Source organism: Capsicum annuum, chromosome 7 (genome assembly GCF_002878395.1).
Source record: "Capsicum annuum cultivar UCD-10X-F1 chromosome 7, UCD10Xv1.1, whole genome shotgun sequence".
NCBI lineage: Eukaryota > Viridiplantae > Streptophyta > Magnoliopsida > Solanales > Solanaceae > Capsicum > Capsicum annuum.
The window spans coordinates 178,462,122-178,528,234 of record NC_061117.1 but is presented as its reverse complement, the minus strand read 5'-3'; the positions used below and the strand labels follow the sequence as shown (position 1 = coordinate 178,528,234).

The 66,113-nt window shown below is 32.8% G+C and overlaps 1 protein-coding gene across 1 annotated transcript; it reads left to right on the top strand.

Moving 5' to 3' along the window:
* Nucleotides 1-21,327: 21,327 nt before the first annotated feature.
* On the top strand, nucleotides 21,328-21,873 carry LOC124885826 (uncharacterized mitochondrial protein AtMg00810-like). Its single transcript, XM_047394069.1, has one exon. It carries the CDS (start codon nucleotides 21,328-21,330, stop codon nucleotides 21,871-21,873), a length of 546 nt encoding a protein of 181 aa, XP_047250025.1.
* The last annotated feature ends 44,240 nt before the right edge of the window (nucleotides 21,874-66,113 follow it).

Genomic DNA, 66,113 nt, shown 5'->3' with positions numbered 1-66,113 from the left:
TAAGAGGGTTAAAGTGACACCCTTTATGGTGTAATTAAGGCTTACTATTTAACCACTAGTTTGGTAAATTCAAATAATTGAATTATGATGTTTGGTTGCTAGTACTAGATTGCTATATATGTTCATTGTAGATAAGTAATCCAAAAAGACGAGAAGTCCATTTAGGACTAGTATTGAAGGTTGACAGTCAGGTATGTAAAGCATACTCTATACCATATCTTTGGCATGAAAGTGAACAATTGTTCTATTAAGAAAGTTTCCAAAGTTATTCAATAACATGTGATCCATAATGGTTTTGTATGATGTCCTACATTACCAATGAACTTGTTTCTAACCTACAAGATGTCAAGACATTCCAATACTTACTTGTCTTTCAAATCTTACATGTTTATTGCACTAATGAATGTCAGAAGATATCCGGTTACTCAAACAATATCCATGTGCTATTAATGACTCCAAAACATTTCATTGATATACCAATAAGTTCCTACTTCATTGTTATGGCACTGATGACTCCAAAACACTTCATTGATGTGCCAATGAGTTCTTACTTCATTGTTATTGCATTGATGGTCTATTTATATGTCTCTTATTGATGTATCATTGTTTCAAAGTATCAAAAATGCGGTGGTGACCGAAATAACAATCTCAAAGATTAATTGAACTAAGTGATGAAAGTTTTCTCTTATCAGGTGGTATCCCAGGGGCATAAGCCTATCATGGGTCGATCCATATTTATGTGTTTATGGGTGGTATCCCAGGGGCATAAGCCTATCATGGGTCGATCCCAGTTGATATGTATTGGAGGCAGCCTAATGGTCACAGTACAGTATAGTAATGATTACAAAGATAATAAGAACGAAGGTAAAGTGATTGAATAAATACAATGTACAGGTTATCACAAGTTCTATTATGTGTGGTTCATTCTTATTACGATTTATTCACTTTTTTCTGATTTCTATTGAGCTCCTATATCATATGTGATTATCTACAGCTTTACATACTCGGTACATATTTCATACTGACGTCCCCCACGGGGGACCTGCATTTCATGTTGCAGGCACAGGTACCTCAGTTCATACACCGTATAAGTAGGAGCTAGGATATCCAACTGCTTTTGGTGAGCTCCAGTTTTCTTCGGGGCTTTCTGTGTCATATTCAGTCACTTTTGTTATTGTATAGAAGTTAGTTATATGGCGGGGTATGTCCCGACCTTAGTTAAACTCTGTGTATTGTCTAAAGGCTTTGTAGACCTAATGTAAAGTCAAGGTGGTGTTTTGTTAATAGATGTGATGGCTCCAACGGCCAAGTATATATATACATATATATGTGTGCTCGAGCTTATAAAGGTGATTATTTCCTTTTATATGCGACATGATGTTGTTCGAATTTCAGGTTGTCATAAAGGTATGCATGGGAAGTATAAGGTTATGAGCTGGTTCTCCCGGGCCTCCTCGATTACGGGTGCCAGTCTGCCCTAATAGGATTTGAGGCGTGACAAAAGTGGTATCAGAGAAATTCATCCTAGTGAGTCTACAAAGCCGTGTCTACGTAGAGTCTTGTTTATCGGTGTGCCGTGCACCGCGTCTATAAATAGGAGGCTATGGACATTTAGGAATTGTTTCTTTTCTTCATGTCTTAGATCGTGCGATAGAGCCTATATTGTATATGAAGTTATAGTTGACCACTGAATCCGTTTGTTTCTCTTATTATAGTAATGATGCCGATTACCAGAAGCAAGAATACCGGTAAGAAAGTAGATGTGGCTGCCGGAGAGGGGACTAGTAAGTCACCCACTATACCAGCTAATCAAAGTGAGGCTCCAGCTGAGCATGCATCAGAAACTTCTTCCACTCCGGAAGAAATAAGGGGGAGGAGAACTATATCCCCAGAGCCACCTATTAATACTGCTGATCAAGATCTTAGAAATACAGTGCAACTTTTGACTCGTATAGTTGCTGGGCAAGTCATTCCTACCACGTGTCCTAGTGGTATAGATAGGGCAGCTAGCCTTCGAACACAGGATTTTCTTAAGATGAATCCTTCTACTTTTACTGGATCAGATCTTAATGAGGACCCACAGGACTTTATTGATCAAATTCAAAGGGCCTTAGATGTTATGCATGTAATGGGTAGAGAAACAGCGGAGTTAGCGGCGTATAGATTTAAAGAGGAGGCTATATATTGGTACGAGGACTAGAAATGATCTAGGGGTATTGATGCACCCCCAGCTATTTGGAAAGAGTTCAAAAAGGCATTTCTTGATCATTATCTTCCATTTGAGATTCATCAGGCCCATGCAGATCAGTTTTTAAATCTTCGTCAGGGGAATATGAGCGTGAGGGAGTACAGTCTCCAATTTAATTCCTTGTCGATATATGCTCCTAATGTTGTAGCTACTATGGATGACAGAGTTCATCAATATATAGATAGGCTGGATTCATATCTGGTTAGAGATTATACTATTGACACTTTGAACAAAGATATAGACATAGTGAGGATCCAAGCTTTTGCACAAAAAATGAAAGATCAGAGGCAGAGAAGAAGAACACAGGAATTAGAAAGGGGATATTCCAAGAGGGCCAGATCTACAGGGCAGTTCATAGCATCCCAGGAAGGGTTCAGACCACAGTTTTCTGCTATACCACCTAGGCTATTATCTTCTTATTCTGCAGCTAGTGCCCTACCACAGTTCCAAGGGTCCAGAGGAAATAAATTTAGGCACAGAAATGAGAGTCAGAGTTTACGGACAGTGGGGTACCAAGGGCAAGGGAATATGAGCCAATCGAGACCTCCTTGAGAGCCATGCAATAAATATGGAAGGTATCATTTGGGAGCATATCGGCTGGGGGCCAATGTTTGCTTTTGGTGTGGTATGTCGGGGCATATGATGAGAGAATGCCCACGAAGAGACATAGGGGGTATGGCACGACCTACGGGGTTACTTGTTCCATTATCATCATCGATGCCTTATTCAGGAAGGGGTGCACAAGCAATGGGTCATGTTAGAGGTGATAGAGGAGCCACGAGTTCTAAAGGGGCTCAAAATCGTATGTATGCTCTAGCAGATCGACAGAATTTAGAGGCTTCCCCAGATGTGTTATGGGTACGTTGTCTATCTTTTCATTCGATGTATATGCCTTAATTGATCTCGGTTCTACATTATATTATGTTACTCCATTAGTTGCTGGAAAGTTTGAAAGAATACCCGAACTATTAGTTAAGCCATTTGAAGTGTCCACACCGGTTGGGGAATCTATTATAGCTAGAAGGGTTTACCAAAACTGCATAGTAACTGTTTGTGGTCGTGATACGATGGCTGATCTTGTGGAGTTAGAAATGGTAGATTTTGATATTATAATGGGTATGGATTGGTTGGCATCTTCTTATGCCATAATTGATTGCTGCATGAAAAAAGGTATATTTCTATTTTCCAAATGAATCAGTCCTTGAATAGAAAGGTGAAATTAGCGCGCCAAGAGGTAGATTTATTTCTTATTTTAAGGCAAGAAGAATGATTTCCAAGGGATACATATATCATTTAGTTAGAGTAAGGGATACAAAAACGGAGCCACCAACTCTTCACGTTGTTTCGGTGGTAAATGAATTTTCTGATGTATTTCCTGAAGATCTTTCAGGTTTGCCTCTTGAACGAGAAGTAGAGTTTGGTATTGATGTAATACCAGGCACCCAACCAATCTCCATTCCTTCGTATAGAATGGCCCCAGTAGAATTACGAGAATTGAAAGAGCAATTGAAAGATTTGCTAGAGAAGGAATTCATAAGGCCTAGTATGTCCCTCTGGGGAGCACCAGTGTTATTTGTTCACAAAAAGAATGGCTCACTGAGGATGTGTATTAATTATCGATAATTGAATAAGGTGACTATTAAGAGTAAATATCCTCTCCCAAGAATTGATGATTTATTTGATCAGTTACAGGGCGTCAAGTGCTTTTCTAAGATTGATTTGAGGTCAGGTTACCACCAAGTAAGGGTCAAAGAGAAGGATATACCCAAGACAGCTTTCCGAACATGGTATGGTCATTATGGGTTTCTATTTATGTCATTTGGGCTAACAAATGCACCCGCAGCTTTTATGGATTTGATGAATAGGGTGTTTAAGCCATTCCTGGATGTATTTGTGATAGTTTTTATTGATGATATTCTATTTTATTCTAGATCAGAAGAGGACCATGCCAATCACTTACGACAGGCATTGCAGACTCTTCGTGATTGTAAGCTTTATGCAAAGTTCTCTAAATGTGAGTTTTGGATAAAGTCAGTGGCGTTTTTGGGTCATATTATATCTAGTGAAGGGATAAAGGTTGATGCTCAAAAGATAGAAGCTGTGAAGAACTGGACAAGGCCCACAACGCCTACGGAGATTCATAGTTTTCTCGGGTTGGCCGATTATTATAGAAGGTTTTTTGAAGGCTTTTCTTCCATTTCAGCACCCTTAACCAAGCTAACCCATAAAGCATCCAAATTCTAATGGAATGATGCCTGTGAGAAGAGTTTTCAAGATTTAAAGAACAAGTTGATTTCTACACCCGTGTTGGTACTTCCAGAAGGCACCGAAGGGTATACAGTGTATTGTGATGCTTCCAAAATTAGTTTAGGATATGTATTGATGCAGCATGGTAAGGTAATAGCATATGCTTCTAGACAATTGTGGCCACATAAGAAAAATTATCCTACACACGATCTTGAGCTGGCAGTAGTTATTTTTGCTTTAAAGATATGGCTCCACTACTTATATCGGGTTTATGTTGATATATATACTGACCATAAGAGCTTGCAATATATTTTTAATCAGAAGGATCTAAATTTAAGGCAGCAGAGATGACTTAAACTATTAAAGGACTACGATGTTGATATCTTGTACCATCCAGGGAAAGCAAATGTGGTAGCTGATGCATTAAGTCGTAAGCCTATGATGGCGCCTATAGAAAGGCAAGGGATGATTAAACATCTTCACCAGTAAGCTAGTTTGGGAGTTCGCCTTCTTGAAACTCTGGATAAAGAGCTTATTGTACATAATGCTGCAGAATCTTCATTAGTAGCTGAAGTGAAAGAGAAGCAATATGCAGATCCTACTTTATTACAGCTTAAGGAGAACGTTCATAGTGGTGCGACCAAGGCATTTGAGCTTACGCGATAAGGAGTACTTCAGTGTCAAAACCGATTGTGTGTGCCGGATGTTGACGGGCTAAGAAAGAATATTATGACAAAGGCACATTGTTCAAGGTATTCCATTGATCCAGGATCAACCAAAATGTATCAAGATTTGAAAGATATGTATTGGTGGAATGATATGAAGAAGAGCATTGCAGAATTTGTAGCTGAATGTCCAAATTGTCAAAGAGTTAAAGTCGAGCACCAAAAACCCAGAGATTATATGCAATGCATTGATCTTCCAAGATGGAAGTGGGACATGATCAACATGGATTTCGTTATTGGTTTACCTCGTACATCCCGAAAGTTTGATTCTATATGGGTGATTGTTGATAGGCTTACCAAATCCGCACATTTCCTACTAGTTAGGACCACTTACACAGTTGAAGAGTATGTGAAGCTGTACATTAAAGAGATAGTCCATTACATGGAGTGTCAATCTCTATTATATCAGATCGGGGAACCCAATTTACCGCAAAATTTTGGAAGTCTTTTCAGAGGTGTTTGGGAACACAAGTGAAGTTGAGTACAACTTTTCACCCTCAAACAGATGGATAAGCAGAACGTACCATCCAAACACTTGAAGATATGCTACGAGCTTGTGTAATAGATTTTAAGGGCAACTGGGATGATTATTTAGCTCTTATTGAGTTTGCCTACAATAATAGCTATCATTCAAGTATCAAAATGGCACCATATAAAGCTTTATATGAAAGGAAGTGTAGATCACCAATAGGATGGTTCGAAGTGGGTGAAACTCTTTTGCTCGACCAGATCTTCTTTATCAAGCCATAGAGAAGGTTAAAGTAATTCAGCAATGACTGAAAATAGCCCAAAGTCAACACAAGTCATATGCAGATAGTAGAAGGAGAGGGCTAGAGTTTTCTATAGGTGATTGGGTATTTTTGAAGGTATCACCAATGAAAGGGGTAATGAGATTTGGCAAGAAAGGGAAGTTGAGTCCACATTATATAGGCCCATATAAGATCACTCGAAGGTTTGGACAAATTGCATATGAATTAGAGCTACCCCAAGAGCTCTCATCAGTACATCTGGTATTTCATGTGTCAATGCTTCGAAAGTACATCAGAGACCCATCACATATCACTTCTACTGAGGATGTTCAAGTTACGGAAGATCTTACCTATGAGAAAGTGCCTATTGCTATTCTAGATCGCCAAGTTAAGAAGATGAGAAATAAAGAGATAGCATCTGTGAAAGTACGTTGGAGAAATCGTCAAAGGGAAGAGATTACATGGGAAGCTGAGGAAGCAATGAAATCTAAGTACCCTCATTTGTTCAAAGATGAAGAGGAAGTTCAAGAAACGGAGTTAGAACATTAACAATTAATTCTTTTTTTATATATGCATAGTATTTATGTGATGATGTGAATATTAATGATGGACTTGAACTTGTTTTGGTTGAATAACTACGCTAACATTCGAGGACGAATGTCCTAAAGGGGGGAAGGATGTAACACCCCGTATTCAAGTACGTGTATTGGCTTATGCAAGTACGTGTAGTGGTCTTATTTATATGGAATTAATTTTTTTATTTTATTTACACTGAAATTTGCCCGTCGATGGTTCCATGCGAAAGTTATTGAATAAGCTTTCCAACGATATAAATATTTCCAAAAACGGATAGGTTTCGAATATAATCAAGCACGTTCGAAACTATAAAACGGTGGTCGGGATATTTGGGAATAGTAAATGTTCAGGAAAATTTCCTGCACACAAATTACTGAGGCCAGCCGAATTTTTGGGTCAACTTCGAACGATCATAACTCCCTTAATATAATGAACTGAGAGATATGCGACCTATGAAAAGAAATATTTTTGAGTCTTCTTTCCAATGCAATTGGTTTCATCCAAATCTAACGTCTGAGTAAGGAGTTATACTTGTTTTACTTCAGCCTATCAAAATAGATTTTTAGGGTCAACTTCAAACAACCATAACTCCTTATACAGGACGAACTGGGTGGCCTACTTTATATGAAATGAAAGCCCTTTGAATTATCCTTTCAACGATACCAATTTTACCCAAATTTGATATCGGAGCAAAGAGTTATGGTCGATCTACTTTAGCTTACCAAAACAGTCCACCAAAGGACAGATTTGACATTATTTAAATTTTAAAGGTATTTTGGTCATTTCCTATTATATTATGGATGGGAATATGTGTATATATAGATGTATATAAGTTCAAAAACTTATTTTCATCATCAATCTTTGAGAAAGAACAAACCCTAGACAAATTTGACCTTTAAATTACTTTTGATTCAACCATAGAAATTCCAAAGTAATCTGATAACTGCGTTTGTCATCTCAAGAGCTTCGAACGGCACATATTATTTGTGCAAACAGGATTGCATAATCAAGAGGTGAATTCTAAGGTATGAATATTATTTGCCTTTGTTCTTTTCCATATGTATATGTGTGATAGAGAATTATATGTATTAGTTGTTATTGAAAGGTAATGGAAATAGGGTTATGGACTATTTTGCATGGTTTGGCTGTATTGAATTGTGGAAGGTGGATATGGTAATTAAGTTATGGAAGGTGGATATGGTGATATACTATTGAATTGATGATTATTTATGTCTATGGTTCAATTTGGTTTAATGGATTGGTTGGAAGGATAAATGAATCCAAACTTGATATTGGAGGATGTTGTATGAATATGCAAGGCATGTGAATGTAATTGGAGTATAAGAGGGTTAAAGTGACACCCTTTATGGTGTAATTAAAGCTTACTACTTAACCACTAGTTTGGTAAATTCAAATAATTGAATTGTGACATTTGGTTGATAATACTAGATTGCTATATATGTTCATTGTAGATAAGTAATCCGAAAAGACGAGAAGTCCATTTGGGACTAGTATTGAAGGTTGACAGTCAGGTGTTTAAAGCATACTTTATACCATATCTTTGGCATGAAAGTGAACAATTGTTCTATTAAGAAAGTTTCCAAAGTTATTCAATAACATGTGATCCATAATGGTTTTGTATGATGTCCTACATTACCAATGAACTTTTTTCCACCCTACAAGATGTCAAGACATTCCAATACTTACTTGTCTTCCAAATCTTACATGTTTATTGCATTAATGAATGTTAGAAGATATCCGGTTACTCAAACAAGATCCATGTGCTATTAATGACTCCAAAACATTTCATTGATATACCAATAAGTTCCTACTTCATTGTTATGGCATTGATGACTCTCAAACACTTCATTGATGTGCCAATGAGTTCTTACTTCATTGTTATTGCATTGATGGTCTATTTATATGTCTCTTATTGATGTATCATTGTTTTAAAGTATAAAAAATGCGTTGGCGACCGAAATAACAATCTCAAAGATTAATTGAACTAAATGATAGAAGTTCTCTCTTATCGGGTGGTATCCCAGGGGCATAAGCCTATCATGGGTCGATCCCTATTTATGTGTTTATGGGTGGTATCCCAGGGGCATAAGCCTATCATGGGTCGATCCCAGTTGATATGTACTGGAGGCAGCCTAAAAGTCACAGTACAGTACAGTAATGATTACAAAGATAATAAGAACGAAGGTAAAGTGATTGAATAAATATAATGTATAGGTTGTCACAAGTTCTACCAAGTGTGGTCCACTGTTATTATGATTTATTCACTTGTTTCTGATTTCTATTGAGCTCCTATATCATATGTTATTATCTACAGCTTTACATACTCAGTACATATTTCGTACTGACGTCCCCCATAGGAGACCTGCATTTCATGTTGCAGGCACAGGTACCTCAGCTCATACACCGCACAAGTAAGAGCCAGGATATCCAGCTGTTTTTTGTGAGCTCCAGTTTGCTTCGGGGCTTTCCGTGTCATATCCGAACAGTTTTGGTATTGTATAGAAGTTAGTTATATGGTGGGGTGTGTCCCAACCTTAGTTTAACTCTGTGTATTGTCTAGAGGCTTTGTAGGCCTAATGTACAATCAAGGTGGTATTTTTTTAATAGACGTGATGGCTCCAATGGCCAAGTATTGTATATATATATATATATATATATATATGTATGTATGCTCGAGCTTATACAGGTGATTATTTTCTTTTATATGCGACATGATGTTGTCTGAATTTTGGGTTGTCATAGAGGTATGCATGGGAAGTATAAGGTTATGAGCTGGTTCTCTCGGGCCTTCTCAATTACGGGTGCCAGTCCGCCCCAATAGGATTTGAGGCGTGACATGTCAACTCTTGCCTATGGAGTGTAACTTGTTATCTAAAAGTCCATTGGATTAATTCATGTCTCTAAGACAAGAGTTATAGAATATCTCATAAATCAAGACATAATGTGATAGTGTCAATTCTTACCCACGGGGCATAACTTGTTTTTTGAAAGTCCTTGATTTATAAAATATCTCATAAATTAAGACACAATGAGATAGTGTCAAATCTTTCCCATGGAGCATAACTTGTTGTTTAAAAGTCCTCAGGCCAAGTCTTGCCTCTAAGGCAAGAGTTATAAAATATCTCATAAATCAAAATATAATGTGATAGTGTCAACTCTTACCCATGGGGCGTAACTTGTTGTTCCAAAGTCCATCGGTACGTTAAGTCTTGTCTCTATGGAAAGAGTTATAGAATATCACATAAATCAAAACATAATATGGTAATGTCAACTCTTGCCTATAGAGCACAACATGTTGCTTAAAAAGTCCTTGGTTTAAGTCTTGTCTCTAAGGGAAGAGTTATAAAGCATCTCATAAATCAATACACAATGTGGTGGTTTAAACTCTTGTCCATGGGGAATAATTTGTTGTTTGATGGTCTTGGGATGAGTCGTACCTCTAAGACAAGAGTTATAGAGCATTTCATAAGTAAAAAATATAATGTGTTGGTATTGGCTCTTGCCCAATGTATGTATGTAACTTGTTTGAAAATTCTTGGAATAAGTCGTACTCCTAAGGCAAGAGTTGTAGAACATCTCATAAATGAAGACATAACGTGGTAGTGTCAGCTCTTGCCCTTGGGGCATAATTGTTGTTTGAAAGTCCTTAAGCTAAGTCTTGCATCTAAGGCAAGAATTCGTGGTAGTATCAACTATTGCCCGTGGGGCATAATTTATTATTTGAAAGTCCTTGAACAACTCATAAATGAAGACATAATGTAGTAGTGTCAACCCTTGCCCATGGGACATAATTTGTTGTTTGAAAGTCCTTGAGCTAAGTCTTGCCTCTAAGGCAAGAGTTGTAGAACATCTTATAAATGAAAACATAATGTGGTAGAGTCAACTCTTGTCTGTGGAGCATAATTTATTGTTTGAAAGTCCTTGAGCTAAGACTTATCTCTAAGGTAAGAGTTTAGGACATCTCATAAATCAAAACACAATATGATAGTGTCAACTCTTGCCATGAAATGTAACTTTTTATTTGAAATTCATAAGTCTTGCCTCTACAATGTGATAGTGTCAACTCTTGCTCATAGGGTGTAACTTGATTGGAAGAAATCGAAGAAAAGAAAAAAAATTATAAAAATTATAAAAAAAAATGAATATTAAAAAATAAAAATCAAAGAATATATATATATAGAAAAGAAAAAAAACATTGAGAAAAAATAAAAGAAGAGCCAAAACAAAAATAAAGATTGAGAAAAATTTTAAAAGGAAAAAAGAGAAAAAATAAAAAAGAGGAAAAATTTAAAAAATAAATAGAAGTTGAGAGGAGAAAAGGGAAAAAAGTAAGCATTGAGAAAAAGTAAAAAGAAAAAAAGAAATAAAAAAAATCAAGTAAAACAGAAAAAGATTTTTTTTTTTTTTTGAAAAAAATATAGAAGTTGAGAGAAGAAAAGGAAAAATAAGTAAGGATTGAGAAAAACTAAAAAAAAAAAAGAGAGAGAGAGAGAAAAAAAAAGATAAAAATTAGAGTAAAATAAAAAAAGAGAAAAAAAAAAGTTGAAAGATAAATAAGTATAGAGTTGTTCAGAAATATTTGAGATATTGAGGGACAAATAGGTAATTGTGCTATATCAAAAAAAGAAGGGAGGCTAGTTTTATAAGACCATTCTTATGAGTGATAAAAAATGAAATCACCCATTATAAGGGTCATTTATATAGTTTACCCGATTTTATTTCAAGAAATTAAGCCCAATAATCTCGAAAATTGATAGATTTGAACTTTCGTTTATGCGATAATTTAATGGTGTAGTCAAAATTTCTACAAAAAAGTATCAAAATATAAAGAGGTAAATTTATAAAGAAATTAAAAGGTTTTAACATGTAATCTATATACATGAAAAAATATTTTACCTACTAATACAGTGTAATTTTTTGATAAAAAATTATCGGTTGACACTTACACCCTTCAAGTGTCTCTGCCATTTGGACATTCGGGGTAAAAACTTTGAAACCACTCATATCCGAATCATTCTTGTAAATCCCTTATGTTTTCTTTGGCTATGCATTCTACTTGTAAATTAAAATCAAGTTAACTCTTCAGTCTCTCTTCTTCTTTTTTAAAATAAACTAGATTAGGGTACGTGCTTTGCACGTGTGTCTCGCGTCAATCAATAAAATTATATATAAGAAAATAAAATTATTAAAAAATACAAATTAGCATTAACATAAATGTTATATCTATTTTATAGATACGAATAAATATTATATAAAGAAAACAAATTATATGAAATTAAATAGCAAGTGACATTAAAATAAATATAAAATTTATTTAAATGGTAAAAATAAATTTTACTACACAATGCGCTAAATGCTACAACATATTTCTTCATAAACTTAATTCTTGATGTGCGTATCTTTGTCACTTTGATTGCTCTATCATTATCAAAACATCTCACATAATATCTCTTCATATATAAATTTGTTAGTGTAGGCACCTTTTCTAGCTTTGGTTGCACTATCATAATCAATCTCTTGTTGTCGATAATGATATTGTACATAGTACTACAACTACTGTTTGAAAAATCATTCAAGAAAAATAAAAATAATTGACAAACTTACAAAAATTATAATTCAATAGTTATGTCTTCAGTATCAAGATAATTTTCAATAAAATCTCACATGTGAAATCTGTGGAGGATACAATGCATACCTTATCACTACCTTTATAGGGTAGAGAGATTATTTTCGATAGACACTCAGTTAACTTACAAAAATTATGATTCAAAAGTTATGCCTTCAATCTCAAGATAATTTTCAATATAATCTCATATGTAGAGTTTGTGAAGAATCGATTATATACCTTGTCACTATCTTTGTAGGATAGTGAGATTGTTCGCGATAGATCATCAACTCAAAGCTTGGTAACACTGCGATCTTTCAACATCTGATGTCAGTGAAGAAAAATAAAAATATGTGACAAACTTACAAAAATTATGACTCAATAATTATGCCTTTAATCTAAAGATAATTTTTAATATAATATCATATATGTAGTCTGTTGAGGATAATACCCTGTCACTACCGTTATAGATACAAATATTATTCTCAATAGACCCTTGATTAACTTACAAAAATTATGATTCAATAGTTATGCCTTCAATCTGAAGATAATTTTCAATATAGTATCATATATGTAGTTTGTGGAGTATAATACCTTGTCATTATCATTGTAGGATAGAGAGATTATTGTCGATAGACTCGACTAACTTATCAAAATTATGTTTGGATAGTTATGCCTTCAATCTCAAGATAATTTTTAATATAATCAAATATTTGGAGTCTGTGAAGCAGAGAATACATACGTTATCACTATCTTTGTAGGGTAAAGAGATTATTTTCGATATACTCTCGACTAACTTATAAAAATTATGATTCGATAATACTTATGCCTTCAATCTCAAGATAACTTTCATTATACTCTCATATGTGGAATTTGTGGAGGATAGAGTACATACTTTATCACTATCTTTGTAAGATACAAAGATTATTTTCGATAGACCCCCGACTCAAAGCTTGACAACTTCATTCACAAAACTATCAAAAAAGTAATAATAAAAAAATATATCCTAATTTTCAATAATAAAACTTTTTATATGAACAAAATTTAAACAATAGCCTATATTATACCAAGTTTGATCATCCAAAATAGAGGAAAAAAGGAATCTTAACATTTTTGCCAGTAATCTGAAAGAATTTCTCCTGCCTAGCCGTAATAGTTTGTAGTTTTTGTTGATGTATACTCAATAATAATATCTACACATTGATTATATATTGATTAGATACACTAATACTTGATAAAATTTATAAAAAATAAAGACTCGTACTACTTTTTATTGTGGGTGCATATAAGTTAAACCAACAATGTGTATATTTGTACCTTTCTTTCATGAGTATTGTGGATCAAAAGACAATGTCTTCCTCAATATAGTGTTCAAAGAGGGAATGTAAGTTATTCTTGCTCCCAAAGGTTGTTCAGAAGTTCTAGAGGTAGTCGGCAGAAGTCTCAATAATAATACAAAGTTGAGGTAAGTGAGCTTTTTTCATCAATGCCACTTTGAATAGTCTAGCATCTTTCTCCCATGAATGCATTGTGTATGCCACCACTGCATCCTACAATATAAAATATGCAAGCATATTTAGTACATAAATATATATTGCTTAAGAATAGCAACAATAAATTAATATAAATTTAAATTAGTCGGGCTAGCTTCAATTAAGGGATTTAATACTCCAATGTATCTAATGCGCTGTTAAGATGTTCAAAGAAATTAATCTTTAGACCAAGATTAAACAATCCAATCATGATAATTTTAGCTTTATGGAGAGAATAATTGCCAAATATGCTGAAGCTGCAACCATGTATGTATTTTATTTCGAAGAAATCGAAGAGGAAATATAATATTATAGATGAGTTGTGCAGCCTTTTATGAAACTACAGAAACATGGGTTGATGCTTGTGTATGATAGAATTCAAGATTGAGTGACATCTATCGATCAACAGGAAATCACAAGCAAAACAGTTTTCAGTAACGAAGTACTAGAAATAAAGTAGAAATTAATTAATGTCATGCTATGAGGAGCCATATTAATTTCGGAGGCCTTGCAATTCTACGTTAATTTCAGACCCTAAATTCTATGGCTCGTCAACTTCTAATAGAATTTATAGAAGTCCTTTTTTTTTTTTACATATAAGGTAATTTAATTGTAAACAAAACTCTTCTTTTTTTTTTGGTTAAAAACAGGACTGAGGATTCAAAAGTGTGAAGAAAAAAAATGCCAAAATATTATTACCAATTTATTAAAGTTTTATTTAAGATACAATTGTTAATTGATTTATAATTCCTAAATTTTAGGTACATAATTTAAATAAGGAAAGGTTTAAGAACTAAATTTTAATGAATGATACAATTTTTAATTGATTTAAAATTTCTAAATTTTTGGTACTTAATTTAAATAAGGAAAGGTTTAAGAACTAAATTTTAATTAATTTTTTAGCTTTAATTTTTATTTTACAATAATAAAAAGACGTTTTTATCTATTGCAGAATTTTTTAATGAAGGGCAAAAAATTCAAATCACTTTTCTATGGGTCTTCCCACTTTTAATATATTATAGATATAGATTATAGATTATAGAGATAGATAAATAAATAAATAAATAAATAGCTGCAGACCTATTCGTCTTTTATGTGTGAGCAATTCTGTATAATAATCATATATATAATTAGTATATAATTTATATGTATCAACTAGTAAAAATAAATAGCGAACATGATCAGCTATTTGTGAAAAGGTCCCTTATTTTCTTGTGAAAAATCACATTTGAAAAGATCCCTTTGTTTTCTTTGTGTATGTATTTCTTTTTATTTTTACCTTCTTAGTAAAATCATAACTCCACTAAATAGTCCTAAGATCTGAAAAGAATTTCGCTATTAAAATATGGAGTTCAACAATAGAAAAGTAAATAGTCTAGTTTTGATAGAATAGTTCCTTGAGAAATTTTGGTCTCCCTTTATTTGTTGCAGCGATGACAGATTCCTCCAAAATTTACAAAGTTTCTTTCGTTCAACTTTTAGCAATTAATTTAAACTTGTCGAAAGAACAAAATTGTGTTTTTTTACAAGTTTTTAGAGAAGAATTGAAGGAAATAGTCATTCGTACCGTATTTTAGAAGAGATAGAGAGTACTTATAGTATCGTTAGAAGTTTGTTGGCAATAAACCCAACCTTTCCCAACATGTGTTGTTTTAAAAATACCAACGGACATTATCCGACGTCATAGTACCTGCATCACGCCCGATAGTGGTTGTGGCTCATCGGCCTTCTCCTATAGACGAAATAGTGATAATTTGAATTATTTGTCAAATAATAATAAATTATATAATCAAACATTATTTATCAAATTTTTTTTTTGAAAAACTACTTGAAAAATCTATAATCATATGGGTCCCTAATTATTGCAAAAGAACTACAAACTGCATGGAAAGCTAGGATGATTTTTTCAGTAAGCCCAAAGACAAACTATGTCGTATTCTGTCTCTTTTCCTATAAGTAGGTACATTACACATAAATGATAGAAAGGTGACCTTGAATTTTGACAATGGGTCATACAGAAATGAAAATGTACTACATAAATTATTGACTTCTTGTACTATGGAGTCGTTTGGTTTGAAAATAAATTATGATGGGATTATTTTTTATTGAGTGTTTGGTTTGTCGTATTCAAAATAATACGTATGGTATAATTTCTAATAATAAATTAAGTGATTACAAAAATACCCTCCATTTTATTTAACTTTTTTTTTATATAATTTCTTTTCAAACTTTAAATATTTATTCTTAAAAATAAAACTTTCATCTTATTTAGCTTAATTTTAGTATGTGCGCATTTTTATGATTATATCGTGTGTATTTCAAAAATAAAACTTTCGTCTTATTTAGCTTTAATTTTTTTCCATGTGCCTTTCCATGATTATGTCGTATGTCTTTTAAAAAAATCTTACTACATCTTATTTAGTTTAAAATAAAAACTCCCAACTTAAGTTTGTTAAAGTAAAAGAGGATTTACTGTTTATTTAATTTCATTTAAACACATATCACTTATATAATATATTAAAATTCATTTTGTATATACCATATCAATTTTCAAGTGATTAAAAAATTATTTAATTTAAAATATGTAATTCAACAATGGTGTTGATATTTTTATGTAAGGCGGATCAATGAAAGCGGATAATTGAAGATAATGATAGAATAAGAATTTTGAATTTTAGATTTAAATTTTTGATAAATTCTTATATATTACTAATAAGTTTTTAATGTAAATAAAAAATTTATGTCAAAATTATTAAGTATTTAATTTTTATTAAAATTCATAATTAAAATACTATCATAGGTTTTGAGGATATTTTAGTCATTGTATAATTTTATACCAAAGAAAAATAGTCTTAGGATTGTTATCCCACCAACTGGGTGGATAACTTATCCCGGGACTAATTATTAGTCCAGGGATAAGTTATCCCAAATATTTATAATCAAATGAGTGGTTCAAATTTTTATTTCGAGATTATTATATTATCTCGAAATTATTAACTTTAGTACCGCAAACCAAACGGCCCCTTAGTGATTGAAGCCTTTGAAGAAACTAATTAACGATAGAACAACAACTAACATTTGACTTTAATTCAATAGTAAGTTACTCGAAACTAAATGAGCTATCAAACCTCAATGATTTTAATTTAATTTATTGATTAAAAAAAGTTAACAGTAAATATGACATTATGATTAACTATTTATGTAAAAATTCTTTTTTTTCTCTTCTGAAAATTACATCTAGTATATTTTTATCCATAACTTGGTTGAAGGGAATTAATGTCAAGATTTCAAGTTTGAATAAAAATTTCTCCTATTAATATATGATAAGAATTTCACTTGCTGCCCTTTCTAATTAGAAAAAACTTATTACGCATATCCATTATTTACACTATATACAATAAATATACAAGTGTGTTTTAGATTGACTTTCATCACTTAATTACAGTAACTTAATATGTTTTCTTATCAAAACTTAATCACTTACCTAGGATAAACTACTATAATTTGATATAAATATTGAGTGTGAGTAAATTATTATCATAATAAAATGAAATTAGCTATGAACTTTCGGCGCTAATTGTTGGAATTGTACTGTATTTTGTTCATTGGATCGGGTTGGTTGACTCATTTCATTCACCTGTTTTAAGTAAAGTTCTGCTGCAACTTTAACATTATTCGATGATGGACTACATGACTTGGGCCTGATTTAACGATGATGATTTCGTTCAACTTCAGCAGATCATTGTACATATTATTTTATGCAGATATTACCATATTCGTTTTGTACGCTCTAGTTAAATTTTTGGTTTCCTACCTTGTTTAGAAGTCTGTTGTTTTCTACCTTATTTAGAAGTTTATCCCCTTAGTTTCCTACCTTGTTTAGAAGTGTATCTCCTTAGTTATTTTGTACCTTATTAGGAGTCTTCATTTTGATTCTTTACTTGTATATATAGGATATTGTACAAAGCAATTGATCATTAAAAAAAGAAACGGAGTTTTCCAATTACTTTTGTGTTTTTTTTTCATAATTATTTTCGTTCAATTCTTTCATGGTATCAGAGCAAAGTTGATTCCAACCACCTTGTTTCAAATTTAAATTTTCGTTTCTTGTTTATCTCGCATTTATTTTAATCTTTCATCATGACCAGCACTGCTCAACACTCGGATATAATAGCAGAGACAACACAAGTCGATGGTGTTGTTCCAACTGTTGCACCTCATACAATTAAGATAGTTGATCAAAGTCATTTTTACTAGTTTCATCCCTCGAATTACTCAGGGATGAATCTCGCTTCCAATATTTTTAATGGAAAAAGTTATGAAGACTGGAGAAGGTCAATAATAATAGCTCTTTCAGCCAAAAAGAAATTAGAATTTACTGATGAATTGTTGGTTGCTCCTTCTCCAAATTTTAATATGCACAGTGCTTGAAACGGGTGTAACGGTGTAGTCCTGTCATGGTTACTGAACTCCCTCTCAAAGGAAATTGCAAAAAGGATGCTATATTCCAGCAGTCCAAAGAATCTATGGAAGGATCTTGAAGAAAGATTGATTAGACAAGTAGAGCCAAGTAATTTCAACTTCAAAAACAGTTTAGTGAAACCACTCAGGTAAACACAAGTATTTCAACTTATTTCACTAAATTGAAAAGCTTATAGGATAAATTGGATGCCTTGAATATATTTTCTGTTTGCTTATGTATTTGTGAGTGTGGTGCTAAGAAAAAAGGATGAAAGGCACACCAATATGAAAGAATGTTGCAATTCTTGATGGAATTGAATGATGCTTTCATTGGCGTGAGAAGCAATATATTGATGTCTTCTCTCTTGTCTTCTATTGGAAAAGCTTATTAACTCATAATTCAAGATGAAAACAGGTCATACAATGGCCAAATGCTACAAAATTCATGTATTTTCTGTTGATTTTAAGTTCACAAAGTAAAGAAAATATCAAAAAAATACTCAAGCCAACAACAGTTTTGACACTGCTGAGGAACATGTACGCAGTAATGGTCCAACCATCAGGTCCTTGACGCAGGAAAATATGGGACAATTGTTAGAGCTTCTTCAGAAAATCAAGACTGCAAAACATAATAAAAATACTCCTGAAGCTTCTGCCAGCATGAGTTTTGCAGGTAAAGCTAAGTTTTTCAATTCTTATGCATACATAGTTAACTTTGACAGTAACTCTTAGATATTAGATAGTGGAGCTACTCAGCATATGACTCACAATAAATCAAATTTGACAAATATCAAAGCTTTACCTAAAGCTCTCATGGTGAGTCTCCCTAATTCATATAAAGTCAAAGTAACCCATTCAGGAACAGTCTGTGCACTATCAAATCTAGTGTTACACGATATTTTATATATAAGCTCTTTGAAATTCAATATATTGTCTATACAAAAATTATGTAAACAACTCAATCAATATATGTTATTTACTCATACTTCTTGTTTCATGTTTCAAGCCCTTCTCTAAGGATCCCACTGAAAATTAATAGAGAAAAGAGAGGGCTTTACATACTCAAATCAAGCCCGTCAGATCTTCTTTCAAATGCCACAGTCAAGAAAATCACAAGTCCTAGTTTAAGTTTTAATTTTGTTTCTAATAATAGGTTGTTCAATTTAATTTTGATTTCGCTTTAAGTTCATGTTTTGCTTTGTTTGATTTCAAAATAAAAGACAAATTACGGCATTATAGATTGGGGCATATGCCTTTGAATAATATGAGAAATGTTCCTTTTCATTTCATTTCTTCTTGTCAAATTTTTTATACTCCTTGTGTGATTTACCTTTTTCTACTAGTAACATCTCAACAACAAGTATTTTTGAGCGGATACATATTGATACTTGGGGACCATACCAACACATGGTGGGTATAAATTTTTTCTTATCATTATGGATGATTTTAGTAGAGGAACATGGACCTTTTTGTTAAGTAATAAGTCAAATGCTTTAATAATTCTCAAATAATTGAAAGACAATTTCAAATCAAGGTCTGACAATGCTCTTGAGTTAGGAAGTGGAACAACTCAGCCAGATTATTTTATTTCTAAAGGGATTCAATACCAAACTTCATGTGTATCTAATCTACAACAAAATGGTGTGGTAGAAAGAAAACATAGACATTTGCTAGAAATGTCTTGGGCCCTTTTGTTCAAGTCACATCTACCCATTCAATATTGGGATAAATGCCTTTTTGGCTGCAGCCTATCTAATCAATAGATTTTCTTCAAAAGCTCTTATCAATAAGACATACTTTGAGGTACTTTTCAAGACCACATCTAACTATTCTAATCTCAAATATTTTGGATGCTTATGTTTTGTCTCCACTTTATCTTCTTAAATATCTAAATTGACACCAAGGGCCACTACATGTGTCTTTTTGGGATATCCACATGAAAAAAACTTACAAAGTTTTAGTTCTTGATACTAAAAAAATTATTATTTCTAAAGATGTCGTGTTCCATGAAAATGTCTTTCCTTTTGCCTCTTCTAAATCTAATGATCCCTATTTTTCATTCTGTACATCGATCCTAACTACTGATTCTGATATAATACTTACACTAATCAGAACATCCTATCTCCCTCATCTATCACTTCAACTTTGCCTCCTGCATACACTCATGTGGACCAGGTTCAACGTTCTATTCCTAATACTATCCTGCATCAGGTACAATCTCATATTTCTCCTACCATCATGGAAAAGGTACATCTTTTTGTTCCTTCCACGAGTACTATTTTTTTACTTAACATATCAATTCAAGAACCCAAGATTCCTAGTCATCTAGAAAACTATATTTTAAATTTTATGCACCTAGCTAATGTGAGTTCTTCTTGTTTCTCATCTCCTATCTCCCAGTCTCTCTTTCTGTCACAAATCGATCTTTCAACAATCAACATATGCTGAATTCTTTGTCTAATATTCAAGAACATGCAAATTATAATCAATTTATATTGTATAAGGGTTGGAAAGAAGCTATGGAAAAAGAACTTCAGGCACTTGAATGGAACAACACTTGGGAGTGGTCCAACTACCTCCCGAAAATAGGGTTTTACCTTGTAAGTAGATTTATAAAGTCAAACAATATAGCGATGATAACATTGAAAGGTTAAAAGCTAGATTAGTAATCAGAGAAGACATACAAAGGGAAGGTATTGATTTTAATGAAATTTTTTCTCCGATTGTCAAAATAACTACTATTCGATGTCTTCTAGCTACAGCTGTCAAAAGAGGATGGGTTCTCTATCAATTAGATGTTAATAATGTATTTTTATATGGAGATCTCCATAAGGAAGTCTACATGAATTACCCTGATGAGACTATTCCACCATCCCCATCTCATGTTTGCAAGCTTAAGAAGTCTATATATGGACTTCGTCAGGCCTCTAGACAGTGGTATTCAAAGTTCACAACTGCCTTTAATTTTAAAGGATTCATTCATTCTCTTAATGATTATTCTTTATTTGTGAAGAAATATGACTCATTTATTTTAATAGTAGTAGTATATGTTGATGACATTGTGTAGACAGGCACTGACAATATAGAATTGCACACATTAAAGTTATTTCTATATGAGGAGTTTAGACTAAAGGATTTGGGAGATTTACGCTTTTTCTTGGGCATGGAGGTGTTGAGGGAACATCATGGAATTATACTTTCACAATCAAAGTTCATAGTTGATCTCCTAAAGGAATTTGATATCACACATATTTCACTTGTTTCATCTCTTCTTGATCTTACAGTAAAGTTAAGTTTAAATGATGGAGATGATATTTCGAATCTCACTGTGTATAGAAATCTCCTTGGTAAGTTGAATTATCTTACTCACACAAGGCCAGATCTTGCCTTCACTGTTCAACATCTTAGTCAATTCATGCAAGATCCTCATCTGCCTCATCTCACTGCCGCATTTCATGTTCTTTGTTACTTGTCCAAAGAATCAGGTTTGGGACTTTTTCTCAATGCCTTTTGTTCTTTTGAATTGCTTGCCTTTTGTGATTCAAATTGGGGAACATGTCCAAATCCAAGAAAATCCGTTAGTCAATTTTATATATTACTTGGGGGATCTCCCATCTCTTGGAACTCAAAGAAGCAAACATCTATTTCTCTTAGCTCCGTCGAGACTGAGTATCATTCTATGCGGCGTGTGGTTGCTGAGCTCACATGATTGGTTTATCTCTTCCAAGATCTCTCCATATCAATATCACTGTATGTGCCTCTTCATTCGAATAGTCAGACAGCAATACACATTGCTAAGAACACCGCGTCTCATGAAAGAACAAAGAATGTTCAAATTGATTATCATTTTGTGTGTTCATTCATCCCCTCCAACTTGAGGGAAGTGTTGGAATAACACTATATTTTATTCATTGGACCAGGTTGGTTGACCTATTTCATTCAATTGTTTCAAGTAACGTTCTAATGCAATTTTACCATATATTCCCTATAATTTAAGGCTTGGGCCATTCGGCCCTTTCCTAAAAGGCCGTTACAACTTTTTTTTCTACGAATTTTTAATTAAAAAATTATTTATTATTTTCTTGGTTGTTTAAAAATAATAATTAAATATAATTATATAAAAATGATATAATTGTTATATAAAAATGTACCAATATATGATATAAGTATAAAAATTATATAGTTATATAAAATATGTATATGTATAAAATAAAGATAAAAAAAATAAAGAATGTGTAGAAACTCTATAGTTGTTGTATACAATACGTATGTATAGAATGTGTATAGAAACTGTGTAGTTCTTGTATAAAATACATATCTGAATAATAGTTATAGCCAAAGATCGTATAGAATGTCTATAAAAATTGTATAATTATTATATATAATGTGTAAAAAAAATTATATATGATTTGTATAGAATTTGTATCATTATTGTATAGAGTGTGTATATGTATAGAATTATATAAAATGCATAAATATTGTATAAAATTTGTATCTAAATAATTATTGTAGCTAAATATTATATAAAATGTGTATAGAAATTATACAATTATTGTTATAATATGTATATAAGTTGTACCATTATTTAATAAAATATGTATTTATGTATTTAATGTCAAATATGTATTTGAAAAAAAGAGTCTTTTATACAATAATAATCTAATTTTTATAATTTTTTATTTTGATAGAATTTTTAAAAAAAATAGATCAATTGCTCTTTGAAATAAAGAAAAAAAAGGTAAATCAGTGACAAAAAAGGATAAAAAGAAAAGAAGCATTGATCAATTAAAAAAAAGGACAAAAAGAAAAAAGAAACATTTACCAATTAAAAGGTAACAAAGCAAAACAAAAAAAAAAAAAGGACATGTGTCGGTACGCGTCAGCAGCTGACATCAACCATGTGGCTAAAATATGGAAATTCAATTCTTAGGCTATTTGAATGGAAAATATTTGGGGCGACAAGCCATTTATGTCCTTTTTATTTTATTTTATGCACATATTATTTTATTTCTTTTGGAGAAAATGTTTTGTTTTCACCCTGAACTATATACAAAATTATTGCGACACACCTAAACTTTAGGAGGGTTCTATTACCCCTGGACTGATTAAAATCATATTTTTTGCAACCTTAGTGCCTACGTGGCACATACGTGGCACATCAGTGAATCAACACATTGAAGGTCCATGTAGGCACACGTATATGCCACGTAGGCACTAAGGTTGCCAAACATGCTATTTTAATTAGTCCAGGGGTAATATGACCCTCCTAAAGTTCAGGTGTGTCTCAACAACTTTGTGTATAGTTTAGGGTGGAGACAGAACATTTACTTTTCCTTTTGTAGACCCTAGGTAAATCTTTGGATTCCTACCTTATTTAGAAGTCTTTTGTTTTCTACCTTATTGAATATTATTCCCTTAGTTTCCTACATTGTTTAGATGTGCATCCCCTCAGTTATTTTGTACCTTATTTAGGAGTTTTGATTCTTTACTTGTATATATAGGATATTGTACAAAACAATTGATCATTAAAAAAATGGAAATTTTTTTTTCCAATTCCTTTTGTGTTTCTTTTCCAAAATTATTTTCATTCAATTCTTATAATCAGTTAGGACTAATCATGATTTTTTCAGTTTAGCTACATAATTTATAAGCCACTTTTTTAAAGGTCTATTGATGTTAGAGTATGTGCCTTACTGACCAGTGACTTCAACGTAAGAGTTTTCTATCAATGAAACGGGTTTCCTGACGTGTTCCAAGGCAGCAATAAAAGAGGAAGTAAAGAACACAACGATTTTTACGTGAAAAACACCCGGCTCAAAAAGGTGTAAAAAACATGACCTGCACCTCTACATGATTTAATCCCAACTTCACTAAATAACTCTGAGCCTCAACAACGACTGATTGCAAAACTCTTGTAATCAACAAATAAGAATTATAAACTCTAATTCCTTTAACTCAACAACTAGAAATTATAAACTCTAATTCCTAACTACAAACACACCTTCCAAGGTATGCGTTCCCAAAGTCTCTGAGTTTTTCCCAACTCGAAGACTAGCTCCTAGTTCAGTTTATAACACACTGAAACTAATATTATATCAATATTTCAAACACAATCAACAACTCTAAAAATCAACGCTAAAACTCTTAGCTAGATTCTATTCTTAGGACCAGGTTCTTCAATGTGTTTCTTCAGTGATTGAGTGGTACTTCGTGAAGTCAATCTATCGATTGTTCTTTTGTTCTGTTTAAGTACATAGTTTTATCTGACTGATGCATCTTCTATTTAAGCACAACTCTTTAAAGAATCATTCTTTATTTCAAACTCCTCCTTCAATCATAACTCTCATTGCATAGAGTTCTACTTCAAGTAAGACTCCTTCTTCAATTCCAACTCTTGCCTTCTTAGTGTTGTAGTCAAACTCTAACTCTCCAAAGAGTCCTTCAAATTGTACGTTTTGCATAAACTTCTTCAATTTTCAAGGTTCTAACAAATTCCTCCTTTTTATGATGACAAACCTCTTGTCTTTTTGCATTCAAATATTTTCACCTGTAGGCACTAAAGTATAAAACACTAGAATAAAACAAGTTAGTCAATAGGTTATAAATATTGCACACCCTTCTTATCTTTCCCCTTTTGGCATCATCGAAAACCATTTCAATGCAATAATATACTAGCCAAACTGATTTGTTATGCTATTAATGGCCACTGGGGCTATCACCAAAACAATTAGACAAAGACTTTAACCAACATAGTAATGTATTAAAGAGAGCAAAAATATGAGTCAATTTAGCAAAGATAACCATTCTATTTAACTTCCAGAGCATGTTACACATTTAACCTAAGCTAGTACTAAACAAAGCAAAACAACTGAGCATTAATAAAAAAAATATGGTATAAAAGTGGGACATGACTAAGGATACGAATAGTGAAGAGTTGATGAGGAAGGTGGAACAGGTGTTATCAACTATGTCAATTGACGAATGACTTAAATATTTTCATCCCTTTCTCAATCAAGGTCAAGCTTCAAATTCATGATCCTAGCCTGAAGGACCACTTATTCCGCTTCATAACTGTCAGATACAGCTTCTAGTTCAGAATTTATCTCAGCTAAATCATTTTTCTTATCAATTTTTTTACAATGAGGTTTAGCCCTCCTTATTGAACCAGGTAGAGCACATGATTATCTATTCAAAAATATCCATTGTTGTTTGAAAAGTCAAACCTAAACTTGGACTGAGAAATCCTAAAAGATCTGAGCCAACTAGGAACTAAAAGAGAGAGCATGTCCTTTTTTATTCTTCAGAAACATATGCTGCATGTGATTGATGATCAAGCTTGGCAAATCCATGGTACAAAACTGATATTTTGGTTAATAGAGAAAAAGAAATTTATGGTGTAGGATTAACTAATTTGTGAACAATCATTTGGAGAGAGTCAAAGAAAATTTGGTCAACCAATTTGTCAGCATCATAGGACAAGAAAAGGATGATGTATGAGGAATAGAAATAGGTGTGCTCAACTGTTTCAACTTAGACAACCTATGCTTATGTCAGTGTAGAGCATACCTGATAAGAAGAACTTTATGGTCACAATTGTTTGCTTGTACCTATTTTCTGCACAATCTAATACAAAATTAGGTTAGAAGAGTCAAAAATATGGAATTGGGACATACAACTAAATGTGCAAGACTGAATCGAATAACATTTTAGCTAATAAGATTTAAAAGAAAAATGGTTATTCTAGTCAATCATTAAGGGGAGTTCATGCAATTTTAATCATCCCCAAATCTAACCTATTACTTTCAAAATGCTCTCTATTTAGTGCATTTGGTGCTTCTTCAGTCATTTAAGTAACCCACATAGTCAATAGTTTTATAGCCCTCGAGAGAGAAATTACTTTCATTTGAATACCATAGTCTCAATCCATTGATTTCCATGAAATATATCAAGATTCTTATGACAACACCAATTCTTATGAATTACCAACAAAATTATCATCAGTTTGTGTTGGTGTTAGTGATGCATCAATTTCTTGATTTGTTGTTCCCCCTGTCTATATGCCCTCAGTCTATACAACAGTTAAACCAGGTGATACAACATGTTCTTGTTCATGATCATCAATTTCACTATCATCCTCTTTTTTTTTTGCCATCTCCAAAAAATTTATTCCCTCTTTAAATGTGCTGAGTGAAAGAAACTTTATTTGCTTCCAGTTATACCTTGAGCAAAATTTATCCATGTATAAATTTTTCTTGCCTCTTTTCACTCTCACCTACAAAATAAATTAGGGGTTAACTTTAGGAACCCAGGTAAGCTTGGGTCCTTTCTTATGAGAAAAAAAATGTATGAGGTTTCTTTAGCTAATCGAGGCAACAGGTTATATGACCTGTTTCTCTGACCAGATTTGACCTTCTTGTTAGCTTGTGCTAACATGAAATCAAATTTTTTTGTTAGGTTTATGCTTCTTGATTTTCTTTTTGCTGCAACTGGACATTCAGTGGTTGGATGTCCCTGGTTACCACAAATATAACATAGATCTTTAATAGCATTAGAACTTTTATAAAATCCCAACCCAGCATTTTCATTATGAGTTCTTTGACCTAGCTTATGAATAATTCTTGAACAATGTGTCCATCTATTAGCTCTTTCAAGATCAAGTTTCAATTTAGAAACTTCTTGACTCAATTGACTAACCTTTTCTTTATCACAAAAGTATTCATGTTTAATCTTAGTCAATTTGACTCAATTTTTTCTTGTTCCTCACTTTTGACCTTTTTTCCTTTTTCAGAAAGAGTTAGTTTCAAGATTTCATATTTGAGGGTCAGGTTTGATGAATCAAGTATGCTAACCTGTTCCTTAAGAGTGTAGTTTTCCTTTTTAATAGTGTTTTTACAAGTTTCTATATCAATAAAATCAAACTTGGGAGTTGCAAGATTGTTGAATAACTCATCCCTATCAGAAGTTAATTCTTGGAAATCATCAATTAGAGCACTCATTGAGGAAATAAGTTTTGTTTTAGAAAACAAATGTAAATTTTCTTTACATTCAAGTATACTTACCTCAGAAGCATCATCATCTTCCTTCAAGTCTGAATCTCCAAGAGCCATGAGTGTTGTTTCATCAATTTCATCATCATCTGAGTCAGATCCCCAAGCTGCTACCATTGCAAATTCTTTCCTCTTTTTGGTTTCTTCTTTCAATTCCTTTTTAGCTTTTTCCTTTCTCCATTCTATTTTCCAGACAAGACAATCCCTGATCTGGTGATCAATCTTACCACACTTGTAGCATCCATTTGGATTGTCATTGGACCATTTCTTACTACCTGTTCCCTTTTTCTTTTTGAAGAATTTGCTGAAGTTCTTAGCTATAAAGGCAACTTGTTTTTCATCAAGTTCAATTTCTTCATCACTGTCAGATGCCTTCAGAGCTAAGGTATCCTCAGGGGCTACTAGCTCTTTAGTTCAATCAATTTCTATTTCATAAGTTCTCAGATTCCCTACTAGTTCATCTAGTGTCATACCTGTAAAATCCTTATTTGCCTCCCTAATTACAGTCACTTTAACATTTCATTTTGATTTTGGTAGCTCCTTCAACACCTTTTCAAATTGTTCTTCAACAGTGATGACTTTTCCCAAAGAAGTCAACTCATTTGTCAAGGCTGTAAGCCTTGTCATCATTTCATGCAAGGTTTCATTCTCCTTCATCTTAAAAGCTTCGTATTCAATAAAGAGAAGAACAATCCTGAATTTTCTTACCTGAAAGGGACCTTCATGTGCATTGACCAGTGCATCCCAGATTTGCTTAGCAGTGATATAGTTTGACACTCTGTTGTATTCAGCCGATCCTAGTCCACAGACTAAGATGTTCTTAGCCTTAGCATTTTTCTTTAATTCCACTAAGTCATCAGCAGAAAACTCACTTCTTTCCTTCTTGACCTGTTCACCATCTTCTAACTTCATTGAAATAGTAGGACCATCAGTAATCCTGTCCCAAAACTCGTAGTCTTCTCCTTTAATGAATATTTTCACCCTAGCTTTCCACCAAATGAAGTAAGAACCATTAAAGAGTGGAGATCTAATAGTGGATTGACGTTCACTGTGACCAGTAGGTGGTGTGAAATTCATCATATTAATCTTTGTCTTAGGTGCTAGCCCTTTTTAAGACAACCTTGCGCTGATACCACTTGTTAGAGTGCGTGCCCTACTGATCAGTGACTTTAACGTAAGAGTTTCCTATCGATGAAACGGGTTGCTGGACGTGTTTCAAGGAAGCAGTAAAACAGGAAGTAAAGAGCACAACGATTTTTACGTGAAAAACACCCGGCTCAAAAAGGTGTAAAAAACCACGACCTGCACCTCTACAGGATTTAACCCCAACTTCACTAAATAACTCTAAGCCTCAACAATGACTGATTACAAAACTCTTGTAACCAACAAATAAGAATTATAAACTCTAATTCCTTTAACTCAACGACTAGAAATTATAAACTCTAATTACTAACTACATACACACCTCCCAAGGTATGCGTCCCCGAAAGTCTCATGAGTTTTTTCCAACTTGAAGACTAGCTCCTAGTTCAATTTATAACACACTGAAACTAATATTACATCAATATTTCAAACACAATGAACAACTCTAAAAATCAATGCTAAAACTCTTAGCTAGATTCTATACTTAGGACCAGGTTCTTCAATGTGTTTCTTCAGTGATTGAGTGGCACTTCGTGAAGTCAATCTATCGATTGTTCTTTTCTGCTTTTTAAGTGCGTAGTTTACTCTGACTGATGCATCTTCTATTTAAGCACAACTCTTTAAAGAGTATTCTTTATTTCAAACCCCCCTTTAATCATAACTCTCATTGCATAGAGTTCTACTTCAAGTGAGACTTCTTCTTCAATTCCAACTCTTGTCTCCTTAGTGTTGTAGTCAAACTACAACTCTCCAAAGAGTCCTTCAAATTATACGTTTTGCATAGATTTCTTCAATTTTCAAAATCTTTCTCCTTCTAAACATAAGACTCTTAAGGATATGCTCAGAAGTAAAACTCCTTCTTCACATAGGACTCCTTTTTCAACTCAACTTGCTTTCCCTTATCATAAAGTGTTTGAATCAAATTCAACTTGTTCTATTTCCCACGTGATCAGAAAGTTGAAGTTTCTAGTTACATTAAATTAACTCATTCTAATTTTTAATTATTTATACCGTAGACTGCACTCTTGAACTTGTCGGATCAGTGGAACACGTATATCAACTTGTTTCATTCATAGTGTCATTCATTAAAACTTCAAGGTTCCAACAATCGATTACTTTGAAATTTTTTCGTTTGTTTACTTGCTGGGCCAAAATCGTGGTTCCCTGATCGCTTATATCTAGTGGTTTGATTTCTTCCATGTCCCTTTGTTTCTTTTCCTATAAACAGACATATTAGGACACCACACCAAACTCTCTTTTGAATTCAATTCATTAGTAGTACAAATTAAAGTTGCTTGAAACTAATTAATTGAGCCATCAAACATCAGTGGCCCTAACTTTAATTTGTCGGCAATTTGAGATGAAAGCTCTTGTAGATTAATGTAATTAGCCTACGTTTGCTTTTACTAACATTTTTACTTGATACATCCATTAAGAAAATAGTTATTAACATAGTTATTTTATCATAATATCCCTATTAATTGATGTTTATTATTGTGACTTGAAATTAGTTTGGAGAATAAGCAATAAATGTTAAGGTAAAAATAGGAACAAAAATTATCTCTTCTTAATATATCAAAAATGACAAGTAAATGCAAATGAAGGGAGTAACTCTTTTAATTACTCCATCCATTTACTTTACTTTATCACTATTTTATAAATAAATTTACTTTTACTTATCACTTCTAACATATCAAGAAAAAACAATTAGTTTTTTATTTCATGTTTTATATATCTTTTGCGTGAGTAACTTATTTCTCAAATCATTTTTAAGACGTGATACTAAACAATAATTAATATACGTATTATAATAAAATATTTATATCAATCATTGTTTCTAAGTGGCGTCTAAATGCTAAGTAGTCATTTGTTGTGATGCATAAGGGATAAATAGTTTCGGGATTAAATGAAGGACTATTTTTCTCCATGTTTGGTGTGAGGTATTAGTTAGTACCGGAATTATTTATCCCACCATTTACATTATATTGATGGAATAAGTTATCCCATATACATGATGAGATAACTAATCCTAATATTACTAATTAATTTTGAAATTCATTATCTGAGATAAGTCTTTCCCAACCAAACAATCCCACATGTCTAAAGTGTAAAACTGATACCATTAAGGATTTCTTTTTTTTTTTTTTAATTAAATATGATAATGTCCATCATTAACCATAATTAGCTTTTGTACTAGTCACAATAAAATGGCGGTGCTTATCATGGTTATGGTACTTAATTGTTTTTAAGCAAAGTGGTTTTAATGATGGCGTTCATTATGTAGTTACACTTTTACTGCAGGATTTCCCTGACTATTCCATGAACTATATATGAGTAATGAGTGGCCTACTTTTCTGAATTATACTTAAACCAAAATAGTTCGACCATTTGTTTAATTATACATAATTATCAAATTTATAATCAATTAATAACGTATTAGCCTAACGAACATTCAATACAGTTAAATTGGCGGGAGTCTATATACACCAAAGTTTCACTTTAAGAATACAATGCATTTCTTATTAAAAAAACAAAATTAATCCAAGATTTCTTATTTAGAATAAAAGTGTACTTCCTTCCCCGATTACTTTTTGAGGTAAATAATTGGATGCTCATACATAAACTCTATTAACTATCAATCAAGCAGTAATTCATATAAATTAGTGCTTGTGGCTTCTATAATAAATAATACAACCATTCCTTAAATTTTCTCTCATCCAGTTGGTTGTTCCCCAAAAGAGAAGCAAGAAAACTAACTTTTCTTTTATAAGTTAACAGAAGTTGTGAAAATATTAAGAAAAAGTGGCTCTTGATTAAAAGAAGAAATATTAGGTTATGGACTTTCTCTTTTGGGGTTCTTTCAGATTTTTATATGTTCTAAAGTGTGTGGTGGTTAGTACAAATATTTATATAAAGTAGTACGTGAAATTACTAATTAAACAAATGCACATGCATTGGAATTTGGCTGTGTTCGGTGGGGAGGAAACCAAGATTGGGAAAATATTTTTTCATTTTCTCATTTTTTGTTATTGAAAAATTTTGGAAAATATTGTTTTAGAAAAATAAATTTCTTAAAAATGAGGAAAAAATACTTTCTAATAAAAAAATAAATTCTACAAATAACATTTCATATTGATTCTTTCATCTCCGACCTTCCCAACACACTTTTCATCCTACACATGGAGAAGTTGATCAAATAGACACATCGAAAATTTATTTGAGCATTTAGACACTAGTTTTGGAAAAGGAAAAAGTTATCATTTTCACCTTAAACTATACCCAAAAAGACGAAAACACACTTAAACTATTGAAGTGGCTTAATACACACCTATATTATTTAAAAGTGAATTTATTTACCCCTCAAAACTGACCTGACAAAGAATGTGATATCCACATCCCTACGCGCGCATGAAAAGAAAAAAAAATTAAAACTTATTGAAATGTCCACAAGTCATCATTCAATTAAATTTTATCAACTAATTATATTTATTTAGTTTTTATATTTATATAGTTTTTATTTACTTTTTTTTTACTTTATTATGTGTTTTTTTTTCTTCTCTTCATCTTTGTCTTCTTTCATATTTTCTCCTTTCTTTCGTAACTCCATCTCTATTTCCTTAGCTTCATTTTTTCTCTCAACCTCCTTCAATTCACCGATGAGTTCACAAATACACTTATTTTTTATTTATTTTTTCTTCATTTTTGTTTCGGTGTTTTGTTGTAGGTAGTTAAAAATTAAATTGAATTGTGGGTTGTTCAAATTTTACAAAATTAGGTTGTGGATACCTTGAATTTCACGAGTTCGGTTCAAAGTTTCTTACATTTTACTAAATTGTGTTGTAGGTTTCTCGAATTTTGTGAATTGGGTTCTGAATTTATCGAATTTTACAGAGTTGGATTATGGGCTTCTTGTATTTATGAATTGGATTGCAAAATATTTGAATTTTACTGAATTGGGTTGTTTGAATTTCAAGAATTGAGTTTTGTGTTTGCATACGAATTGGGTTATGATTGCTCGAATTTTATCCAATTGGGTTTGGGTTTCTTGAATTTAAAAAAAATAAAAATAATGGAAGATTGTGAAACAGTGAAAGAATTGAAGTTATTTTGCTTGTTGGATTTGAATTGCTTTGATTCGATCAAATTCGTTTGTTTTATCAATAAATGGGTTTTGCCCAAATTTAAACTAAAAAAAAAAGGTTAAAGTTGGTGAGTAATCTAGGGATAAAGAAAAAAAAAAGTGAAAAAATATGCTTTCGACATGTGTCAATACACATTCAAGATAAAATTTGATTATGTCATTTTAAGGGGTAAATAAATTCACTTTTAAATAGTATAGGTGTGTATTAGGTCACTTTAATAGTTTAGTTGTGTCTTCGATTTTTCAAGTATAATTTAGGATGAAAATGATGACTTTACCCTTTTAAAAATGTAGACACCATTTATGATGTCATACATTTGACTTTCAAAATTAGGACACAAATCTTTAATATTACACTTTAGTCTCCCCCTCCCCTTCCCATCCAATAAGTACTTCCTTCATTCGTTTTTACTCGTCACTAATTTTCTAATTAAATTTCTATTTTTACTTGTCATTTTATGACATATCAAGAAAAGACAATTTTTTTTCCATTTTATCCTTAACATTAATTATTTTTTCTTCAAATTAATTTCAAGATACAATGTAAATATCATTTAATAGAGTCACTATGATAAAATAGTCATGTTATTAATTATTTTTTTTAATGGATGTGTCAAATCAAAATATGTCAAGTAAAAGCGAGCGGAGGGAGTATCTAATTTTTTCCCCATTTTTGAATTTTTAAGAAAACAAAAGAATAAAATTCTCCAAGAAGCCACTAGAAAAAGCCCTCATTTTTAACCTATTTTTTTTATTCCGGCAAAATTTTCCTACTCACAATTGAAAATCACCATTCTTGCTCATTGCTTTCATTTTACCTCATTTTCTTTCAAATATTGATAAAAAAATATTTTCCCACATTGTTATTAGCTTGAGAAACTTTTAAAATCATTTCATAACTCGTTAATAGATAGATTACACTAGTTTAGAAGTCCTAAAAATACCTTTCTCTATTTTAGAGCTAGGAGAACATCGATTAAACCCCAATTTCATTCATTCACATTTTTGTACGAATTTTTTGTTAGTCATCGTAATCTAAGATCGATTAGTGTGGTTTATAATGACAGTAGCTAAAGTTGTTATTGATGGTAGTGATTAATGTGGGTACGGGAGGAGTCTTCCAAATGTTGAAATTGAAAATCTTTTAGCAAGGCGACAGTGCCCATTACATTACGTCACAATGGTTCATACGACGACATAATTTCAAGCGTGATTGAGAGCAGAGAATTAATTTGTGATCCAAGTGATGTTGTGATTAGCTATCTAGTGAATGGAAGGGTAAGATACATCTCACATTCATAAATAATGATAAAAAGATGTTCTTGTACATGTTGGATATCGTTGTCGATGGCTTTAGGCCTATATTCAGGGTAAATGTCTTTGCAAAGTCTTCGGTACCCTAACCACCACACCCAACAGTCAACAATAACGATTTGGTTGAAGATGAGAGCTCGGGTGATCATTCAATAAATATGAATGACTATCCAATGGACATGGAAGATCATCCAATAAATGCAAAATTTCCTGAATAGTTTTAAGAAGCGCAAGGAGAGTGTGGATCGGGATCACAACCCAATCGCACCTTTCCTGATGGAACTAATTTCTAAATAGAATAAATATTTAGTAGCAAGAATGAGCTAAAAATTTTATTGGACGAAGCATCAATGAGGAAGTCTTTAGATTATGCTATGTTGAAGAGTTGTAGTAAATACTTTAAGGCGAAATATGTAACTCCTAGTTATGCCTGAATGTTACGGGCGAGGAAGTATGAATGCTCGAAAAGATTTTGCATCTTCAACTTCGTTGATAATCAGACTTGAAGCGTTGAACATGCCATGTGCAACTATAAGAAAAGCTTGGTCAAATTCAGTGCGTCACTTTATGTGAATTTGTATAGTAATGGCAAGGGTCCAGACACTGAAGAGCTTCAGAGGATTGTTTCAAGGACCTTCATTGTAGTCCCAACTATTTAAAATGATGGATATCAGATTTGATCGCTAATCAAATGGTTCGAGGGACATTGAAGCACAGTATTCCTACTTGCCAGCTTTTTTCTACATAATCAACACTATTAATATTGGTCCTACCTATTCCATCATGATAAACATGGATCATTATAGGTTCATGTACAACTTTTTAGCCTTTGGCGCTTGCATTAGGGAATTTACCCACATGAGAAAGGTAATTGTACTCGACGACACTCATTTATACGGTAAGTACGATAGCGTGCTGCTAAACTCTATTACACAGGATACGAAGAACCACGTCTTTCTAATTTTCCTTTTATGTTGTGGACAAAGAGAATAATGTGTTTTGGACATTCTTCTTTGAGAAGATGAAAACTATAGTTGTCAATAAATAATATTTGTGTTTTATCTTTGATAGGCCTAAGAGCATTGCCAACGACATAGCGAGAAATTACAACCATGTTCATCATGGGTATTGTATGAGGCATCTTGATGAAAATCTCTAGATAAATCACTAATATGGAGATTACCTCCATTTATACTACCATACGACAAATACATATTCTTTTGAGGATTTTAACGATCAACAACACCAACAATGTATTCCCACATAGTGGGGTTTGGGGAGGGTAAGATGTACGCAGTCCATACCACAACATCTGGAGAAGTAGAATGACTATTTTCAATAGACCCCCGGATCAAAACAAAGAATAATAAGTAAATCCGTAATAAAACATGGAACAAATGCCACCCATAAGGAAAAACATAAGAAATAGTAAATAAATTCGTAATAAAGCATGCAATAAGGTGGCATAACAAGAATAATACACCTACCAAGTAGTGCCCTACCCCAATGACCCAAGATGGCATTTAAGGATTTTAATGATCGTCTTGTGAAATTTAATAACTATAGCCCCAAGGAAGACATTTCTCTCGAGGATGAACTAGGTTTTGAGAAGTGGAGCAGGACACATTTCCAGACAATAGATAGCTGTGATAACCATAAATATTTCTAAGTCACTAAACTCTATGTTGATAGATGAAAGGGAATACCTCGTAGCATCCATATTCAATTTGATTGCTTAGAGGTTTGGTGAGAAGTTCATGAAGAGGCATGTATATGTCCTTAAATCAAAGGAGAACAAAATGGTGTCTTTTGCCAAAAAGATCACAAGGGACAATATGATTGAGGACAACTCCTTGTACGTGGAGAATGTAAATGGAAACTAGAATTAATTTATCGTGCTTGGCAAAGGTTCTACTAAAGTGAAACCTACTAAAAAAGTCATGTTCTTGTAGAAAATATGACTCGATCAAAATATTATGCACTCATACAATGGCGATTTTGATATTGAAGTATAACGACAATTATGGTTTGAGCATCTACGAATACTCTTTGCCCATGTATAAAGTCAAAGAATACCTCTTTGCATACTCTGAATCTATTAATATTGTCCCTCTAGAGTTCGAATGGTGTGTGTCATAGAAATTGTTCATTATGAAAATTATTTCATCCCTTATCTCTCCCAGCTGGGAAGGAAGAAAAGAATTATGTTAAGGGTGTCAACGATACTTTCACGATTAAGAGGAAGTACAAGTGTTCGCTATACAAGAGATCTGAACATAAGAGAACCGTATTTAATAACAACAAATCTTATATAAGCTTGTCCCACCCTTTTTGTAACTCAAGCAATTATATGTATATATTTTGAGACTCCTGCATTTTGGTCAATTTAATGTCATGTCAGTTTTATAGACTTTATTCTTTTTCTATTATCGATTGACCAACTTTTAGCATATAGCTGTGTACATAGTCTATTCAGTTTATTGATAGTTTACTACATGATATGTAATCAACTATATTGTAAGTCCATTGAAAAATCCTAAATATTCAATTGATGAAATGGACAGAGTGATAATTATTATACCTAGAAAAAGTTGCTATACGTCAACTCACAACTACATCGATTGGGTATAAACTACCACTCGAATTCTACTCCTCCGTGCGTTGATAAATCATTGGGCGGATATATAAAGGACTTCCATATGGTCTATATAATCATCCATCTACCATACAAAATCTCGATCTTCTTTAATTATTAAGTTAAAAAAAATGCAACAATACCGCCTTGAAGAATAAAACTATGCCCTGTTAAATAGATTCGTTCCCAACGCCACCACAAACTTATCCTCTTTTGCAATGACCTGAACAGTTTTTTCTATGATCTGAATCAAGATTATGAGCATCTAAAATGGAAATTTTGATGTATTCTCATTTTATACGGGAGATTGCGGCGAGACTGAATCTGGAGCACATAAATTACATCAGCCCACCGCCATCATCCCGTTAGTTTAGTTTTTCGCTATTTGATAGTTCTATTTTTAGTTCATTACGAAGAAGATTTCATATTTTGTTAGATGAAAGCTTTTTTCTTTCGCCTTTTTGTCCATGTTGGTGTTGATACACGTTAACTATATAGCAATGAACAAATGAATACGATAAATTTTAGTTTCCTATATATTATTGTCATTTTATTGTTCTTGAATTTTGCAAATCCGTTAGAAGATAAATTCAACAATACACAACTTATATATATATATATATATATATATATATATATAATCATATATTATTATAGATAATAACTCTGATCTAACATCAATTAGATTGATTTATACTACACAATATTAACGGCCTACAGAGATGACAATTGACAGAGATTATTGTCAATGCCAAACAATCAATATAATTGATGATTTTTCATGTATGGATTGACATAATGGTTCAAAAATATTAAAATATAATAAAAATATAAATAATTAAATAAATTATATTGAATTAAGAATCATTAATTGAGTTCAGTATAAATCCTAGACAGTATGCTTTATCACTAATACATCAGATGAGTACATAGTCCTTACTAGTACATTTAAAAAAAAAATTCATAAAAAAATAAATCATTAAAATTTGTATAATTGAATGAGTTTAAACAAGTCACCTGATTATATAAGAGTCCACACAAATTGAAAATGATAATCAAAGATGTATGAGGATGAATAATGATTATACAATCAACATCCCCAAAGTAATATTTAGCAAATCATAAGTATGTTGTGACGATTTCATTTGTTCAATCAGAAATCATCCTCACCTATTTTGACCACCATCTTTAATTTACGTGGACACTTATATGATCATATGACTTGTTTAAACTCACTTAATTGTGTAAATTCTTATGAGTTAATTATAATGAATCAAGTATTCTCTTTTTAAAATTTACTATTTATGGTCTATAAATATGTATCAAATTCTATTAGGTTTATTATAGAGGTAGGCCGTCATATAAGATAGACTAAACACGTTGATGAAATCCCTAACGAATAGGCTACATGTTTACAGACTATAACTAGTAGAATTTTAAAAGAGAGTAATTAATTCATTATAAATTAATTAATGAAAATTTACACAATAATGAGTTTAAAATAAGTTATATGATCATATAAGAGTACACGTAAATTGAAAATGATAATCAAATATGCGTGAGGATAAGTTATGGTTGAACAAATGAAATTCTCACAACATACTTATGTTTTGCTAAACATTACTCTGGGGATGTTGATTGTATAACCATTATTCATCCTCCTACATCTTTGATCACCGTCTTTAATTTACGTGGACTCTTGTATGATTACGTGACTTGTTTAAATTCATTTAACTGTGTAAATTCTAATAATCTATCTTTTTATGAATTAATAATTCTTTTTTGACAATATACTAGTAACAACTATATACCCATTCGATATATTATTGACAATGAGTATAATCTAGGTTTTATACTGTACTCAATCGATCGTCCTCAATTCAATATAATTTATTTGATTATTTACGTTTTTTTCTATATAGTAATATATTTTGACCATTATATCAACCCACATATACCTTACAAATGAAAGAGTGTCGATCTAGATGGTCTAGAATATACTACTGACATAGCAAAGTAATGATCATATTTATGATCTGTGAATTATGTCCAACAATGACAAAATTTAAATATCAAACTTTTTTAACACTAACAAAGTATAAGTTTTTACTTTTTCAATTGCAACATCATTTTTTTGGTATAAATGAAAGACAATCCTCTCATTCTTTTTTGAACTCCTTCATTTTTTTGGCGTCACTAACTTCTTCATTTTTGAACAACCGCAATGTTTCAGGTATTTCAAACATTCAATGCAAAAAAGTTCTATATTTATTTATTGCGGTAATTAAACTATCTTGAGAACGTCATTGTTGACACTCAATTTTTGCTCTCCGTGCTTCAAAACTAACGTTTTCAGGCTTCCTGATCGTTAAAGGACACGAAACACAATTTTCACATATTTTTATAATTCTTAACAAATTATTGTTAATCATCCTTACTTTAGGATTTTATCAATTTGTTGTCATATTTTTACTTTTCATAAATTATTAATAATTTTTCGTATATCACGATTTTTATCAATTCATTATCGTTCTAACATTTTCACAATCATCTGCACACGTACACAACATGACATTATATTTTTATAATATTTTCGAATTAATTACATTTTTTAATATTATTTATATTTTTCTATAGTTATGTATCAATACCTACATCTTGCACTTTTTTATAGCCCACAAATGTTAAGGCGGAACAATTATTTTAACACACAGTATAATAGTTCAATGTCTTCACATTCGACAATGACCACACAATAATGTTTTGTCATATCCGACAACAATCATACAATAATGTCTTATCATATCTGACAATGACACTATCCTTTGGATAATAACTTTGTTTGTTGGTCAAAAGGATAAAAATTCTTTGGTCAATAACTTAAGGAACAAAGGATACCCTGATGTAAAAAAAGGAGATTCCCCTTTATCCATTGGATAATAAGGGGTGCTAATTTTCATTATAAATAGGGGTGGGGGTTAACATTTTTGGAAGACAAAAGATACATAAATTTTGTTCATCTTTTCCTCTCTCTAAAAAATATACACATATTTTTTAACCACCCACACATATTTATTCTATTTTTTTGTGTAGCAAACACACGAAAATAAATAAAATACACACACAAAATACACTTTTACACACATTCATGCATAATACACAACAAACAAACATAAAATATACACACACAGAGACTCCTTCGGCTCCCTCTCTTCTCTTTTTACCCTTTACTGTCGCCTACCATAACTATCGCCCGATGAACTCCGATGGATTTCGGCACCAACAACATCACCACCATGCACCCCTTCTCTCTTCTTCTTTGCTCATGCTTCACCGAAATTGATCACCGACAGACGGGCTTTGAGCTTCAAGCCTCCATCTACACAGCCACAACATCGGCGACCTCCACCACTGCACCACCTCTCTTCTTATCTCCCTTTTCCACCACTGTTTATTGGAAACTGGTCAGATCCAGTCGTGCTTCCAGTTTTTGATGTTGCTCCGACGATTGTCGTTGAAGCAACTCTGTTATACCCTTTTCTCCCTTCCTCTTTTACTCTTATTTATTCTTTTCTTTAATATATCAACTGGATATGGTCAGATTTAGCTGGAATATTGTTGCTCTGACGTCGCTCAGGCATAAGCCGTTGAAGTGATGCCACCTCCATCACTGCTTTATTTTCTTTCAAATAAGGTTTGTGATTTTTATACATATTTCTATGTCACTTGTATATATCTACTAAACTTGTGAGTTCTTCGATGTTGCTTCAGTGAATGAGCTATTTTTTTGTTTGTTATTATTGCTCGTCGAAAATACTCCCTTGAATTGTGTTTTCTGGTTTATATGTTGATTTATACCTTGTTTTATAGATTTGATGGATCCAATTTATTTTTTGTGGTTTTATGTGAAAAAACAGTGCTCCGGCGAACTCTTGAACTATGTTTGTGCAACCTTTTCGGATACTATTCTTCTTCTACTCATGGATATTGCTTTAGATAAATTTAACATTTTTTAGTCTCAACTATAACCTATTTTGCTACAGTTTCAGCCGTCTCACTACTTTTGAACTTATTCATTTTCTTTCACAATAACAATAAATACTGGCCAATGACATTATTTCTCCGTCGGATTTTTTAGGACAACCCATAACACAATACAGATTTTTATTTCTGAAGTTTGCATATTTTTTATCAAAATAAATACATGATTGATGATAATATCTTTTCATCGGATTTTTAAGGCCATTTCATTACAAAATACGAACTTTATTTTCCAAAATTTATTTATTCATATCAAGTATCAATACATGGCCAATGACATTATCTCTACGTCGAATTTTTGAGGTCACCCCATAACAAAAGACGGATTTTATTTTCTCAGATTTACTTATTTTATATCAAGTATCAATACACAATCTATGACAATATTCTCTGTCGAATTTTTGAGGCTTTTCCAATAAAAGACGGACATTACGTAAAAAATACGTAATAAAAAATAAATAGCGGGCGATGACGAAATCTTTAAAATATCACGATAACACAAAAAATTTTACGATTCGTATCTTGACAAGGAGATTTAGGACGGTCCATTAGTCAAGCAACCACTTCGTAGCTATGTTGCATCGAAAATTTAATCCGAGCTCACTTTGTAATAAGATACTATTCTTACACATCAACATATACGTACGTGTACACATAATTTTATTTACTTTAGTAATTATTTGTTCATTTTTAATACTTCTATACATGTTCTCGGTAACACATCCCGAAGTGCTATTTGAAAGAGAGCCCCAAGCTTTAATTTGCATTTTATTTCACACCTGTATAATTATACAAATTGCTAACAATATAGTGGAAATTTTACTTTTGGGGTGTTGGGCGGAAACTTTTTTACTTATATAATATTCATCACGTATTTAGGCTAAATTTAGGCCGTTAATATTTACACAAACAAATATAATCAATCAATTAATTCACATATTTACATCATAAACATTGTATAGTCTTTTTTTCAAGTAAAATCTTTTTTTCTCCGTAATTTTGATCAAATTGGTAGTACTATTTGCAAAATACTTTTTCCTTTTGTAGTACATAAAAAATACTTTTCTTTTCATACGTCACAAAGTACTTTTCTTCTTCACATGTAATTTGTACATTTTTATACATACTTTTTTTTTACATAGTTTTATAACAATAAGTTTTATTTATATACTTAATACACATACACTTTTTATATTATTTTAACTATTTATACCTCCTCCCCTTTTGATAAATTTAGTCTAGTCGGATACCACGTTTGTGGATTCTAAAGAGTGCCTAACACCTTCCCTTCGAAATAATTTGAACCTTTACCTAGAATCTCAATTGGTTTTTTCCAGACTAAAAAAAAGTTAGTTATACGTGTTAATAAATAAATAGGTTTCCTTATTTTCCTTAAAAAATTAGGTGGCGACTCTGTACAAAATGTTAATTCTTTTAGAGTTCATAAGTCATGTTTTGTTTAACCTTTGCTAAAACAGGGCATGAAAGAATGGCGACTCCACAGTAGACTAACGAAAGGTTCTGACCATGATAGACTCAATTTTTCAATTGATGGAGCCATTTTACATTTCACATATGCTAATTATTAAATTATTAAATTCTTTTATTCTTTATCTATTATGCTTATAAATTCTTTATATTATTTTCACAAAGTAGTTTTATTTTTTAATCTAATTTTTGTATTCATTACTTGTTTAATATACTTTATTTATATATTGTGAAAACTGCTACACATTATTTTTTTTACTTATTTTAATCATAATCATAATTCCATTGAGTTGTTATTCATACACACACTGTGGTTCACGCGGAGGGTGTCTCACTCTTCCCCAAACCTTCTTTGAATTTCATAGTTTCAAAGTTGGTGCATTTAGGTTAGTGCACCTACTCGCAATTATTCAGTCATATTCTCAATCATTTAGGAAAATTCCTATTCTAGAAATAGATCATGCTATATACAAACTCTTAAAGAATTTGAACTATGTTTTGACCTAATTCTTGTCCTGACAAGATACGTAGGCAGCCCTGTATTAGGGTTTGGTCTCTTCACTATTTCAAAGCAATTTCTTCGGTATTCAAACTAAGGCAGTTTTTAAAATAGTTTAAAGATTCTCTCCAAAGGTCTTCAAAGAGTGTAAATAAATTAACTCTTCAACTCCAAATCTTAATAACATTAGTACTAAGCCAGCCTACCTCATCCTCACTCGATTTTGGTTCAAAAGCACCTAGTTTCTTCTTTCAAACGTCGTAAATCATTAAATTTATAACGTATTGATCCTCACTTCTAAAAGAAAGGGTTCAACACTTTTTTAATCATAACAAACCTGCCAACTACAACAAAATAGTATTGTAAATTCTTCAATGTTTGACGTTCTCAATCTTGTCAACACATTAAAGTAGTGTGTCGAAACTCTCCTCCTACTTGACACGCAGTCAGACTCAAGAAATTCCTTCCTGGTTATCTTTCTCACTATTCTAAAGAATGACCATCGCTTCTTGACAATCATACATGCTACATACAAATTCACAAATTCACCTGAACTATGCAAACCTAATTTTTGTTTTCATGAGATACGCTCACAACCCTTATTCGGATTCTATCTTATTCTTTTTCTAAAAAAAAAAATTAGATTTTGACTCTGTTTGTACCAACATAGTTAGGAGTATGCGTGAGAAAGAATAAGTCTGTATGATGGAGAAGATCAACTTCATGGTAAATCATAGATTCTTTTGGTACCTTTTAATCAAACCTGAGTGACACTTAAAAAATTCTCTTGCATACATCTAAGACAAGAACAAAGCTAACCTCATCGTTTTAAGTGTATTGCGTGGTGAGATTTAGATTAGTTCATTGTATTTCATTAATGATCTAGAACTTGGCCTAAATATCTGATGAGGCAAAATTCTGAGCTACACTGGTTTGGGAAAGGATTGTAGGTCGTTTTTTACCTGATTGTATTTTCCACAGTCCACCAAATGCCATTAATCCATAACATTTTCCCCTTTGAGCCTGAAATATTTTCTTTGGATAACCACATCTGAGCCTATACCTTTTGAGTTCTTACATGCATTATCCCTCTTTTGGCCCACCTCCTTGAGCGCACTAAGTATGTGTAAATTGTGAATGAAGATCCAAAAACAAAGTTGTCAGAGGTAAAGGACGTATAACCCCTGAAGAATAAAAAAAGAGGACTTTAAAGACAAAAGAGCAAAGACCCCCTTCTCTAATAAAGGTGGAGAATCATCATCATAAGAAAAATGGTGACATACTCATTGAAAACAAGGGGAAAAACTCCAGCACAAGATTCAAACGAAGTCAAAGCAGATACAAAACAAGGAGAAAAGAAGCACAACAAAGAAGATCGAACATCAAAATGCAAGACATGTTAAAAGCACATATATAGTGCAATGCTCATCAAGAAATTAGTCACTTTCATCTCAAATATCATCCTATCCGTCCCCAAGCCTACATTACAAGCTCATAACAAGTCGTACAAGATCCTACTTTAAGTGTTCTCACATTAGTGGATACTTACATGAAGGTCAAACCTATAGTATCACAATTGCATCCATTGAACTTCTTTCTAAGTGTGAGTGTATATTTATGGACATCTCTAAATTCAAAAAAAGAAATACTAAAATAAGTGTGAAAACGAGACATTCTTTCTGGAGAGGACACTTGCAACATAAGAATAAGCATAGTTAAAGATCTTTGTTGGAAGCAAGATGAATAAATCTTGTCGATACTTAAGTATGTCTGAGGTACCACTTGTAACTATAGGATTTACCCTGAAGTCGATCTCGGTTAGCTGAAAAAGAGATGGGGGAATTCTTATACACACTACTAATTGTTGGTACCAACTACAGTCAAGGCATGAGCCTTTTCCTTTCAATATTCTTATAATGAAAATACAAAATAATTTTCTTAATTTTCACCTTTCAACATTTCTCACAAATAAAATGTAAAATAATTTTCTGCATTTTTACCTTTCAGCATTTCTTAAAAAGAAAATACAAAATAATTTTTTGCATTTTCACTTTTTCAATATTTCTTACAAAGAAAATACAAAGCAACTTTTTGGGTTTTTCACCTTTCAACATTTATGCAAAGAAAATAAAAAATAATTTTCTTTCTTTTTCATGACATTCACCTTCAAATACATACATTATGCTTTTCATTCAAGGCGCTCACCTCTAAATATGGGCAGTTACGTTTTCCTTTCAAGAACATACCTTCATATACATTCATTACACTTTTTCATTTAAGGTGTCCACCTTCAAATACAGGCAATTGATTTTTCTTTTCAAGCTTTTACATTTAAACACAAATATTTTACTTTTGTATTAGGTGTTATTCTTTTAATTTAGGCATTTTACACTTTCATAGCCCTGCCAGTCGAGAGGCTATTACATTTCAAATAGCTCCACCAGTCCAGGGCTTTTATATTTCTATAGCCCCACCAATTGAGAGGCTTTTACCCTTCAAGTAGCCCCGACAATCGAGAGGCTATTACCCTTTAAATAGCTCTGCCAGTCTAGAGCTCTTACATGTCTATAGCCCCTCCAGTCAAGAGGCTATTATATTTTCATAGCCCCGCCAGTCAAGAGGATATTACCTTTCAATTGCTCTGCCAGTCGAGACCTCCTTTATTTCAATAGTCCCACCAATCGAGAGCTTTTTTATTCCAGTAACCCCACCTGTTAAGAGTATATTACCCTTCAAGTAGCCCCGCCAATCGAGAGACCGTTATCTTTTTATAGCCCCGCCAGTCAAGAGGCTATTACCTTTCAATTGCTATGCTAGTCGAGAGCTCCTTTATTTCAATAGCCCCACTAATCTAGAGCTTTTTTATTTTAATAACCCCACTAGTTGAGAGTCTATTACCCTTCAAGTAGCCTCGCCAGTTGAGAGGCTATTACCCCTCAAGTAGCTCCGCCAGTCGAGAGTTCTTACATTTCCATAGACATATTAGTCAAGAGGCTATTACATTTTCATAACCCCACCAGTTGACAGGCTATTATCTGATAATTACTCCTCCAGTCGAGAGCTTCTCTAATTTCAATAACCTCGCCAGTCAAGAGGCTATTACCTTTCAATTGCTTTACCAGTCGAGAGTTTTTTTATTTCAATTGCTCCTCCAATCGAGAGCTCATTTATTTAAGTAGCCCCCAGTCAAGAGGCTATTACCTTTCAATTGCTCCACCAGTTGAGAGCTCCTTTATTTCAATAGTCCCACTAGTCTAGAGGCTATTACCTTTCTATTGTTTTGCCAGTCGAAATCTCTCTTATTTCAATAGCTCCACCAGTTGAGAGGCTATTACCTTCCAGTCGCTTTGCCAGTACAAAGCTTCTTCATTTCTATAGCCCGTCCAGTCCAGAGGCTATTACCTTTTAATTACTCTGCTAGTAGAGAGCTTCTTTATCTCAATAGCCCCACCAATTGAGAGATTATTTCCTTTCAATTGCTTCACCAGTTGAGAGCTCTTTAATTTCAACCGCCCAGCCAGTCGAGAAGCTATTACCTTTTAGTTGTCCCACCAATCAAGAGACCATTAGAATTTGATCACTTAACTCATTGATGACCTTAGTCTTTATAGATAATTGAAGACAACCATTAACATCATTCTCCGTAGACAATCAGAGATATCATGCACCAAGTTCCCAAAGACAATCGGAGGACTCTACCACAATCAACATTAGTTTCCATAGACAATTGGAGATATCATGCATCAAGTCTTCGTAGACAATTGAAGACATCATCAATCAACACTAGTCTTCGTAGACAATCAGAGACGACAATCAACATCGGTCTCCATAGATAATTGGAGATGTTATGCATCACGTCTTCGTAGATAATCGAAGAAATCATCAATCAACATCAATCTTCGTAGACAATCATAGACGATAATCAACATCAGTCTCCATAGACTATTGGAGATGTCATGCATCAAGTCCCCATAGGCAAAGGAGACGTCATTCATCCTAAAATCTCCGTAGACAATCGGAGACATCATGAATATTTTCAACCAAAAATAACAACAAATATTTTCAAATTCTATATATCATAAATTGGGGCAAATTTTGAGAACTGCTTCAAAATATTTCCTACTTTCTCATTCTGGAACTACATTGACCTGATTTTCGTGACTCTCGGAATATGTAAGAAGCTCTATGCAGAGTTCAGTCATCACAATCCCATAATCATTCTTTCTCCCAATCAAGTACATAATCTTGTATCCCTAGCATCTCACAACTCGATACTGGAGCAATTTCAAGAGGAGCGTCAAAAATATGTGACCATTTCCGTTCTCAAATATTTCTTCTCTCAATAATCATCTCACATAATCATCCACCCTTAAATAACGGGGCATGAGGAAATTGGCCTATCCCTTTGAACTACACCCGACTTGATCCTCATGCAACTCGAGGTATGTAGGCAAGTCTAAATTAGAGTTCGGTCGAATTTCATTAAAAAATAATTTTTTGTCGAACAAAATTGGCTACAGGTCAACTTTTTTATTTGAAGACTTCTACATCATCTTCAAACGAAAAGAGGAAACTGTTGACACCTAATTTTTGCTTTTCATCCTTAAAGTTAATGTTTTCAGGATTCCTGATCGTTAAAGGGCACGGAATACAATTTTCACATATTTATTACAGTTCTTAACAAATTATTGATAATTATTCTTACTTTAGAATTTTATCAATTTGTTGTCATATTTTTACTTTTTATAATTTATTAATAATCTTCTTCTATTAGAATTTTTATCGATTTATTATCGTTCTAACATTTTCACAATCATCTGTACACGTACATAACATGACATCACATTTTTATTTTATTTTAAAATTAATTACATTTTTTAATATTTTTAATATTATTTACATTTTTTCTATAGTTACATATCAATACCTATATCTTGCATAATTTTTATAACCCGCTAACGCTGAGTCGAATCAGTTATTTTAATACACAGTATAATAATTTGATGTCTTGTCACATCTGACAATGACCACACACTAATGTCTTGTCATATTCGACAACGACCACATAATGATGTCTTGTCATATCTGACAATGACTACTCAATGACACTATCCTTTAGACAATAATTTTGACTGTTGGACAAAAGGATGAAAATTCTTTGGTCAATAACTTAAGGACCAAATTGTGCCCTAATATAAAAGAGGGGACACCCCTTTATCCATTGGATAATAAGGGGTGCCAATTTTTATTATATATAGGGGTAGGGGTTAATATTTTTGGAAGACAAAAGGTACACAAATTTTATTTATTTTTTCCTCTCTCTAAAAAATATACACAAATATACACATATTTTTTAACCACTCACACATATTTTTTCTATTTTCTCTCTCTGTCAAACACACAATAACAAATAAAAATAGACACACATAATACACTTTTATACACATTCAAGCATAATACAAAAACAAACATAAAATATATACACACACAGAGCCTCATTTGTCTCTCTCTCTCTCCCTCTTTCGTCTCTTTTTCCCCCTTACTGCCGCCTACCATAACTATCATCCGGTGAACTCTAGTAGATTTTGGCACCGACAACATCACCACCACACGCCCCCTTTCTTTTCTCCTTTGGTCGCGCCTCAGCGGAGTTGATCACCGGCGGGCGGACTTAGAGCTTCAAGCCTCCATCTGCACATCCACAATGCCGACGACCTCCACTGCTTCGCCCTCTTTATATCTCCCTTTTTCGCCACTGTTTATCAAAAAAACTGGCCAGATTTGACCGTGCTCCCGATTTCTGGCGTTTCTCCAGCGATTGCCATTGAAGCATTGCCGCTTGCCCTCTTTATCCATTCCTCTTACACTCTTCTTTAAACTTTTTCTTTAATATATCTACCGGATATGACTAAATTTGGCTGGAATATTGTTACTTCGACGTCGCTCTAGCAAAAGTCGTTGAAGTGACGCCACCTCTATCACTACTTTATTTTCTTTTGAATGAGGTTTTTGATTTTTATACATATTGCTATGTCGTTTGTAGATATTTACTGGAGTTTTCAGTTCTCCAATGTTACTCCGGTGAATACGTTATTTTCTTCTTCATTTGTTATTATTGCTCGTCGAAACTACTCCCTTAAATTGTGTTTGCTGGTTTATGTGTTGCTTTATACCTTTTTGTCTAGATTTAGTCGATCCAATTTGTTTCTTCTGGTTTTATGTGAAAGAATAGTGCTCCGGCGAACTCTTGGACTACGTTTGTGTAATATTTTTGGATACTATTCTTGTTCTGCTCATGGATACTATTGTAGGCAAATTTAACATTTTTTAGTCTCAACTATAATCTATTTTGCTATAGTTTTTGCCGTATCACTACTTTTAAAGTTATTCATTTTCTTTCACACTGACAACAAATAAATACTGGCCAATAACATTATCTCTTCTGCAGATTTTTTAGGTCATCCCATAACAAAAGACAAATTTTTATTTCTCAAGTCTACTTATTTTATATCAAAATAAGTACATGACAATCAAGTTTACTTATTTTGTATCAAGTATCAATACACGGTTTCTGAAAATATCTCTCTGTTGAATTTTTAAGACCTTCCCAAATAAAAGACGGACATTATGTATACAAATACATAACAAAAAGATAAATAATGGGCGATGACAAAATTCTTGAAATGTCACGACAACACAAAAGGGTTTACGATTCATATCTTTGCAAGGAGATTTAGGACGGCCGATTAGTCGAGCAATCACTTCATAACCATGAAACATCTAAAACTTAACCTGAGCCCACTTTGTAATAAAAATCTATTCTTTATACATTAACATATATGTATGTATACATATAATTTCATTTACTTTAGTGATTATTTCTTCATTTTTAATACTTCTATCAAGCATTTATACATGTACTCGGTAACACATCCCAAAGTGTTATTTGAAAGGGACTCCCAAGCTTTATGTTTGCTTTTATTTCTCACCTATATAATTGTACAAAAAGATAATAATATAGTGGAAATTTTACTTTTGGGGTGTTGGGAGGGAACTTTTTTACCTATATAATATTCATCACGTATTTAGGCAAAACTTAGGCTGTTAATATTTACAAAAAAAATATAATCAATCAATTAATTCACATATTTACATCATAAACATTGTATGGCCTTTCTTTTCAAGTAAAATCTTTTTTTTTTGTAGTACATAAAAGATACTTTTCTTTTCTTACGTCACAAAGTACTTTTCTTCTTCACATGTAATTTGTACATTTTTATACATACATTTTTACATATTTTCATAACAATAAGTTTTATTTATATACTTAATACACATACACTTTTTACATTATTTTAAGTATTTATACGTCCTTCCTCTTTGAAAATTTAGTCTAGTCGGGTACCATATTTGTGGATTCAGAAGGGTGCTTAACCCCTTCCCTTCAGAATAATTTGAACCCTTACCTAGAATTTCAATTGATTTTTTACAGACTAAAAAATATTATTTATACATGTTAATAAATAAAAAAGATTTTTTGTTTTCTGTAAAAAAATTAGATGGCGATTCTGTACAAATTTATATTTTTGTAATGTTCATAAATCATGTTTTGTTTAACCATGGCTAAAACAGGGCATGACAGTCACGTACTGTAATGACCCTCATGGTCATTTTTCTGTATTTTCATATATTTTTGGTATTCAGAGATTTTCTGTAACTGCCCCAAGCTATTTATGACTTGTTGGGACTGATAGTTCGGTTCCCAAGTGGTTCGTTTTTGAATTATAGTAATACCTAATATATTGTGGAATATTTGATTTAAATTATCATTTGGTAAAAATATAATTTATTACCCTTCTAAATATTTTGACAGGTATAAAATTCTTTAAGTTATGCTATATTTGTATTATCTTATAATAACTTGTTATAGTTTATTAATATTTTAAATGAAAATTGTAAATTTTGATATGGTAAAATATTATTATTATATAATATTTTTGTTAGAAATAAATTTTTACTAATTATAATATATTCTAATTATTATATTTATTTTACCACGAACCTATATAATACTCAAGTACATATAAAAATGGAGTGAAATTAAGGGGGTTGCCACCTCCACTTTCATGTGGAAGTGGAAAGGAGGGACAACATGATTATCCCATGCTAATTGGCTACCAAATGTTAAACTTTGAGACATATTAGCTTAGAATGTGTGGTGTATATATATTCGTGTTAAGGAAGTGGAAGATTGTTTCTTTGGTTGTCCGCAAGTTCGCATAATATATATATTGTATTTATTTTAAATTCAAAATATTTTATTTTTTGAAAAGAAAATTAATTGTCTACATCAAGTTATTCAAGCTCGGATTTTAGTAACACTATTCGGAGGCTTTACAAAAAGACATTTTAGCTTTGGCATTCAGGTAGGTTAGGTTTATCCTAACTTTAAATTGAGCTTATTTACTGAAATTGTGAACTATTATGCTATCTTTGGATAAGTACTTGTAGTTGCATATCATTTGATATATATAATATGTGTTATTTATCCGAATTAGGACCCCGTTCTAGTAGATTTTGCTATTTTATCTTTCAATATAATATAGCGTCTATTACTTTAGGATGTGAAATTAAATTGAAAAACCTTGAATTTACCCCTTTTTAATTAAGACACTGCATACGGTAATTAGACGTATTTTCGTTTCTGTTCAAGTTCAATATATACTTTATTTCTGTCATTGATTGGGAATTTTGGTACCACGTTGACATTATTATTGTGTCGTATGGACTTTAATATTACAATTGGTATAGTTACTACGAGTTTTGATTCGAGTCCGGCATCTAATTATGGTTCTTTTGAGTTTTGATTCGAGTTCGGTATCTAATTATGATTCTTTTGAGTTCCGATTCGAGTCCGGTATCTGATTATGATTGTGGTTCCACTGAGTTTTAGTTTGAGTCTGGCATCTGACTATAAGTTCTATTGTATATTATATATGTGACCTCTCGTTATTATCCACTATATCCGATTTGAATCCGACATGGGTCCTCTTATTATTATCCATCACTATCAGTTCGAGTCCAGTATCAGGCCTTTTGTTACTACCCATTGGTGCCAATTCAAGTCCAGTGCACATCTAGATGACTATCATGATTTCTTGGGATTGACTCAGTTATAGATTATTTACGTTTATTTTCTTTAATTGCTACTTGTGTGTTCCATCAGCTTATGGGGGTATGGTTGGGTTGATTATCTTCTTCAGTGTGCCTAGCGAGCTTATGAGGGCCCATTTAGGTTTATGTTGTGTGCTTAGCGGGCTTATATGGGCCCAGTTAGGTCATATTTGATTTGTTTATAATTACTTCATTATTTATTTTCTGTATCACCTACATTTATTCCTTTATCTTATTGGCGAAGCTTGGCAATTATTTACCTTTCTATCACTTTTTACTATTGATTTAGATTAGACCCTCGCATTGTAGTTATACCTTTTCTGTATTGAGCTCAGTTGGCCAATGATGCCTACTGAGTACCCGTTGCTTTAGTACTCATACTACACTTCTGTATCTTTTTTCCGATGCAGATTCGAGTAGTAACAACCGACATTGACGTGATTTCTACCTTGCAGTACTAATTCGGAACAGGGTGAGCTTACTGTCGTCCAAGGCCGGTCCTCCTCTATCTACTCTAGTTTAGTCTTTTGTACTCGAGACTGCTTGTATATATTGGGTGTATTTTGAATTCTCTTTAGTACTCTAGGTATATTTTTAGTAATGGCTTTAGTACTGACCTTACCAGGTTTTGGGAGGAATTCGTTTGTGTATTTTGTCCTTTCCCTTCCCTCATTTTAGTATATGAGACATGTTTACTTTCTGTTTGTTACTTATCATTACTATTGCTATTATTATAAGCAATCTTTTCTGATTTCTGCCTATTAGCTCGTTATCTATTATTTCGGGCTATGATTTGGCTTGCCTACTGGGGGGATAAGGTATGCACCATCACGACTTAAGAAATTGGGTTGTGATACGTATCAATAGAATTTAGGCTGAAAACCTTTTAACTGTATAATTGAAAAGGCGAGTACTGATATGTGTGTGTGCATGTGCATGTGTGTGAGAGAGATTAATTTTATTTTGCTTAATTAAGAAAATTCATTTAATTATTAATTTTCTTGTCTAGATTACTGACAGATGTTATTTTTTAAGTGGCTAGAAGATGAATCACCGACAAGTAGTCTATCAACATTAAATTTTTAAGGCGTTGTCAAATTTTAAATATTACAAATTAAAGTCTTCAAAAATTTAAGAAAAATAAAAATTTTCTCATAACATTGTTCAAAAAAACCGGAGAGCAAGGGATCAACTAAAACAATTGATCTTGATCGAAAAAAAAAAACCTAAAAAAATTATTGTATGATTTGTTGTTGGTGTTGTCTTTTTAAAAAGGTGTAATAAAAATATAGCGGGATTGAATAAATAAAAATATTTCTCTCATATTCTTACAACTTTTATATTGCTCATCAACTTATATTTCGTAATCAACAATCGTAGTAGTCTATAACTAATAGAAAATGATTTCTATAATATCAATCATCGACCTCTATACTCGGTGACAATAACTGAACTAATAACACAATACAATACATAATAGTAAACATCAACTTAAAGTTGATAATTCTCAATGATAGTAGTTTATAAATAATTTAGAAGGTCTTCTATAATATAAGTCATCAACAATATAATCTATAAGAAAATGAAGCGGCTCAACTGCACAATATCAAGAGTGAATAGATTTACAATGAATTCAAAATATGCAGAAAAAAGAATCGTCCTTCAAATCATCCATAAAAGATCAAATTATTACTTTCTAGATAAAAATAAATTAATTATCTTAAATTTTCAAAGAAATTCAATCAATTGTTCATGTCATTATCACCCTTATCACTACAATTAATTTCTTCTGTGATTTTATCTACTGTATCCATCACATTTGCTCTCTTTTCATCACTTTCTTCTTCTTCTTCTTCTCCTTTTTTCTTTTCTTTAACATTCTTCTCCTTGTCTGCCACATTAGTGGCCAAATATTTCCCTTCTTCTTTCTCTTCTTCTTCTTCCAATTTTTTCTCTTGTTCAATCTTCTCCTCTTCTTTTGATTTCTTCTCACCTTCTTCTTCTTTTGATTTCTTCTCTTCCTCCTGCTTCTTTATCAGCTACCTTTTTTTTTCTTCTCCTTTTCATCTGTTAACGTCTTCTTCTTCTTCTTCTTCTTCTTCTTCTTTTTTCTTCTGTCATATCTTCATCCGCTAGTGCAAGGTCAGTTATTATGATTTTAGTTTTTTCAAGATTTACTTGATGTCGGATATGACAGGGACTGTATACATATTGTGCATTGTTTTAATAGAATTAGAAAAATCATATAAGTAAATTAATAAACTATCAATTGATTTACCTTGCTTGGTTGCTTCTACTTATTCTTTTAAATTGTCTTCAATCTCTCTTTCCTAACAAAAACAGCAATGTCTAACATGAATTATTTGAGCAAAGTGATACACTCACGCAGATCTATATTATTAGAGTGTTCAGCGTAATTTTCTGATAAATTAAATCCCTATACTCATAAACATGTCCTTGTGATGAAACTTGATTGTAGTTATTCAAAATCTTCATCGTCGTTTATGTCTTTTAATGATAATGTTAGGACAATCACATTTTTCAATTCGATCTTTAAGGCATCAAAAAACGTGTCCTTCACTTCGTTCATGTATTGCTTAAATATGTTCATATAGGTCTGTTTCAATTCACAGATAGTAAGGATAAAGTACAGTGCACGATTTATAAAATAATATATAAATTATACGTCGTTCATTATTTTTAAAAAAATTACTATATAATAACAAATAAATTTATACCTTTATATTATTTTTTTTGGTACTTAAATGGATCGCTTTTCATTATATTATCGCTTTTTGACATGTGTAATGTAAGTAAATAGGAAATGGATAAATGAGAATTTAATGACTTTTCGATATACTTTTTAAGATGAGGAAAAACCTCATATATCCAAATCTTCAGTTAATAAAAGAATGAATAATTAACACACTCTACAATTTACTGCATAAATAAGTAAGAGTTGATAATAAATCAATTAGATCGTTGATAATAAGTATCAAAATTGTTCAAAAAATACCGTATAGAGTGTACAATATATTCTTCCTCTCATTATACTCTTTGTTGCTTCTGCAAAATTAATTTTCTTCTTTAGATATGTCAAGGTTAATTCAAAAGACTCTTCTCTCCATGAATAATTCTTGAAGAAGTCTAAATTATCCATGATTTTGATTTGGTTTGAATTAATCATTTTTGACGAATCTCTTGCAAGCAAAATTGAGTGGATGAGTCAAATTAAAGTGCACTTTAACTTTTGAACCTTATTCAACTGATTATCTTTAATCAAGTTTATCAACTTTGCAGCAGTAAAATTCTTATTATTCGTCACCTTGAAATGAAAATTTTCTTCCTGTTGAAGGACTGTGTTCATTTTTAAATTTTGAAGGTATGCAAAATAATTCAGTGTTGTAATCAGAGCAAAATTCTTTAAGCCAAAACATACTAGTTTATCAGTTATAAAGAATCAAATTTCATGCAATTTTTTGTTATTCTTGACTCGTTGCAACAACATATAATAAGCTATTTGTTCATTAAATTTTAAAAATTCTGACATACATTTTAATTGTCCAAAGCAAGTATCCTTAAAGTCACTATAAATTTTTTAATCAACTAAAATCATTCTAAACTTACAATAATCTACTGTTTTTGTTCTTATAGAACTCTTTGCTGGAAAAATCCTATCTCATTCATTCATATGGCTAGGTCATATAACTCAATGAAGATATATCTTACACAAATTGACAAGAATAGAGAATCGTCACCCCATCTCCGCGATAGGTATATCTCTCGTCATCACAATTATCACTCTTTCTTTAATTTTTTTTTGTTATTTTTTTCTTCACTAAACTTAACATCACCACTCTCCAGGGCAATACTCTCTTCATATTCCTCAATCTCAATTATACTTTTCGTTTTTGACTCGAGTTTTCAATTATAATTTTATTTTTGAAATATTGAAAACTTCTTTGACTCTCCATTTCTTACTGCTAGAAGTAGAAACGAATTCTTTAATGATTTTTCTTGTTGTAGTCATATTTTATAATCTACAAGCAAAAATAAATATTGTAAATGGTCAATATATCGATCACTAGTCTATTAACATAAAAAGAGAAATGCTCAAATCAAACATGCAAAATAAGTAGCAATTGTTTTAGAAATTGAGAATGCAATAGACAGCAACACGAACACCCTTAAAATCGATCATAATTTAACACAAAATTTTAAAATCTATAGGCAATATAAGCATAAAAATTTAAAAAAAAAAAGCCTTATTCAAGGCAAAATTCTATCAATGATGCGGTAATAAGAACATGAACTAAACTATTTCACACCACTTTAATCAAGAACATTAGAATTTTAGCAAAAACTCAATGGTTATTGTTGACATGTAATTTTACCCCTCCCGAAGTCCAATTTATCCATTTTATCTTCACTTTACCGTATACCTCAACCCCATGTAATTATTCCTCCACACAATGATAAAATAACAAAATTTACAATAAATTAACACCCCACCCAATCAAATTTAACCACCACACCTTATCCTAACCACTCACACCCCTACCCACCTCACTACCCTACCCAATCCCTACCCCTTATACCCCTAGACCCTCCCCCTACACCATCATATTTTTTCTGATCCTAACAAACCCATAAGAGAATTTGACACAATACACTGACCGGAATATACACTCTTATGAACGCACACATACTCATAGAATAGAATACATACACACTACCATCATCTCACACAACACATAAAATCCTCCATGGAAATTCAATAACAACACATCAGCAACAAATCATCCTCTCCACTGGAAGATACACACAATGAAGGACGTACCCATCGAAATACCGGTGAGAAAATAGTGGAGAAAGATCAGAATTAAAGTAGAAATTCAGCGGAACAGTGAAATCGATGAGAATCAGATGGTTTTTTTTTGAATTTTTTTGGCATAAATTTCATCGGGAAACCCCAAAATCGGTGACCAAATACACCTTCTGCCACTACCATTTTCACTGTTTCAGTGGCCGGAGTTGTTGTCGGATCTGAAAGCAACAACAATTCCCACAACTGATCATTTTTTACCTCAATTTCGATGAGATTTTTTCGGAATATCACAACCACTATTGATGGAGTCTCTATTCCAGTCATTTTTCTTTAATTTTGAGATCCATCCAGTTTTATTTTCTATTCAAATCAGTTGTTCGAGTTCGACTAGTCAGCTTAGGGATTCGAGTTGGTGGATTCGCTTACTGAAGTTTGACTTGAGGTTCTCGGACACAGATTCTATCTTTTCACCCGAGGAATACTAAAGCATAAAATTGAGGTCCAATTCTACTCTTTTTCCCTTTTTATTATTTGTGATATTTGATGCATTAAATAAAATATTATGTGTTGGTTGACCCTTGTTGGTGATAAATAGTTGTTGGTTTCGATTCTTTATTTGGCTATGGATTATGTGATGGAATGATATTTCATTTGAGAATTAAAAAGCAAATTAGGAATTTGGGACGAAAAACTAAAAAATTAATAAAAAGCAAGCGTTAGTGTTTTGATTCATCGATGTCGTTGAATGTGATAGTGTCATGATAGGTCGAGCTGGATAGGCAAACGGTAGGCTCAGGTAGGAAAATTTAGAATTTGTGATTGTTGAATGTTTGAATGTGTTGAATGACTTTTACTTCATCGCTTCTGAATTTCTTGTATTTATTTGGCCGGGGAATGCCCCGAGAAAATTGTACTTATTCACCAGAAAATGTCCCGAAGTATCATGTAAGCATGGAATGTTCATGATAAAGCCCCGAGGCATCAGGTAAAGCATAGTGTTGGATAGATACAATAGTTTAGGTTTTAATTTCAGCATTTTATTTTGGTTTTGTAATAAATTGGATCGGACATTAACTTTTTGGATATTTGTTTGTTTGGTTGATTGTTTTTCTCGTTGTGTGTTTTGTTTGATTTATACATTTTGTAGTGTCATACTAGCCCAAATACTCTACAGAGTGACCGTGGTTGAACCACGGGACCAAAGGGTGTCTATCACCTTTCCCTCAGTCAACAGAATTCTTTAACCGGAATCTCTGTTCGCGGACCAATTTTTGAGAGTCAAATTGATTTTGAAAAGGATTTCCAAAGGTGACTTGGCACACTAGATTTATGTCAAGTGGAGACTCTGAATTCAAGCTTTAAAATCCTTTTCGAAACACATTTTGTCCTTTTTGTCACTTAATAATAAAACCTTTTCGAACTAAAAATAATTTTTTTTTGTTAAAAAAGGGGTGTGACAGCTCTGGTGACTTTGGTGGGGATTTTTCAAAATTTGAGCTTATTTTTTAAGTCATATCGGGTTTGTTTGACACTATGGGTGTATAGATGTTGTTTTGTTATTGTTTGTGTTATTGTTTTTTCATTGTTGAGTGCCTACGAGCTACGTTTTTACAGTTTTTTATTATGTGTTACCACTTTATATATGGCATCATATGCATTACCCAGGTCATTCTTTCTTAACAAGTCCCATAGTATACGTGTGTACACGACCTCTAGTTGATTCACCCTTATTTTAGAAGGGGGATTCATTGGGTGTATGGAGTAGGTGGAAAGCTGTCGCAGCCACTATCGATCATACGCTCCCCCGAACAGCCTTGTTAGTGGACCCCAGCCTAGGTCAGCCTTTAGATCATCCTTATCTGCATCATATTGAGACCTAGCAGGACCCACTTGGTCCTTTGTAGGAGACTCACCCCTAAAGCATCATTACGTGCTAATTGTTGCATCTTTCCGGATGGCAAGATCACTTAACGAATTGATTTGGAGAAAACGTGTGCTAGAATTAATGGAAAAGGTGTATAGGCAAGGAAAAGTTTGAAAAAAAACGTGTCAAAAAAAGAATTTTGTAGTTTTTTAGAGTTCTTTATGGCTTCTGTTTTCCACAATCCAAAATTCAAAAAGATTTTTTTTACCTTTTGCACTCATTTTCTCAAAAAACAAAAATATCAAAAAAAAAAAAAATCTTTTGTTCTCTTTAGTAAGCATTCATAATTTGAAAATTTCAAAAAATTTCTTTTCAATTGGAGATTTTATAAAAGAAAAATACAAACAAAAAATGGTAGAAGTTTTGTACATTTCATATTACGAAAATACAAAAAAAAAATTCATAGTTGCTGGTGTCATTTTTATGTGAAGTGTCAAATTGAAAACTCAAAAAGATTTTATTGACGTTTTTCATCATCTGTCTTGGTCGTGTCTCTCAAGCCGTGGTTCAATCTATCTGTTATTGTTTAATTGTCCAACACCTGACTCTCCTCTTTCGGGAGTGAGATACGTAGGCAATCTTTCTTAGGTTGGGTGATCTTATTTCAAAAATCAAGAAAAAAATTTTCTTCACTTTTCCTTTGAAGTAAGTGTTTCATATACATCTTTAAAAGAAAATTACAAAAAGATTTTTCTTTAATAGCTTCAAGTTTTATTTTTGTATGAAATTAAAATTGAAAACTCAAAAGATTTTTTTTTTGGAAATCATAGGTTTCATCTTGTATAGGAAGCTGAAAAATTCAAAAAAGATTTTCGTCAATTCTTTTGACAAATTGTTATTTTCTTTTCTTCTTAAAGTTTCAAGAAAAAAAAAGAGTTTGATTGGCCGTGTTGTCCCAAAACTTCACGAACTACGTACACCTGATTCTCTTCTTTCGAGAGTGAGATATGTAGGCACCCTTCTTGGGTTTGGTGATCTTTTCAAAAAAAGAAAAAAAAGAAAAAGATTTTGAGGAAATGTTGAACTCTAACGTATTTGTTATCTCTTGTTCAGTTAGTTTAAGCTGGTTGGTTTGTGGCATTTTGGTTGGTCCTCCATATTACACCCTCCATATTACACCAAGTCAAAGAGAAAGTTATGGCCAACAAGGATACCGAGGTTGTTGTCCCTAATCAGATAGGGAGTTTGGGGAATAAGAATTTAGGAGCTAATGAAGAGATTCAAAAATTAAGGAAACAAATGATAGAAGTGTATCGAGCTTGGGCTAATGGGTTGCTGCCTCCTCCATTTTCCACTGACAATCTAGAATATCTTTCTAGTTTGCCTTCAGTGTCACATGCAAAGTTCCCTATTTTTGTTGACATGCTACAACATGCATCAGGATCCACTCTGGGGAAAAAATATTCAAACACTTCCAATATTTGTTTCCTCACTCTTCAACACAAAAATACCACATACTCGGCTCCATATGTTGTTCATGCTTTTGTGGCGCCACCCCTGTTTGAAGCTTGTGTTTTTAATGTCCATCCAACGGTTGTGCTTCCTCACTCTATAAGCAAGCCTGAATTGAATATTTCTGGGAATCAGCATCGTGCTCTTGAGCCCACATTTAAGTCGAATGGTCCATATGGATACACTCAACCGCTTAAAATTCCTCGTAACACTGAGAAACTTGTTGTGATAGAAGAACAGGAAGGCATGACAAAAAAATTAAAGAGTTTAGAACAAGCCATGAGAAACTTGAAGGGGCTCGGGGGTTATAAAAGTATCTCGTATAAAGATCTGTGCATGTTTCCAGGTGTTAATCTCCTTCTTGGTTTTAAAACGCCAAAGTTTGAGAAATGCGTCGGACACGGTGACCTAGTGGCACATTTGAGGCATTATTGTAACCAACTAAGGGGTGCTAGAGGGAAGGAAAAATTACTCATGGCTTATTTCGGTGAGTCTTTCAAGTCTAGCTTCATAATGATTTGTTGATCAACACATTGATAAGTGGAATAGTTGGGATGACCTGGCTAATGAATTCATGCAACAATTCCAATACAATGTGGAGCTGCTGATTAGAAATCCCTAACTAATCTGAAGAAGAAGAAGAGTACTAAAATTTTTTTAGAGTATGCGATAGATGTCGTGAATAAGCTACTAGGGTGAAACCCCCCATGAAAGAAAGTAAGATAGTGGAGGTATTTATTCAAGCGCAAGATGTAACATATTATCAGCACTTGTTACCTGCATTAGGCAAGACATTTTTTAAGGTCCTCAAAATGGGGGAGAAGATAGAGGATGGAATCAAGACCGGTCACATTATTAATTTTGTAATGTTGAAAGCAACTACTCACGCAATTCAAAAGGGTTCAGGAAATGTTGAAGGAAAGAAGAACAAAGAAGATATTGATGCTATTGTAGCTAGCCAATGTGCACGTCGAAGAATACCACGTCGCTGTTACCCTCAATATAAAGCCCAAGTTCATACCCAAACTCTATGTAATCACTCCTAAAATTCATTATACTTAATTTCCCCACCCCCATATCCAATATATAGCATGTAACCATATGTTCAACCCCCTTCTTATCCATAATGGCGCACACCAACTCCTCAGAGTCATCCTCTAACTCCACAAACATACCAAAGCCCTTCGAAGTTTGATTTTTGATCCAAGATGAACAATGAAATGAGACAGAAGCCAAGGGATAATTTCACACCAATTGGGAAATTGTATGCCAGTTTATTCCAAAAATTGGTACAATAGGGCATGATTACTCCTTTTCTTGGGTATGCTCCTAATCCATATTCAAGAAATTTTGATCCTGATGTACGATGTGTATATCATTCTGATGTTCAGGGTCATAGTATTGAAGATTATCAAGATTTGAAAAGAGAAATTAAAAAGATAATTAAAGATAAATTAATTATGATGCAAAATATTGACAGTGAGGAAAACTATAGTCATGCTGATATGCGAACCAGTGGCTAAGATGTCAAGCTCAGCAATTGAGAAGTCACTTCTGTCCTTTCTAGGATGGATGTTTGGTAGTTTGTTTTGTTTTTTTCTATTATTTGAATTATTTCAGGATTGTAGTTCGGGATCTATCTTGTTTTGTCCCTTTGTTGTTTATGTTCAAACCCTTCTATCTTTTATTTTAACTAAATGGATTGTCCCTTTTCCTTTGTGTTTTAAATATGTGTTCTTGGTTTGTTTACTTTACACAGTACATTTTATGTTGATTCTAGTGATATGACATGCTAGTGGAATTTTCAGTTAGATCTTAAAATCCAGTTTAAGCCTGAACTTTGAATCAGAGGGCTAAAGTTAGAAAAAAATATCTGAGAAAATAGGTAGAGTGCTGAGACATTGGGTGACCAAGTCAAAGCCTTCTTTGAAAATTTAGGCAATTATTTTTTAGAATTACAAGAATAACTTGGTCATCAATTGAAAGACATGTCTCAATTAGGTCAAACAATAAATGTACGATCCTATATCAAGAGGAACAGAAAGAAAATCAACTCCACAAAGCATGATTCATTTGATGTGAAGGATGTACAACAAAGGTGGAGTTGTATGTTTCATAAGTGTTGAAGAACAAGAAGTGGCACACATGCTCAGTTAAAGTTAGTGTTTTTAAAGAATCACAAATAATCTTCATATTTCACTTCATATTGCATGATGTGTACTTGCATTTTTTAGAATTGATATGATGAAGGCATTTCATTCTTCTATACAAACATTGTGTCATCCTTTGTTTACCCCATTGGAGCTTTAGTTTTATTTTCTTTCATACCCCTCTTTTGAAATCAAGATAAAGTCAGTAAAGCTCAAAAGAAAAGTGTCGAGCAAAAGAATAGTGTCAGGAAAGTTTCAAAAAAAAGACAAAAACATGTCAAAAGGAAGAAAAAAGAAGAATGTCAAGAAAAATAGAGTCAGAAAAGATCCCAAAGAGAAAAAGAATCAACAAAGGAAAAAAAAAGAAATCAGAATCCTCAAAAGAATGAGTTATCAAAACTACGTGTGACCTGATTCTCCTCTCTTGGGGGTGAGATACGTAAGATTCCCTACTTTGGGCTCGGTATAACCAAATAAATAATTTAGAATTACCAGTTAAAAGAAACTGGGGCATGGGTTAATTTTCATTATTCGAGTAGATTCCAAAAATTGTAAGTCCCACCCCATCTCAAGTATCATTTAGGTCTCATGCCATTCTTTCTTTATAACCTTATCCAAAAGCCACGTTACAACCAAAGAAAGACCTTCGGATCAATCTTTCAGAATGATAAAGCTAAGCATGAAATGCATATGATAATGCATTTTTGAGAACTAATTGTCTTTCTCAGCATAAGGAATCAGGAGAGAAATACAAATGAGATAGTGTTATTGGTAAAAATCCTCACGGGCACCGTAAGGCAATGGTAAGTTGAGAGAGATAAAAATGAGAGAGTCTTATTGGTGAAAACCCTCATGGGCACCGTAAGACGATTCTAAGTTGACAGAAATAAAAATAAGAGAGTCTCATTGGTGAAAATTCTCACGAACACCATAAGGCAATGGTGAGCTGAGAGAAAGAAAAATGAGAGAGGCTTGTTAGCAAAAATCCTTCAATGTGTCACTAGCCGAATAAGGTTTGTGAGTGCAATTGGCCTATGAAAGAAACTTAACTTTGGGGGCCATTAACTCAACAACAATTGGTGAAAGTTTGGATGGAAAGATCAGACAGCTTAATTCAAAATGCATGTCATAATCATTGGAGTTAACTGTCGCTTTCAGAAAAAAAAATTCTCTATTTCAATGGGGACATTCATTGTTTGTTCTTTCTTCTTTATATTTTATTTTTGTTTTCTTGAGTCGATTATTCAAATAGAAAGTCATTTTTATTGTGTCTTTGAGTCAATTCCATGTCAAAGTAAGTGAGAAAAAATTTTAAAACTGGCTACTAACTTCTTTAATTGCAAAAAGCAAAACAAAAGGACAACACATGAAAGAGACATGATTGTGAGGCAAAATAAGGCATGCAAAAATTTTTGTCAACAGCTAAGTCTGGGAACTCATGGGAATATCAAGGTTCAAAGAATTTATCTGAGGAACATAGCAAAACAGAGATACTGTGTTTGTTTCAAAGTCACTCTTAATAATCTGATTTTTGATTAATTGTAAAACAAGTCAATGATATATGCTAATGGTTGGGAAAAAGAGTAAATATGACGAGGGCAAGAGCATTTGCCACGAAAGCTAAAGCCACAAACCAGCTACCATATTTTTTAACTCACAATTTTTCTTTGATGAAATAGGGAACATGTTACCTTATAATTAAGGACTTCAGAGCATAAATATTAAGGGGTGTAATACCTCAATTCTATAAATGCAGGAAGCAATTTTGTTGCACACATTTAATAATCAAATCATGGTAAAAATTCATAATCCTATATCCCTTGGAGACACACTTCCTTGTCCAGGTATTTCAATTTTTAATTGCTAGGTGATACACTCCTTAAATTGAACCTTCCCTCCAAAAAAATGTACTTTCTAGTAGATTCATTCCCCTTGACTCTTAAAAAATGTACATTCCAGTCGAGTCATTCCCCTTGACTCCTAGAATATGTACTTTCTAGCCAAATCATTCCCCTTGACTCCTAGAAAATGTACCTTCTAATCAAGTCATTCCCTCTAAATCCTAGAAAATGTACCTTCCAATCGAGTCATTCCCCTTGACTCCTAAAAGATGTACTTTCTAGTCGAGTCACTCCCTTTGAATCCTAGAAGATGTACTTTCTAGTTGAGTCATTTTCCTTATCTCCTAGAAAATGTACCTTTAAGTCGAGTCATTTCCTCTGACTCCTAGAAAATGTACCTTCCAGTTGAGTCATTTCCTCTGACTCCTAGAAAATGTACCTTCCAGTCGAGTCATTCCCCTTGACTCCTACAATATGTACCTTTTAGTCGAGTCATTCCCCTTGACTCCTAGAAGATGTACATTATAGTCGATTCATTCCCCATGACTCTTAGAAGATGTACTTTCTCGTCGAGTCCTTCCCCTTGACTCCTAGAAAATGTACCTTCTAGTATGTACTTTCTAGTCGATTCATTCCCCTTGACTCCTAGAAGATGTACCTTCCAATCGAGTCATTCCCCTTGACTCCTAGAAGATGTACTTTCTAGTCGAGTTATTCCCATCGACTCTTAAAAAATGTACTTTCCAGTCGAGTCATTCCCCTTGACTCCTAGAAGATCTACTTTCCAGTTGAGTCATTCCCTTTGACTCCTAGAAGATGTACCTTCCAGTCGAGTCATTCTTCTTGAATCCATGAAGATATACCTTCAAGTAGACTCATTCCCCTTGACTCCTAGAAAATGTACCTTCCAGTTGAGTTATTCCTCTTAACTCCCAGAAAATGTACCTTCCAGCCGAGTTATTACCCTTGACTCCTAGAAGATGTACTTTCTAGTCGAGTCATTCTCCTTGACTCCTAGAAGATGTACCTTCCAATCGATTCATTCCTTTGACTCCTAGAAGATTTACTTTCTAGTCGAGTCATTCCCCTAGACTCCTTAAAATGTACCTTTTAGTCGAGTCATTCCCCTTGACTCGTAGAAAATGTACTTTCTAGTCGATTTATTCCCCTTGACTCCTAGAAGATGTACCTTCCAGTCGAGTCATTCCCCTTGACTCCTAGAAGATGTACTTTCTAGTTGAGTCATTCCCATTGACTCCTAGAAAATGTACCTTCCAGTTGAGTCATTCCCCTTGACTCCTAGAAGATCTACTTTCCAGTCGAGTCATTCCCCTTGACTCCTAGAAGATATATCTTCCAGTCGAGTCATTCCCCTTAACTCCATGAAGATGTACCTTCCAGTCGAGTCATTCCCCCTGACTCCTAGAAAATGTACCTTCCAGTCGAGGCATTCCTTTTGAATCCCAGAAAATGTACATTTCAGCCGAGTTATTCCCTTTGACTCCTAGAAGATGTACTTTCTAGTCGAGTCATTCCCCTTGACTCCTAGAAGATGTACCTTTTAGTTGAGTCATTCCCCTTGACTCCTAGAAGATTTACTTTCTAGTCGAGTCATTCCCTTTGACTCCTAGAAGATGTACCTTCTAGTCGAGTCATTCCCCTTCACTCCTAGAAGATGTACCTTCTAGTCGAGTCATTCTCCTTGACTCCTAAAAGATGTACCTTCCAGTCGATTCATTCCCTTTGACTCCTAGAAGATGTACCTTCTAGCCGAGTCATTCCCCTTGACTCCTAGATGATGTACCTTCTAGTTGAGTCATTCCCCTTGACTCCTGGAAGATGTACCTTCTAATCGAGTTATTCCCCTTGACTCCTAGAAAATGTACCATCTAGTCGAGTCATTCCCCTTGACTCCTAGAATATGTACGTTCTAGTCTAGTCCTTCCCCTTGACTCCTAGAGAATGTACTTTCTAGTCGAGTCATTCCCTTTGACTCCTAGAAAATGCACTTTCTACTCAAATCATTCCAATTAACCCATTGAAGATGTATTTTCTAATTGGGTTTTTCAAGTAGTTTTGATGTGACTTTCACAAAAGTCCTCTGATGATAAACTTGGCAAAATATTTAATTCTTGTTATTTGGAACTTCACTTTTGGATCCTCCTAGAAAATAGGGCTTTACTTTTCTGGCAAATGAAATATCTCTTTATAATAATCTTTATTTGGGATAATTTTCTTTCTGGTTTTGATATGATTTCAGGAGCCCGCCTGA

What these genes read in the sequence shown, in the direction of transcription:
- LOC124885826 (XM_047394069.1), top strand. Translation starts at nt 21,328, where the DNA reads ATGGAGGTGTTGAGGGAACATCATGGAATTATACTTTCACAATCAAAG.